This window comes from Capsicum annuum, chromosome 12, assembly GCF_002878395.1.
Source record: "Capsicum annuum cultivar UCD-10X-F1 chromosome 12, UCD10Xv1.1, whole genome shotgun sequence".
Lineage (NCBI taxonomy): Eukaryota > Viridiplantae > Streptophyta > Magnoliopsida > Solanales > Solanaceae > Capsicum > Capsicum annuum.
Window position 1 is genome coordinate 192,141,932 of NC_061122.1, and position 72,089 is coordinate 192,214,020.

The 72,089-nt window shown below is 35.0% G+C and overlaps 4 protein-coding genes across 4 annotated transcripts in view; all 4 read right to left on the minus strand.

Annotated features, from left to right (window-relative positions):
* Positions 1-7,489: 7,489 nt before the first annotated feature.
* LOC107849888 (bidirectional sugar transporter SWEET4) lies at positions 7,490-10,455 on the minus strand. The gene is made up of 5 exons (XM_016694419.2): positions 10,301-10,455; positions 10,161-10,197; positions 9,067-9,445; positions 8,364-8,483; positions 7,490-7,841 (listed from the first exon to the last, which is right to left on the minus strand). Exons 1-5 carry the CDS (start codon positions 10,344-10,346, stop codon positions 7,701-7,703), a joined length of 723 nt encoding a protein of 240 aa, XP_016549905.2. The 5' UTR covers positions 10,347-10,455; the 3' UTR covers positions 7,490-7,700.
* Positions 10,456-15,494: 5,039 nt separating this feature from the next.
* LOC107850756 (uncharacterized protein C119.09c) lies at positions 15,495-40,156 on the minus strand. Its single transcript, XM_016695499.2, has 3 exons — positions 39,577-40,156; positions 38,314-38,462; positions 15,495-15,818 (listed from the first exon to the last, which is right to left on the minus strand). Exons 1-3 carry the CDS (start codon positions 39,760-39,762, stop codon positions 15,680-15,682), a joined length of 474 nt encoding a protein of 157 aa, XP_016550985.1. The 5' UTR covers positions 39,763-40,156; the 3' UTR covers positions 15,495-15,679.
* Positions 40,157-49,826: 9,670 nt separating this feature from the next.
* LOC107849000 lies at positions 49,827-50,500 on the minus strand. Its single transcript, XM_016693698.2, has 2 exons — positions 50,202-50,500; positions 49,827-50,142 (listed from the first exon to the last, which is right to left on the minus strand). The coding sequence occupies exons 1-2, from the start codon at positions 50,498-50,500 to the stop codon at positions 49,827-49,829; spliced, it is 615 nt and encodes a 204-aa protein (XP_016549184.2).
* Positions 50,501-65,798: 15,298 nt separating this feature from the next.
* Positions 65,799-72,089, minus strand: part of LOC107851532 (protein LEAD-SENSITIVE 1) — a 9,495-nt gene continuing 3,204 nt past the window's right edge. Inside the window, exon 2 of the mRNA XM_016696594.2 lies at positions 65,799-66,854. Coding sequence (XP_016552080.2) covers positions 66,109-66,854 — 746 coding nt within the window. The 3' untranslated portion in view covers positions 65,799-66,108. The remainder of the gene's footprint in view (positions 66,855-72,089) is intronic.

The window sequence follows — 72,089 nt, forward strand, 5'->3', positions numbered from 1 at the left end:
GTCCTACACTCCTTGACCACCAAGTCAGATACCCCATTAACAAATTTACTCATACGAGCTCTAAAGTCAGATAAAAACTTGGGAACATACTTAGACAATTGAGTGAACTTAAGGCAGTGCTTCTTTACTGTTATAGATCACTGCCTCAGGTTCAATAACTCCTCCACCTTATCCTCCCTTATCTAACGCGAAAAGAACCTGTTCAGAAAAATATTCTGAAATACCTGCCAACTTACAAGTGTTGCATTCTCACCTCTACCTTCCTTCCATATAAAAACCCAATCATAAGCATCCTTCAGCCTATAGGATGACAAATCTACACTCTCCTCTTCAGTAACATTCATAATCTGAGTAATATTTCTCACCTCATCAATAAAGAGTTGAGGATCCTCATTCATCTTTGACCCATAAAACTCGGGTGGATTCATCCTCATAAAGTCTTGAATTCTAGTTGTAGCTAAATTACCATTTCACTGAACTGGGACTGCATCTTGTTGGTTGCCCTGAACATTGGCATTCACAGCTTGGGCCAACGCTTGAAAGGCAGCCTAAAATTTAGCATGATATATATTCTTTTTAAAGGGTTGGTGTGCAGGGTTGGTTGATCATTGTTTCTGCATACGTTGGCTTGGTGAGGAGGCATATTTTGTCACATAAAAGCATGAGTTAAGGTAGATAGATACAACTGTAAGCATGATAGATCATGAAAGAAATGATGATTCCTAGCTCATTCTATAGTTTCTTGCTTATAAATGTGGCACGATTCACATCCATGATCAAGATTCTACATAACACGGATTGTCTAACTCTATAGGACTCTTTAAACTTGACTCTGATACCAAGTTTGTAACGCCCCGGAAGTACCCCCTGGACATTACACGGTGATTAAGACTACGAATAGCCCTAAGCTAACCCATGATACCTACTAAGCTTGCAACTTACATAAACAGTGAAATAATATAAATAGAAATTTGAAAATAAACCATGAAATATCTTAATAAAAGTCTTTAACTTGGAAATCTCTAAACAACTCTTTGAACTTAAAACTTAAATAGTCTGACAAGCCTCTACTGATGACTAGAGAGCCACTAGGATAGACCCCAGTTGGCCCGGTTATAAACTGAAATCAGATAACTAAAATAAATCATCAACAACCAAATCTGATAAACGAGGTCCTCAGACTATGGGGACTCACCAAAAGTCAAAATGTAGGTGAGGATACCCGTATTCAATCGTGCTGCTGGAAACGAGCACCAGAACCTAAATTATAAGACAATGTAGCACATAGACATATATGTGGGTTAGTACCTCTGGAATGTACTGACTATGTGGGGATGAATGCATAAATAAAATGATAACTGAATATTCATATAAACTTTTAATGATGCATACTAAGTGTAAATAACTCACCTTGAACTTGAATAAAACAAAAGATTGCAAGATCATAATCATAAATGAAGAGGCATGAGAATAAACTTTGTAATTCATGACACTTAGTTTCTAAAAGCTTTACTTTTTATTCTTTCTTATGGGGGTTCTTCTAACCGACATAAATCATGTGAGATACCATGGAGTCCAATACCTTACCCACGTTGGGAAGAGCTGTTCTACCCTTGCCATCAGAATAGAACCTTAATCTTAAGTGATCACTGAACTTCATCCATATTGTGAAAAAGCTTAACCTATGGTGTCTCATAGTTTCTAGGAATTTAGGATACACTCATCCGCATTTCCTTCTCTATGCTAAATACTACTCCCAGAATACTTATAGGCTCATACTTTAAGAAATCCACCTTAAAATAGTATAAGGTCTTATAGACTGAAAACCAGTTATGCTTCCCTTTACTTTAAATCATAATCAAGATAAATAGTTATAGATTTCATATCTTATCTTAGGATCAAAGATCAATCTTTGCTTTAAATCATGTTATAAAACTTATCAATGGAGCTTAAGAGCATAATCTTCTTATAAACTCAATACTTTTACTTAGGACTTTGAGTCCATGCTTTAATTTATAGAAATTCATAACAAAACTTCATGCTAAATAAACATTTTGAAATCTTTCAACAATTCCATTCTAGATAATGAAATTTAAATCATAATATGAATCTTATAAGTTAAAATATGAACATATTCAAACCTTGATGCACTAAAAACTTTCAATCACATGGTAGCATCATACTCAAGAATATGGCTATTTGGGTATGAACCCTAATTCAAAATAAGTAAACTAAAACTCAAAACCATGTACTTTGAACATAAGGATGAAAGAATAACCTTATTCATAAACCCCACATACCTGAAGTTTCTTGACTTGTGAAGAAAGTTTGAATCTTAGGACTTGAAGGATGAACTTGTGAGAGAAGCCCTAATCTTGATGTTATTAAAGATGAGATGATGTAAGCATTGTTATTTGATTAAGGAATAGAGGAAAATAAAGCCTCTTTAAGGGTTATAGGTGTTGGGAGGAATTTATAAAATAGGAAAAGACCAAAAATCCCTTAGCTAAATTTTACAGAATTATATCGCCAGTCCTTACGAGTTTACCATATAACTCGTATAGAAGGGTACGACTTAGCTCATCAACTCATAAGCTTAGAAGACTCAAGGAGGGTACATACTGGTCAATATATGAGTTCCACTTATTAATACCACTTATGAATAGTATCATCTTCATACGATTCTTAGCTCCTTATTTGTAGCTTGGACAGAATCTTAGAAAGACTACGATGATGAAACTATGATTTTCTTCATATAACTCGTAGATGATCTTATGGCTCTTAAGGGTTGAATAGTACCTTTCACAGAATGTCCACCATACCACACTGTCTTGAGTATGACTACAACATACCACTCATATGTTGTGTGTACGACTTAAGATGATAAGTCTTATAATGCATAGAGACTTCCATCATGGGGTATTATACAATTGTTATCACTCCAACATTAATATAGCACCATTTGAGGCACTTTATAGGAAGAAGTGTAGGCCACCTATTGGGTTTTTAAGACAAAAGATGTTAAACCTTTGGGCACCGACTTGTTAAAGAAGGCCCAAGAGAAAGTGAGGTTCATTTAAACAAAGTTGTTGGTTGCTTAAAGTAGGAAGAAAAAGTATGCAAACCGTAAGGTAAGAGACATGGACTTCAAAGTTGGTGAGAAAGTTCTTCTTAAATTATCGCCCATGAAAGGAGTCATGAGGTTTGGCAAAAGGAAAAGCTTAGCTCCCGATATATTCCTCTCTTCGAAATTCTTAAAGATATGGGTTTGGTTACATATAAATTATCTCTAGCACCGAGATTGTTGAGATTTCATCAATTATTTCATGTTGTTGTGCTCAAAAGGTACCATTGGGATGGATACTACATCATTAAGTGAGACTCGGTTCTTTTAGATAAGGATTTATTTTACGAGGTAGAACTAGCAGTGATTCTAGATTGGGATGTTTAAAAATTAGGGATTAAGGAAATTTGTATGGTTAAGGTTTAATTGAAGCATGGTATGATTGAGAAATCCACCAGAGAAACCAATAAGAACATATAGGACAAGTACACTCAATTGTTTAAGGATACAGGTAGTCTCTTCTTTACTTGTTTTAGCCTATTCTTCACGTTTGATCGTTCGGGGATGAATGATGAGTAAATTGGTATATGTGGTAGTGACCATTTTCATCATTATACATAAAACTTTCACTAATATTATGTGTTAAAATTCTATCCAAATTTGAAGCTATAAATTTAAGATTAGGCTAATTTTGAAAAAAAAATCGGAGTTAGGCATGTCTAGGGCAATTTGTGAATGATTTGGAAAAGTTTGGTGGTATTTAATTTATTTTTTAGTTAACTAAGACTATAAAAAACTGTAGGAATTTACAAAATTAAATTTGAGTAAGTAGAACTCTCGAAATTGATCTTAGCATAAAAAGCATTGTTTAAAATATTTTGGGTTTAAGGTGTATTGCAAGAATTAAGATTTTTGGGAAAAACTGGACATTCTATCTCGTCGATGTTGCTATAGTAATTTGCATTTTACTATAGCGATGGTAGGTATCGCTATAGAAAAGTATGTCACTTTAGCGATGAAAGTCGCTATTTTATGTGTAAAATTTTCTAAAATAGTTTATTTTTCTAAAACTCATTTTGGGACAAAGAAGGAGCGATTTGGAGTGATTTTCACTATATTTTATCCATTAGGATTCACAAAGGTAAGGATTTCATCCCCGTTATCTAGTAATTATTGATTTATCCTTAGAATTGCAGAATTACGGAGTTTGAGAGGTTTTTAGGGCGGATTTTAGTTGTTTTATGGTGCAAGGGAGTGAATTAAGTAATAAGTAAATGGATTATGACTATTAATGGTTAATTACCTCTTGTATTCTGTTAATTCACTAATTAATCCATGAATTTGATAGTTTTAGGTTACAGAAAAGCCCTAGAACGGGAATAGAATAATCATGAACTTGACCTTAGAGGTTGGGTGACAGTTAGAATTTTTAACATGGCTGGTCATTTTAATAATTGTGTGTTTGTATGCGTGTCCTAGTCCAAAAGCAAGCGAAAATTGCACGCAAGGGCAAAACTTCAGCTTAGAGGAGTGGTGCAAGCTTGATTTGAGGTTGGTGATGGTATTGTAGTTTAATCCAATTTATACTATATAGGTATGTTAACTACTTTGTAGTGTCTTGTTAGTGCATATTGTTTGGTATGGTCAATGCAAGTGAATTTACATATTGTATATTTTTGACCCACCCTATCGTTAAATGTGAAATATTTTAGAATTTGTAATGTTCTCACAGGTTATTGGTGAAATAAGGTTGGCAAACACTTGTGTATGGGGTCGTAGTACATGGAGAAAATACGGGTCATGACTAAAGGGTGGATGTATTACCCATAGTATGTATGTATGAGGTTCAGGTGAGTTTGACAGTTCATTGACAGGTGAGTTTACTTGTCTTGACATGTCTTGACTTGGCCTGACTGAATGTGACTTGGTGATATTTTGTTGAATTGTTGGCTTTAATCCTAAACTGTTTATTTGGTGTTGATGTGCTAAGTGTATGTTAGTTTTGAGCATGGATTAACATGTTGCACAATATTTTAGTTAAGTGTTCATACATCGTATGAGTGCAATGCATATTTCAGCAGCTCCTACGAGACCTCAATTGTGATTTCAGATTTCAAGGTATGGTATATCCGGGCTACCATGAGATCTTTCCTTTATGTCATAGTCCTTTGTTTTGGATAATGAATTTTCTTTTATTTTTAAGGTTGCATTTCCTTCTTGACAATCTTAGATATTTTGGTACGGAGACTTTCGGATCCTAGGGATAGTTTTTTTAAGTACAATGTTTTGCTAATAGTGTACTTACGGTTTTGTTTAGATTTCGATGTTTATTGATATATCAGTTCTAATTATCTCTTTTTAAGTGTTGATTATGGACTTAGTTTCTGAGATAGGTAACTCTCACCGGATGAATAGTGCGGCTGCCACTCACAATGAATTTGGATCGTGACACCCAATTTTAAACCTACTTCAAGCACATTCTCATCGCTTATTGCATTTTTCTCAAATTGTAACCACATTTCTCCTAATGTGTTGTGTCCTAAAAGTTTGAGTCTTGTGAATATCATTTGCACTGAGAGTGAACCTACTTCATATGGCGAAGCATCATGAATCCTACCTAGTAAACTGCCATGAGTCAGGAATTTGAGACACTGTACTTTAATCACACTTGGCATCTAGTACCACTATCTCCAAGTAAATAAATTATACAGTGTAAATGGGTCTATAAGGTTAAACACAAAGTTGATAGCATAGAGAGGTTTAAAGTCAGGCTAGTAGTTAAAGAGTATACACAACAAGCTAGGATTCCCTATACTGATACTTTTTCAGAAGTGGTAAAAATGACAACTATGAGAGCCTAGTTACCCACTATTGTCAAGAAAGGATGAAGTATGTCCCAGTTGGATGTCAATAATGCATTCCTACGTGGTGACTTAAATGAAGAGGTATACATGGCATTACCTCCTAGATTGGCAGTAGAGAATCCTAAGTTAGTTTACAAGGTAAACAAATCATTATATGGGCTAAAGTAGGCTATTAGGCAATGGTATGCCAAACTAACTCAGGCCTTATGTTCCAGAGGTTACACACATTTAATGCATCACTATTCCTTATTTCATAGAAAATAAATGGTTTAGCGGTTTATGTTGTTGTGTATATAGATGACATTTATCCTAATAGGCACAGATCTCGTAGAGATTGAAGAATTGAGATATTTTTTACATCAAACCTTTAGAATTAAAGATTTGAGCAAATTGCATTATTTCTTTGAGGATGAAGGTAAGATATATAGATGATGGTTTGATCATAACAAAGAGAGTTTGTACTTGATCTTCTAAAGGAACGTGGTTTCCTTGACAAGCCTAGTACTTCATCTTCATTGGATCCTTCAGTAAAATTAAGAGTAAAAGAGGGTGTTATTGTCTAAGATCCCATTGCTTACAAGTTGGTTGGGAAATTAAATTTTCTCACTAACAGTAAAATGGACATCGCATATAGTGTCTAACACTTGAGCCAATTCATGCAAGACCCTAGAGAACCAGACCTGAAGGCAACTTTTAATCTTCTTCAGTACCTAAAGAGTGATCCTGTATTTGGCATCTCCATGACTAAACAACCTAACTTTGATGTTAATGCCTACTGTGATTCAGATTAAGCACCTATCCAGATTCAAGAAAACTAGTCACTGGTTACCTTGTCTTTTTGGGAAACAACCCCATCAACTGGAAATTCAAAAAATAGGAAATCATTTCTTTATTCTCTGTTGAAGCTGTGTATAGAGCCTTAAAAAAGTGGAAGGTGAGTTGGCACGGTTGAGGAAATTATTTGTAGAACTTACAATACTTTGACCAGTTTCTTTTGATGTATATTATGACGGACAATTTGCACTTCATATAGCAAGGAACCCTGTGTTCCATGAACGGGCCAAACACATTGAGGTTGATTGCTATGTTTTGAGAGATCAATTTAAAAATGAACTCATTACTCTGCATCACATTACCACATATCATCAGTTAGAAGATGTACTGACTAAATCTTTAACTGGTGTTAGACACTGCTACTCTTGGGAAGTTGGCTGTGTTTTCTACACCTCCAACTTGGGTTGGGGGGGGGGGGGGGTGTTGAGATTAGTGAGATTAATTACTTATTATATTGTTAGTGAGCTTAGTTAGTCAGTCAGGTGCTAGCTCATGTACAGCTAAGTAGTCATAGTCGGTTAGTTAGATTAGGTATTTTCGCTTCCAATTATTCATCTTCGCACAGAAATGCAGTTGAGTGGGAACACTTCATCTCCATTTCTTGTTTGTTTCCCCATGAATTCTCCAGTGATGTCTTTCATATAACTCCATTAATGAGTTTCAAAGTTCATAAACTGTAGTTTCAATAGTTGACAAGCCATATAAAACTTCAAATAAAAATATTTGATGTTAGGCTTTCACATGTACACACTTCAAACGAAAATGTTCGAGTCAAGCACAAATTTCAGAATAATCGCATACATTTGAAATTGTTCACAACCCGAATAACAAAAAGAAAAAATCAACATCAAATACAAGTTAAATTACCACCCCAAAACAGATATTTGTACACTTGTTCTTCCCAAAGTTCTAAAATTCTAAACTGAACTATTGCATTGTTACTCACCATTTACCAGAGACGGTCTTCTCAGGTAGCATTGGGCCAGTCTTTCTGCATTCTGTCTCTTAGTGGACTCGTAATACATCGCATAAAGCAACAATTGGGCTAGTCCAAGTGCAGTTCCCATTGAATTTGGTACCTAAATAAAGGAATTTTTTCATAAGTAGTGATCATTTTTGTAAAAAACAATGAGATCTTAAGAAAAATGTAGCAAAAATATGTTGTATTCGCGTGCATGCAATATCTACTTTTAATTGAAATCGCGTGAATACACTGTATGTGTATATATGTATTTCCAAGCCGAAGTTGTGTGTATATATATATATATATATATGAAGATATCAACTATATGAGTGGCCAACTGAATTTATTGCATGTGTTTTCAAATTGTATGGACGAGTCAATTGAATATGAAGGATATGTAAAACGTATATGAAGCAATGTTGTGTGTTGAGGGGAACCAACACATAATAATATATGTTGTATGTAGATCATATACATATACGTGTATCTTATATACTTTCATGTAATATCTAAATTTTAATTTTAAAATATTAAATTGATTTAACCGAAATTAATTTGAAAAAATACTCAAATTAATTTTTGCAAAATGATGCCACAAAAATTAATACGAGTAAAGTAATTGGAGAGGGATACTCACAATGATGAAAGCATCGAAACGAATGAGGGCATAAGTCGTCCAACTAACACCATTCAGAAAAGAGAAAAGGGAAAGGAAGAAGGGCATGAACTCCACACTTTTGCTTCTTATCACCAATTTCTGCAATAATTAACATGACTAAAGTTAGAGTTTTGGTCCTGGATTTGACAAAATTCGGTAATTTTTAGCTAAAACTCGTCTATATTAAGATTTTCACTCAATATGTTCAAATAATTTGTTTAAAACCTAGTAAGTTGTCATGCACTTAATATATAATCGATAGAAATGTCACGACACGTTTAAAACTATACGTTTTAAAGATACTTTTAGTATGTGGTGAACTGATTCTTTTTTTAATTTCATGTTCATTTAGACATAAATTCTGGCAACAACAACATACTCAATGTGTACAATGTATGCAAACTTTATCATTATCTTCTAATTGACCCTCAACTAAGAAAAACATTTCAAAACAAATTTGAAAAATACAAAGTAAAAGAAGTTACCATGAAAATACCAAAAGAAGAAAAATACATGCAACAAAGATAGTAAAACCAAAGCAAAAGAATCACAATGTGAGATTCGAGCAAATCCAGATGCTACTACAAAAGTGCCAATTTTATCGAAATTGTACTTGTCACTAACATTTTTACCATACTACATAAATTGAAATAGAGAGTAAAAAAAGAACTTATATATTTACCATAATAGCCAGAGGAGAAGCATACATCAAAATGTTGCCCACCATGCAAATGCTGCCCACAATAGTAGATCTTTTTTTGTGTGTTTGAACAAGGGTTAGAACAAGTATAGCAAGTGAAGCCAAGAAAATAATCTCACCAACAATTATGAGCAATATTTTCATCCTTTTTACCCTTTCAGAGTACAACAAAAACAGCATCAAGTACACAACCTCAATGCCAAGTCCTGTCGCATTTATGGTCACAACTAAGATGCTATGTGGATGTACAAGTGGCATTCCATAGAGTACCCAAAGGCCACAATTTACAAATGTGGCAAGATATGGAGCTGGTGAGAATTGTTCTACTGATTTCTTCTTCCATATTCGAACAAATGTTGGCCTGTTCAAAATTAAAATTTATCGGTTCTGAACTTGTTAGTGAACGGTTCTGAACTTGTTATTGAACTCATAGTCAGTATAGTTACTAAGAATACTTAAGTACAAATATTTTCAAAATATAAAATAGAATCTAAGCAAAAATTAGTGAATTTGATCGAATCCGCAACTAATGCTCTTCCTTTAAAGTCGTTATACGATATATATTCACTCTCTCCTATTTCATGTAAAGACAGTAAAGTGTGATATTCAAACGAAATAAAAGCTGGATCAAACCAGTACTTATTCTTTGAAAATATTTACTCATATAAATTCTTCAACTTTCTCAAATAAATTTAGATATTTATATAATTATATGTGTGAAAAGTACCATGCACTTGCATCATACTTAAATACTACTTACATCATACTTAAATACTAAATCAAAATATTTGAAAATCAAGTGAAGAATTTGTTTGACTCCTCAAATATTAAGTCTCACATAAATTGAAATAATGAAATAATTAATTTGTCTATTTTAATCCCGTTCCCTCTTCATTCATCAGAAAATTGGTGAACATGCAATCAAAAATATTTTTATGTATATAAAATAAATGTTAGATATCCTTATTTGTTTCGTATATTTACTGATTTTATATTTTAAAATTTTTTAGTAAAAATTTTAGTTTCGTCACTGAAAAAACTATGTAAATGAGGCGTAGTTATGATGTGAAGCTTACAAAGGTGACAGAAATAATACGAGTGAAATAATGTTCCCTGAAAATTAACAAACAAATTCACATTAGCTATTACGACCTTAAAAAGAAAAGGAATTTAGGGAGGAAGAATTAATACACCAACAAAGAATATGTCAACTAACCAATAACACCAACAGCAAAACGAGCAATCACTTTATTGAAAACCATGGCTTAGAATTACCAAAAGAAATTAACGTCATGCACTGTGAAAAGAGTAGAGATATGGATAAACTTATAAAGGGAAATTAAAGGTTGGTTTTTGCTTTTTTTCAAAATAAAAAAAAAAATTAAGTGAAGTAGCTACAGCTTGCATGCAACAAATCTCTGTCTCTTGCATGACATGTGTAACGTTGTTTGGTTGGTGCAAGTAAAAAACTCTAAATAGGAGAGAAGTAGTATTTTTGTGGATTACGAAATCAGAATTTTTCGTTAAAGAAATGTGGCTATATAAAAAATAAATGCAGGAAACAATAAAATAATATATTCAGGTACATTTCATAAATAGAGTTTAAAAATAATAGAATAGTGGCGAATTTAAAATTTAGAGATTGTGGGTACTTGACAGTTCAAAGTTGTATATTGATGCTAAAGCTTTAAGATTTTATTTGAAAATTAAAGTACTCAACTACCTTATTGATTTTCTTGGTGCTTTTTTAAATCTTAAATCAAATTTTACACTTTCTCCATCCTAAATTTCCTAATTTAATTTTTCATTTGACTTATTTTTTTCATTGATCAAGAAGAGACAATTTTTTTTTTCATGTTTTACCCTTTGCATTAATTACTTTGTCTTCAAATTAAAATGTAAACATTATTTAATAGGGATACTACGATAAACTAGCCATATTATGAATTATTTTTTTAATCAATATGTCATCTCAATTTGAAATGGGTAATTTGAGACGGATGGGAGTACTATAAGGTATATACTAGCCTCTATCTTCGAGGCAGAGGGATTGTTTCTTATAAAAACAATCTACAAAAAAGAGTAACGGACATAAAAGAAACAACAAATTATATAATAAAAATAACAGATAGTAGCAGAACAATCGGACATTAAAATTAACACTATAATCAAACTACACAAAATAACAAATAATAATAGAAAATTAAAGAACTATACTTCAACTACTAAAATGGACATCAAGTTAATATACTCCTATTAGTATGGACATACTTCTTCCTAGCTACCCTAATTTGTATTTTGTACATCTTTTTATTTAAGCTTATGTTCAGTGGTAGAGTTAGAATTTTCATTAAGGAATTCGAAATATAAAAATTAAGCACATGAAGAGACCTACGACTATATTGTGAATGCTATTACGTTGTTGTATGAGGAGGGGGTCTTCTATTTATAAAGTTTCAAACCTTTCCTCCAAAAAAGAGGTTTGCCAAATATGGAAAAGCTATATATTTTCCTTTCAAGAAAAGTAAAAGTACTTATGGTTACTTTTATTTTCTTTTCAAGAAAAAAGTAAAACTTAATTTTGGTAAGAAAATCAAGGCAAAAACCCTAAAACTAAGGGGGTCCAACATCTATTATATATACGTAAAAAATAATTTTAATCATGTATGATAGTGATATAATTTTCCGTCTAAGGAGGTTTGGATAAACCCATGAGCCCTTATTAGCTCCGTCATCCTCAATGAATTATAACCACGTTATATTCTGTCTAATTAGAAAAAATTATATTTTTCTATTTATATAGCATAAAATTAATTTTTACTCAAATTTTAAATGAAATATGATTTTTCAATTAAAAATTCGATTAACTCCTTGCGTTAGCCCGACTTTGCCCCCTGATTTGATGAACTTCAAATTAAACCATGCCAGTACATGAACTTTGTGAATAGGGAAGACATAAATTTTGCATGGATTTTTCCTGTGCAATAAATAAATAAGATAAAGGCGTATTTACTTTTTCTTTTTTTTCACAGTTCATACTGCACTCAGTGCCAAATCCATCCTTATCCATTTCAAGCCAGTAGAGGATTTACTTAGGGCCCGTTTGGCCATAAAAAAAAAATTCCTTGTTTTTTTTGGAATTTTTTTTTACTTTTTTTATTTTTTCGAAAATTGTGATGTTTGGTCATGAAAATTCAAAAAATTATTTCGAAGTTGAATTCCAAAAAATGAAAACAACTTTTTATTGTTTTCACAATTTTCCACTCTCATTTCCAATCATTATTATTACATATAATCTCAATCTTTAAATTTTTACACAAACTCCTCTTATAACTACAACCAACCACCAAAAAAAAAATTATTATTTATTTTCTATGTACAACATCATTTTTAATTGTTACAAATATTCTAATCTTTTTTTCTTCTTTTAACTAAAATTTACTAACGTGAAGTAAAAAATAATAAATGACAATCTATGGTGGAAATATATCAACTTTGTTTTAAATGAACTATATTATAGAAATATAAGGCCAAATACATTATGTTATTTAAAAGTGAGAAATTTAATATTTTTTCTTGCCATTCTAATTTTCTGTATATGTCATATAATGACTATTATGATTTTAATAAATTATTAAGAAGTGGTCAGTAAAGTCGTATATCAAACATAACGTAATGATCCATATTTACGATACAATAATATTCAAGGAAAACCAATATCATCAATAAAGAAAAAGCAAAAAATTAGCACTAATCTATTCACAAATAATTCATCCGTAAATTTTTTTTAAAAAAAATAAATTCAATAAAATAATTAATTCAAGTGAAAGTAATTAAGAATTTTCATCAACAAATTTATGAATATATAAAATATATTTATATCAATCAATCATATTTATCAAAATATATTTACTCTATTCAATCGATTATAGTTAGATAAACTTATTTAGCTCGTACTTGTGATATTTTTATTCAAATTTTAGAATAATAACAATCATAATAATTAGTTTGTTGTTAATTATTTTATCAATTGAAGACATAAATTATTTTCTCAACATTTGGTTGTATGTTAGTAGGTAAATTAGTAGTTGAGTGATTTTGACAATTCTTAAAAGTTGAGGGCATAAAATCATATTTAAAAAAGATTTTTCAAAAGTCTAAAAAAAAATTTTTTTAAAAGACATGGCCAAACACAACTCCAACTCCGAAAAAACTAATTTTCATGGTCAAACGGCTACTTAGTTTCTAGTTTCAAGAATATTAATTCCAAGAATATTAATATGTACTCCCTCCGTTTCAAATTATTCGTCCCAAATTTTCTAATTTAATGTCCTATTTTACTTGTCTTTTTTCATTAATCAAGACAAGACAAAAAAATTTTTCTATATTTTATCCTTTGCATGAATTGCTTTTTGTTCAAATTAAATTGTAAACATCATTTAATAGGCGTATTATGGTAAACTAGACATATTATTAATTATTTTTCTTAATCAATATGTCATCTCAATTTGGGACAGATAATTTGGTACGGAGGAAGTATTTCAGTACTCCTCTTATTTCTTATTAAGTATCGTCCTTACAAAAAATAGATATTCTACTTTACCCTTAGTTATAATTACGAAGAGATATCAATACAGTTAAAAAAATAGAAGAATTAAATAGAAAAAAAATAATAAAATAAAAATAATTTAGTCAATTCAACGTATAATTAATATTTTTCTTAAAAATTGTGTAAATAAAAATGATGGCAACTCTTAAGAACAAGGTAAAACACTATTGAGGGTGGAGAGTCGGGGCTTGGAGGTAAAGAAGTTAGGAGCATGGGCCTTATAAAACTTATTTCTCCAATTCTTACTAGTGAAGTGATTCTCATTTTTAAGGATTTTTTTTTAAAAAATATTTTAATCAACGAAACATGAAAAAATTAATAACATTTTCTGAAAAATAATTTCCTCCACACCAGACATACTCGTAGTTGCTTGCGTTTGATGTTAAAGTGTGGTTCAAGTACGCCAAGTCTTAATCTTCTTACTCACAAAGTCAATTAATTCCTACGTGCTTCGTCCCATTGGTTAGGAGCAACTTAAATAGCTGTTTTGTTATCACAAAAGCTGGAAATGCTTAGAAATATCAATTCCCAAAGTATATTAACAAGCCAGACAAACCATGGAACCTTAGCAACTGTAAACAGGATCGGAGCTACTTAGAGGAAGGGGATTTATTCAAACCTTCTATGGTGAATAAATTATACTATATATAAAATTTAAATTATTTCATATGTATAAATAATAGATATTGAATCTCATTAAATTTTTCATGTATTTATATTTTCATATTTTTGAACCATTTTAATGAAAATCTAATGCCGTGACCGTAACTGCCACTCATTTATTTAGATTCAACAGAGCTTCTACTAACATTTTTTATGTTTCTCAGACTTCGGAAGAAAGTAAAAAAGGCACCCAACATGACCATATAACTAGTAAAAGATCCTTTGGCGTTTGTGCAAGCTGCCCAGACAGAATCATTGTCACAACCCCATTTTAAATTTTAATGCTGTACTAAGATTCGAGACTTTGTAGTTTGTACAGATCAACATAATCATTTGAAACTTGTTTTGAGGGGTTCAGGTTGGAACAAGTAAAACACAAAACATGCATAACAAATATTAACTTATTAGTGGTGCTTGTTTAGAAGGCCAGAGTCGCGATTGCACTAAAGAATGTTGTTGAATGTATGAATCCGCAGTATCTTCTGACCCGACTAAGCCTCACTTAGTCGGGTCAGATCAATGTACGAATCTGCAATATCTTCTGGCCCGACTAAGCCTCACTTCCACTTAGTCGGGTCAGATCAATGTATGAAATATGAATCCACAATATCATAACTCATAGTTTGTCAGTTCAGTAGAATTCCCAATCATCTACCACGTTGCCCAAGATTGAACCTGTTTACGGGAGGTATAGGCGTACGTCGCCTCCTCATAGATAATTTTGAATGATGATACACACCGTAGGGGTCAGTCAAACCACCATGTCCGCAAGCAAATATAACATGTGAAATTGACTATGCATTAATTAAAAAGAATTACTAAATAAAGCATATACCGGACCTTAATAAGGCCAAAGTCCAAGTTCGAAGACTATTTGTGAAATTTACGCATCAGGCCATTTTTATGGCCTTTATCTAGAAACTGGTCACACTTCTCTTTTCTCTCTGAATATTGGTCAATTTCGAAATACAAAGCACTGGTATGATTGAGAAAACATGGCCAACTTCTATATCCAAGGCAACAAAAGTAGCTGCTAGTGTAAATCAACTTCTTAAAGCTTAGCTGGCAATCAAGCATAGAAAGGATACACTACAAAAGAACACGAAAGGCAAAGTAGCAGCACATTGCTCTCAACGGGTTAAAAGAAAAGAGCGCAGCTAAGCATATCCAACAACATCGGATCTTGATTTTTTACAATATATAATTTTACCCTTTGCAGTTCTTGCATTTGTACAAAGAGTTCCCCGTTTACTCAAAATTGTTAAAGCGATCAAATACTATAGCTGAGAGAAAGTTGAAGTAAATGTTTTAAATTGATGTAGCTCATTGATCGGCATTGATCCCAAAAATTCGAACCTTGTGCATGTTGGGAAATTTGGCAACCACCAGTATGAAAACTGCGAATGTGTTGAAGAACAGCATTGGGTGTTGGTAGTCAGTTGTATGGGAAGCTATCAAGTACCTATTGAGAGAAGCAAGTATTAGAAAATAACATCTTTGTAAAGGAACCTCATGGGAAAGGTGAAATCGTCTTAAACAACAACGACAACATAACCAATGAAATCCCACAAAGTGGGGTCCGGGAGGGTAGGGTGTACGCAGATCTCACCCCTACCTCATGGAGGTAGAGAAGCTGTTTTCGAAAAACCATGGGCTCAAGTGAAGCAAAACAAAGGAATAATGAAAAGGAAAAACGACAGTGAAGAACACATGGAAACTAACAGGAATGCAGTGCAAAGCATACATGCAATGAACTGTAACATCAACCTAAAAACAATAAACAACATATGGCAACAGATAACAAAAGCAAGAAACTACATGAATCTGTATTACTACGATAGACACGTCGCCCCTGACTACCTCCAAGCCTAATCCTGTCTTAAACAAGCTCAAAATAGTTAAATGAAGTATATTTTTTCTCAGGAAAGAGAATAAGGGACAGTGGTGTATCTTTTGGTGGAGACCAGACGAATGGAAAATAAATCGTGTCATATAACATAATTAGAACAAAGGCTGCACTTATTGTTACTTGTGAATATAGACACGAACCATTTCCCCTTCCTCTTTATCATCTCAGACTTCTTATTTAAAAAGCATGTATATATATATATATATACTTAAGTGCCAGCAAGATCATTCATAAGTGAAAACAGTACCGAGAAGGTATCAAAAAGTTTGCAAGAATCCAGGCTTAAACAACTACACAAAAACAGATCCAGAAAGTATTCAGTGGACAATGGTCTGCCCTTCTACTCTTCTCCACTTAATTATAACTTGATTTACATCACGTTTCAATCTCGTGACGTGCAGCTCAAATCCCCCAAGTAACAGAAGCCCCAGATTACCAATTTTGTGTTAAACGGGCTATGTTAATTAGTCTTCTTTCTGGCACTCATAAGTGCATCCTGCTACAACCTCCATACACATATTCAGGGGCGGATCTATTAAGCGCAATGATGGTGCCACGCCACCCGCAAACATCGACGGAAGCTCTATATATAAATATACACATAGGTGGCAAACATCGACGGAAGCTCTATATATAAATATACACATACATACATATATATACATATATATACACACACACACACACACAAAACAACAACAACATACCCGGTGTATTCCCACCTAATGGGGTTTGGGGAGGGTAGAGTGTACGCAGTCCATACCACTACCCCAGGTAAAGTAGAGAGGCTGTTTCCGATAGACCCCCGGCTTAGAACCAATAACAATATAACAAACACAATACATAAATGCATATAAACTAGTACAGTATGCAAAATAAACTAACAACGCTAGCCACAAGATAACCATAGACAGCACTTAACACCTACGAATAAAAAACTTCAGACACAAATACAGAACACTCCCAGTTACCGACACCCTCTCACCCCCTAATCATCTACCCTAATCCGCATCTTCCACACCTTGCTATCAAGGGTCATGTCCTCCGTAACCTGTAACTGCTCCATATCATGCCTAATCACCTCCCTCCAATATTTCTTCGGCCTACCTCTCCCCCGCCTAAATCCATTCATAGCTAGTGTCTCACACCTCCGCACTGGCGCATCAGAACCCCTCTTCATCACGTGCTCGAACCAACGTGACCTCACTTCTCGCATCTTATCCTCCACCGAAGCCACTCCCACCTTATCATTAACTCCTCCCCGAGTCTCGTCAATCAATACCACATCATCTGCAAATAACATACACCAAGGCACTCTTCCCTGAATATGTCGCATCAACACATCCATCACCAAGGCAAATAAAAAAGAGCTAAGAGTTGATCCCTGGTGCAACCCTATCAAAATCGAAAAGTGCTCCGTATCTCCACCTACCGTCCTCACACAAGTCTTTGCGCCATCATACATGTCCTGAATCGACCAAATGTACGCCACAGGCACCCTTCTAGCCTTCAAGCACCTCCACAGAATCTCCCTGGACACTCTGTCATATGCCTTCTCAAGATCAATAAACACCATATGCAAGTCCTTCCTCTCCCGAAATTGCTTCACTAATCTCCTAATATATATATATATATACAACACAACAACAACAAACCCAGTGTATTCCCACTTTGTGGGGTCTGGGGGGGGTAAGATGTACGCAGTCCATACCTCTACCTCTGATGAAGTAGAAAGGCTGTTTCCGAAAGACCCCCGGCTCAAGTTACGAGATATCAAACAAACACATAGTACAGCACAGAAGCAGATGACATAACATAGATACTGCAGCCATATATATATATATATATATATATATATATATATATATATATATATATAGAGAGAGAGAGAGAGAGAGAGAGAGACATTATAACTATATATAAGATAGAATATTGTACTTTTGGTAATCCTCACAAAGATATTTTTGATATTTTAATTTTTTTGAACAAATAAAGTTATTACATATAGCAAGTGATGGTGGTTTTCTCTTATGTATTTTCATTTTTGCCTTTATTGTTCTTGTTAAGATCATTACACGTGGATTTTTGTAATTGGGTTCTTTCCACCTATTGATTATCTTTTAATTAAAATTTTCTTCATTTTAAATCAACAATCATTTTAACTTGAAAAAAAATCATGATAACTTAATACAAAATTAAATTTGTAATGATTTCAACTACTACCTTATAGATTTTTCTAATATTATATTCAGTCGTCCAAAAATATATAATAAATAAGATAACTTAATAAATAATATCTTGTATTTATTATTTTTCTTAATGGACATGAAAAAAGACAAAACAACAACAAACCCAGTGTATTCCCACCAAGTGGAGTCTGGGGAGGGTAAAATGTACGCAGTCCATACCGCTACCTCCAGAGAAGTAAAGAGACTGCTTCCGATAGACCCCCGACTCAAGATAAAGAAAAGCAGACCAAAGCGTAATTAAATAAGAAGCATGATGGATGGCATAACATGACAAGGAATAAGACACATAAAAATAGAAGTCAGAGCAATAAGAAATAAAATAAATAAGCGCAATAGGAGAAAGAGACCCATGCCCGCCTAATCGGGCTCCTATCTTTGGACCCAATCCTAGGTTTACTAGCCCGACTCAACCTGGGCTCTTCTAACTACTTACTAAATCCACGCACACAACCTAACCATCTACCCTTATCCGCGACCTCCACACCTTCCTATCTAAGGTCGTGTCCCCAGTAAGCAGAAGACGTTCCATATCATGTCTAATCACTTCCCTCCAATACTTCTTCGGCCTACCTCTTCTTCTTCTGAAGCCATCTAACGCTAACCTCTCGCACCTACGAACTGGGGCATCCGTGCCCCTCTTCATCACATGCCCAAACCATCTCAACCTTCCTTCGCGCGTTTTATCCTCCAACAAAGCCACTCCGACCTTCTCCCGAACGGTCACATTCCTGACTCTATCCCCTCTGGTAAGTCCACACATCCAATGCAACATTCTCATTTCCGCTACCTTCATTTTTTGAATGTGGGAGTTCTTGACTGGCTAACACTCTGCTCCATATAGCATAGCAGGACGGACTGCCGCTCTGTAGAATTTACCTTTAAGCTTTAGTGGCACCTTCTTATCACACAACACTCCCGAGGCGAGCCTCCATTTCATCCAACCAACTCCAATACGGTTAGAGACATCCTCATCAATCTCGCCATTCCCCTGAATCATAGACCCAAGATACCTAAAATTATCCCTCTTTCGAACCTCTTGGGAATCCAACCTTACCACAACATCATCCTCCTGCCTCACCTCACTGAACTTACATTCCATATATTCCGTCTTGGACCTACTCAACCTGAACCCCTTAGATTCAAGGGTTTGCCTCCAAACCTCCAATCTTTCATTCACACCCGCTCGCGTCTCATCAATCAGCACTACATCATCAGTGAACAACATACACCACGGCACTTCCCCCTGAATACTCCGTGTCAACACGTCTATCACCAACGCAAGCAGGAACGGACTAAGAGTCGAACCCTACCTCGACCGAAAAATGCTCCGAGTCTCCTCTCGCCGTTCTCACCTGAGTCTTCCCTCCATCGTACATGTCCTTAATAGCTCTGATATACGCCACCGGAACCCCTTTGGCCTCTAAACATCTCCACAGAACCTTTCTCAGAACTTTGTCATAAGCCTTCTCCAAGTCGATGAACACCATATGCAAATCCTTCTTCCTTTCCCTATACTGCTCCACCAATCTCCTCACCAGGTGGATTGCCTTTGTCGTCGAGCGACCAGGCATAAAACCAAACTGATTCTCCGAAATAGACACGATCCTCCTCAATCTCAGCTCAACTAACCTCTCCCAAATCTTCATAGTATGACTCAACAGCTTGATACCTCTATAGTTAGTGCAACTCTAGATGTCTTCCTTATTTTTATATAACGAAATCATAGTACTCCACCTCCAAGCATCCGGCATCCTTGCCGTCTTGAAAATGCCGTTAAACAAATCAATCAACCACCTTAAACCAACCTTACCTATAAACTTCCAAAAATCCACCGGAATCTCATCGGGCCCCGTCGCCCTTCCCTTTCGCATTCTACGAATAGCTTCTCTGACTTCCTCCACCTAAAACTCCTACAATAACTGAAATAACATCTCTCCTCCAAGTGTTCCAGCTCTCCTAACTCGATGCCTCTATCCCCCTCCTCGTTCAAAAGCCTATGGAAATACTCCTGCCATCTCCTCTTAATGTGGACATCTTCCACCAAAACAGTACCATCCTCCCCTTTAATGACTTCACTTGGTCTAAGTCCCGACCCCTCCTCTCCCTAGCCTTCGCAAGACGATATAACCTCTTTTTCCCGCCTTTCGCATCTAACCCCGCATACAAGCTCTCAAACGCTACAGTCTTAGCTGCCGTGACTGCAAGCTTAGCTTCCTTTCTAGCAACTTTGTAGGCCTCCCTATTCACCCGCTTCTCCTCTGCATCATTACTCTCAATCAACTTAGCATAAGCCCCCTTCTTAGTCTCCACCTTCTTCTTAACTTCTTCATTCCACCACCAGTCCCCCTTATGTCGACCTGTCCGACCCCTCGAAACACCTAAAACTTCACTAGCAGCTTCCGTGATGCAACTGGCAGCCCTATCCCACATAGTCTCCACGTCCCCCCTGCACCTCCACACCCCCAAACCTGCCACCTTCTCCTCAATCTCTAACGCACTACCCGGTGTCAAGCCACCCCACCTAATTCTAGGTCGACCCTCTTCGACCCTTCTCTTCTTGACCTTCTTGATAGTCAAGTAAATCATCAGAAGTCAGTGCTGAGTCGAAAGATGCTCATTCGGAATGACTTTACAGTCCTTACATGAAAAAAGACAAAAGAATAATTAAAATGGGATGAATAGGGCATTCTTTTAAGGGGCGTATAAATAAAATACATGACAAGTAAATAGATTAAATGGAGTAATCTATCAATGTTAGTTTAATTATCATTGAATATTCTTCTAGATCATTATTAAGTTAATTTATATACTGACTCTAAATTAAGGTTATAATTATTATAATATAAATTTGAAGTCATTGAAATATTTTGTTTCAGATAATTCTATAAGATGAAAAAAAAAATGTCTCAAAACTCTTGCCACTGAAATCATGAGAGAAACTAAAACTCAAAAAATATCAAAATAATTTATTTCTATTTATAAATAAAGAATTACATATTCACAAATTTATAAAAATATCAATATTTTCTATTTATGATCAATCTTTGAATCCTAATTATTACATATTTTAAATCAAATTATTTTATAAAATATCAAATTACTTGTAGCATTTGGGCATATTATAATACTCGGATAATACTTTCTTCCTCACAAATTATTTTTTTTATTAACATTATTCAGTTATGTGATTAAATATTTTAATAATTATGAAAATTTATCAACAAGATATGTTTAATAAATCATTTAATTATACTAATTATAAAGTAAAAAATTTAATATAAATTATATTTTTAAATTTAAATTCTTATTTTTATATATGACTTTGGGCATGGGCTTAGCACGGGCCGCTTGAAACTAGTACATACATATATATATACATCTACATATACACTAAGTTGCTCGGACTCGGGTGCGGGTGTCCGATACGGGTACGAATCTAGAGGTCGGATCCTTCACTGTCTCAATTTAAAGATTTGGGGATATGGATCTAGGGATGGATACGGGTGCGGGGATTTGGCGAAAAATAATTTAAATATCTAAAAATAGAGTTATAAAACATAAATTTTAAGATATTATGCGGAAAACTTAAGGAGAAAATATTTTTCAAGAAGAAAATCATGAAAGCAGATAAAAAGAAAAGCAATAACATAGAAATTTCTATATACAAGGTATTCCATTTTCTTCAATTTCACCTTAGCTTTTATTTTGATTATAGAATTTCTTAAATTGTCTGGACTTTCCAAGTCAATTTCGGTCAAAGTACCCAAAATCGATTGACCATTTCGGGTACGGATCCCACACCCACACCCACACACATATCGTGTCGACACGGGTGCGGCACCAAAAGTGAAGAGTCCGAGTAACTTAGCATATACATATACATATATGTATATACATATACATATACATATACATATACACACACACATATATATAGATATACACATATATACACACACATATACACACAAATATATATACGGATATAGTCGAATAATAAACATGCCACCCACAATACTAAACTACCATCTAGTGCCAGTGGCAGAGCGTCACATTTGCTCCCCAAAGGTTGCGGGGGTTCGACCTCTTTTGGCAGGCTTTTTTTCCCTTTATTTTTAGTCATGAAACAATTGAATATGTGGCTACAGTGAACCCACGTGGCTGCCTTGTGTCTTGTGATGAAAGTTGAATCGGTACGTCCTTTCATCCTAATTTTTCTTTTCCTAAACTATGAAACATCGTTTTCTTCGCCAAAAGAATGAATACATACTACCATCTAATATTTTCATCAATTATCAAATTTACTACTTTTTTTTAGATAAAGGTAACTTTGAATTCACACAAAACATTCATCATCCAAAAAATGATGAATTGGAAACTTACATCCCACAAAGTGGTGGGCACACCCCATAAAGGTACTTCTACAAGTTTCCTATGAAATCAACTAATTCTACTGTCTCCCCTACCAAATCTTGTTTGCACCAAAAAAATAAAAGAATAATACATTTTATCTTGTTCCTTTGAATGCTAACTCTTTGCCCTTCAAAGCACCTATCATTTCTTTCCCTCCACAAAGTCCACCAAATACATGCTAGTATAGTCTTCCACCCATCTGTTGTTTTCCCTCTGTTTCCAATTCCTGTCCAGCTTTCTAAAAGTTAGTTCCAAGGTTGTCTTAGGCATCACCCATTTGATTCCAAGAATGCATAAAAACATGTTCCACAAACTTGTGGCAGCGATACAATGTAGGAATAGATGATTGTTCACTTCAACTTCCTGCTAACACATGAAGCATCTTGAGCATATTTCCCATCCTTTTTTTTGTAGTGTCTCATGAGTGAGATAAGCTTTCTGACACACTAGCCAAATGAAGTATGAAACTTTTGGAGGACTTTTGGTCTTCCAAATTGCTTTCCAAGGCCATGCGTCGGTCACTGTGTGATTAAAGTCAAACTCCCAGTAGCAAGACTTTATTTTGAACAAGCCTTTACCATGGAGTTTCCAGTTTAGAATATCCGACCTCCAAAACATACCCTGGAATGCATTCAGGGTTTCTAGTAGGTTTGCTACTTCTCCGATTTCCCAATCATTAAGTACTCTCTTGAATATTAGATTCCATCCTTGTTGACTCCATACCTGTGAAACAGTAGAACTTCTTTGCAAGCTCAAAATGTACAGATGTGGAAAAACATTTCTCAAGCTATCTTCGCCTACCCAATTATCATTTCAGAAATCAGTTTTCAATCCATTGCCCAACCTGATAAAGATATTGTTTTTGAATTGTGGCCAGAGCCTTCTTACTGTCTTCCACACACTACACCCAAAAGTACCAACAACCTCCTCAGTTGTCCACTGGTTGAGAAGACCATATTTTCCTGCTATATATCTCCTCCACAATGCCCTATCTTTTATGCTAAATCTCCATAACCATTTTTGTAGAAGGCTATTGTTTTGATTGCTAAAGTTCTTCAAAACCAAGGCCTCCCTGATATCTGCTAAGAGTAAGGGTATCTCACTTCACCAAATTGTAGCCTTTCTTTTCCTTATTTCCTTGCCAAATGAAGGATCTTCTCAGTTGATTGATCTTCTTTTCAATGCTTTTGGGAATAGGAAATAGGCTCAACATGTAGGTAGGGAGACCATCAAGCACTGATTTGACTAAGGTCAACCTACCACCGACGGATAAGTATTGGCTCTTCCACCTTGACAATTTCTTTTCACATTTCTCTGTCACCTCATTCCACACCTCCAGCTCTTTGTTTTTTGCAACTAGTGGCATTCCCAAATACTTTGTTGGTAATGAACCAACTTGACATCCCAAATTCTCAGCCAGTATAAGTTATCAGGCTGGTTGATTGGAAAAAGATGACTTTTCAACCAGTTGACATGAAGTCCTGAGATGCCTTCAAAAATTGTTAGGACTGCCCTTAAATGTCTGATCTGTAGCAACTCTGCCTCACAGAAAATAAGAGCATCATCTGCATAAAAAAGATGTGAAATTTCTAGATTTTCTCCCCTTCCAGTTTGGGGACTAAAACCTTTTATCCAGTCATTTGTCTTTGCTTTCCTAAACATATGATTGAGACCCTCTATAGCAACTAGGAACAAAAAAGGAGACATAGGATCTCCTTGCCTGAGAATCTATATGATTGGAAAAAACCTTCAGCCTTACCATTAATAATGAGGGTAAATTTTGCATTCGAAATACATAACCTGATCCAGTTGATTCATGTACTACCAAAGCCCATATCTTCTAGAATTTTAAGAAGGAAATTCCAATTGACATGGTCATAAGCTTTCTCAATATCTAGCTTGCACAAAATCCCTGGTTTCTTTTGTTTCACCCGGGAATCTACCAGCTCATTGGCCAATAGTGTTGCGTCCATTATCTGCCTGCCTCTCAGAAAAGCCATCTAATGCTCATCCACCAGCTTTCCTATCACTGTCTTTAGCCTTTCAGTTAAGAGCTTAGAGATGATTTTGTAGACTCCGCCTATTAAACTGATCGATCTAAAGTCCTTTAACTCCACTGCTCCAAGCTTCTTTGGGATTAAAGCTATGAAAGTGGCATTAAAGGATTTCTCAAATACGCTCCTTTGGTGGAACTTTTGAATGGTTTGCTTCAAATCTTCTTTTATGTACTACCAAAGCCCATATCTTCTAGAATTTTAAGAAGGAAATTCCAATTGGCATGGTCATAAGCTTTCTCAATATCTAGCTTGCACAAAATCCCAGGTTTCTTTTGTTTCACCTGGGAATCTACCAGCTCATTGGCCAATAGTGCTGCGTCCATTATCTGCCTACCTCTCAGAAAAGCCATCTAATGCTCATCCATCAGCTCTTCTATCATTGTCTTTAGCCTTTCAGTTAAGAGCTTAGAGATGATTTTGTAGACTCCGCCTATTAAACTAATCGGTCTAAAGTCCTTTAACCCCACCGCTCCAAGCTTCTTTGGGATTAAAGCTATGAAAGTGGCATTAAAGGATTTCTCAAATACACTCCTTTGGTGGAAGTTTTGAATGATTTGCATCAAATCTTCTTCCAGGACATCCCAACAAGACTTAAAGAAACACATTGTAAAACCATCGGGACCAAGCGCTTTATCTCCATCACAGTGCTTTAAGACCTATAGTACCTCTGTTTCTGTGAACGATCTCTGAAGCCATTCATTTTCTTCCGTAGTTATTATTGGGCAGCCTCCCAAATGAAACTCTGGTCTCCAAGGTTCAGGCTCCGAGTATAGATTGGAGTAGAAATCTAGCATGGCCTCTTTGATGTCTTTTGGCTCATGTATCTCTTCCCCACTTACCATCAACCTGTCAATTGTATTAAACCTACTGTGAGCTGTTGCGACTCTTTGGAAGAACCTGGTGTTTTTATCTCCTTGTTTCAACCATAAAGTTCTGGATTTTTGTCTCCGGCTGGCTTCTTCATGCTTCGCTAGAACTTCCAATTCCACCAGTATTATTGCCCTTATCATCACCTCATCATCAGAGAGATTCCTATCTTCTTGTGCTTTATCAAGTTCAGATAGCTCCTCCAACAAGCTTTTCTTCCTGTCAGCTAAATCAGAGAAAGTCCTTTTGCTCCATTCCTTCAACTTTTGCTTTAGTAGTTTCAGTTTTACCCCTAGTCTGTAGTCAGGGCAGCCTTCAACTCTAAAGCTACTCCACCATTCCTGCGCCAACTCCTTGAAACCCTCTACTTTGAGCCACCAATTCTCAAACTTGTAGTAGGGATGTCTATGTTCCTAGTCCCCGCATTCAAGGAGAATAGGACAATGATCTGATGCTATCCTGGACAGAGTTCTCTGCCTGATACTTTTGAAGTTTTCTTCCCACGCAATAGGGTATAAGAATCTGTCTAACCTTGCAGCACTTTGATGGTTGATTCCCCTGAACCATGTAAAATTTCCACCAACTAAAACAAGATCATGTAATTCCAAATCTTCTATCCATCTAAAGAAGTCCGTCATGACATTCATGATTCTGGTGCATCCCATTCTCTCCGCCATGTGTCTAACTGTATTGTAGTCCCCCCGTGACCCATTGATCACCACACAGTTCTTTCATTGCGGCTACTTCTTCCCAACATTCTAGTTTTTCACTTCTAGAATGAGGTGCATATACCCTAGTGAAAAACCAGCAAAACGAGTTTTGAGTAGACTCAAACCTATATGTTATTGAGAAAGTACATTCCTCCACTTTTGTGCCCACCCACATTTTGCTATCCCACATAATTAGTATGCCCCCCCTACTGCCTTTTGCTTCCATGTAGCCACATCTCATTCTTCTACATGGCCATAACTGGTACGCCATCCCCTCAACTCCCTTATTCACCTTTGTCTCTTGGAGACAAACTATGTCTGCTTTCCAATTATTTAAACATGTCTTAACAAGATTCCTATTTGTAGTGTTGTTAAGACCCCTCACATTCCATAACAGAAGTTTGATCTTCATATAAACATTAGACTTGGATTTCCCCCAGCTTCTTACCCCTTCAACCTCTTTGTTCAGACTGGATTGCAACTTCTTGAGTTCATTTTTGCCTATGCCTCTGTTTTTGGGAGTTGCAGTGTTTTTTCCTTGATCCTTGTTGTCAAATTTACTACTTCTGGATTTTTCTTTTATTTTCCAAATATTAGTAGTTAATATTTGTTTAAAAAAGTGTATAATTTTATCCTCTCTCATCAAATTTAAAAAAGAAAAACCTATCCATCCGAAATCCTAATTCCCAAATCGGTCATCGCTCCTATCGACTACACCTCTGCTTTTCTGGTCCTTGCTGCTGCTGCCGCCCGATTTTTGTCATCGCCGGCAAAGGTCATGGCCTCAACCTCACCGGCCACCTCTATACGCATCCGTTGCTAACTTGCTATCTCAACATCAAACCCCAGCCCACTACCCTTTGTAAGTTACTTTGAAAGATTTTTTTGGTTCTCTTGTTGAACCTAGAAACTCAAATTTTGAATTATCTTGATTTAGGATTGAGAAAGTGTTCTAATTTTGTGAATTGAGATAGAGAACTTTTTCAAGAAGGTTAATTATTCTCAGTCAATTTCTAGTAATGCCAATGCCAATCGTTCTTGTCTAATAACTGATCTCGATTTGGGTTTACTTAAGCCGATCCAGGAGAAAGAAAAGCAATTTCTGATTATGATTCTCGAATACGAGATGAAGGAAATATTATATTAAAAAAGAACCTCGTCAACCTATCTTGAAACCATATCCTTCAAGTGAAAAAAGAGGTAGAATGCGCCAATTTGTTTCAAGTTGGTTCAAAGGTTCACATTCTAGTTGGTTGGAATATACTGTAAAGAAAGATGTCGCACATTGTCTTTGTTGTTATTTATTCAAAAAATGAATTTGTTCATGAAACTACGGCTGATTTTTAGCAACAAAGGATTTTAGGAGTTGGAATAGGGCTCTTGAAAGATTTCGTTTACCTGTCGACAAACATTCTCAAAAGTCAAAAAGTAAGTACCGAATCCGTTTGGAAGCTTCAATTGATATGGCAAGACTTCTTTTGCATCATGGATTGCCTTTTCAAGGTCAGGACGAAAGTGAATCTCCAACTAATCAAGGCTACGTTTTAGGATTTTTGTGGTAGCAGGGAGGCAAATATCCTGATGTGGGAAAAGTGATATTAGAAAAAGCTCCACACGATGATACTGACTTGTCTTATGATCCAAAAGTATATTGTTAGTGCTTGTGCGAAAGAAACGTTGAAAGTTATATTTGAGAGCTTGAATGGAGATTACTTTGGTATATTAGTTGATGAATCCAAAAACATCTCACACAAAGAACAAATTGTTCTTGTTTTGAGGTATATTGATAAGAATGATAAAGTAGTAGAACGATTTATCAGTCTTGTCCATGTTAGTGATACATGGCATGTTCATTGAAGAAAGAAATTTATTCTTTGCTTTCTAATCACTCACTAAGTCCATCCAAAAATACGTGGACAAGGTTATGATGGAGCTAGTAATACGAAGGGAGAGATTAATGTTCTCAAAACTTTAACTATGAAAGATAGTCCTTCGCATATTATATTCATGGTTTTGCACATTAATTGCAACTAACACTTGTAGCTATTGCTAAAAAACATTTGGAAGTTAAAGGCTTTTTTATCATGTTACCAATGTGTTGAATGTTGTTGGAGGATCTTTTAAGAGTAAAGATTTACTTCGACAACACCAAGTTGAAAAATTGAAGCAATTACTTGAGTCCAGTGAAGCTCATACCGAACAAGGATTACATCAAGAATGTGGGCTTCAACAACCAGGTGATACTCGTTTGGGATCACATTTCAAAACATTAGACAACTTGTTATTTTCTCATCTATTGTTCATGTGCTTAGAGTGATTGAAACTGAAGGTTCTACGTCAAATGATAGAAATCAAGCGAAATATCTTTTGACAAAGATTAAAACTTTCAAACTTATTTTTATGCTTTATTTGATGTTGAAAGTGTTGGTCATGTCAAATGAGTTGAGTAAGATTTTACAAAAAAAAGATTAATGTCGTGGAGTTTCTTAACATCTCAACAAAAAGATTGCAAGATATGAGAGAAAATGAGTGGGAATCTTTGTTGGGTAATGTTTCTTCATTTTGTGATTCACATGGTATCTTGATTCCCAAATTAAATGAGTCTTATGTTCCTGGAAAGTCAAAGCACAAGTATTTGGATATTTGTTATTCACACCACTTGTGTGTTGAAATCTATTATTCTGTCATTGATATGCAACTTCAAGAGCTTAATGATGGTTTTGATGTAGTGAGTGATGATTTGCTTCTTGGGATGACAGCTTGAATTCTGTCAATTCTTTCTCTGACAAAGGTAGAATCATGACTTTAGCAAAGTATTATCCAAATGAGTTTGATGATGGAAAGCTTTGATATTTGAATTACCAACTCGATACTTTCATAATTCATATGCGAGGTGGTAATTCCAAGTTCTCCAACTAGCAAAGAATTCGTGATTTTGCAAAGACATTAATTGAGGCAAATCTTGTGAAGACTTATTCACTTGTTTATTTATTTGTGAAGTTGACTCTGATTTTACTTGTTGCTACGGCAACTGTGGAGAGAGCATTCTTGAAGCACATAAAAAATAAAGTGCGAAATAGTATTGGTGATCAATATTTAAATGATTATTTAGTATGTTACATAGAGCGTGATGTATTTGCAAATATAAGTAATGATGTCATCGTTGATCGTTGTTAGAATATGAAAACTCGTCGTGGATGATTGTAATGAATTATAAATGTTATGATATTTAATAATATTATTGAAATTTTAAGCTTTGTCATTTTACTATTGCTCTTTTTTTTAATTGATTGATTTGTCAATTGTCCTATAGACTGAAAAGATGAATAATTTGGTTGATTTAATCGACAAGTTTACTTGGCACCCGGAGAGTGATCCACCGCTGCACATATTTTATATAACATAGGCTTAGTGTTGGGAATAATTCGCCACAAAAATATTATTTGCGATAATAAAAGCAATAAGTGCGGAACACAAAATATAGTTAATCAACAAGAATAGAAAGAACGATAATGGCACTAAGATTTTTATGCTAAATCTTTCTAAATAAGAGAAAAAAACACAAGTTGAGAGAAGAAACCAATATCACTATAGCAAGAAATTTTACACTTCTAGCTCTGAGTAAATTACTCCAATGACCACACAACACACCAAGAAGAAATAACTCTTTTTGGATTTTCCCACCTCACTACAATATCGCTCACACTCACTTTTTCCATACAGATTATTTCATAAATCCTGCCTGTGATGTCTCACTCTTTTCTTTCTCTTCTTTTTTTGTTTAGGTGTGTTTCACAAATGAATTGTTGCACTTTATTTGTAGGAAAAACTCGCTCTTGCCGGTTGTCATCATTGAAAGGCAACATTTCAAAGTGTTCACCATGACCACATTTAATAGCCAATTTTTACCCACTACCAAATCCTTATTGTTTGACCTTTTTTAAACCTTGCAAAGTATTGTACCTTTAAATGTGGTAAAAGGCTTCGAAAGAAGTAAGGTATTGTACCATTAAATGTGACAAAAAAATTGTACCTTCACCCATATATAGGGTGAACAATTTTTTCTTTAGGTACAATTTATTTGTCAGCATATTGGACATGTGTAGATTTTCTAACTTTGTCCAAATGCCACATGCACTATCTTCATCGATGATGTTATTCACCACATCATCTGTTAAGTGCAACCCGATTGCCCTGACACCAATTTGTGGGGTCCATCCCACTTTACAAATGTGATCATTTGCTGCGAGGTTGAAAAATGTCAAGAAATAAGGATTTGGTAGTTGGTAAAAATTGACTATTAAATGTGTTCATGGTAAACATTTTTGAAATGTTGTCGTTCAATGATGTCACTGATGATATTGGTAGGAACAAGTTTTTCCAATAAATACAGTGCAACAATTCATTTGTGAACACACCAAAACAAAGAGAGAAGAGAAAGAAAAAAGAGAGGCATCACAGACACGATTTAAGAAATAGTCCATGAAGAAAACATTGAGAGTGTGAGCGATATTGTAGTGAGGTGGAAAAAATCAAAAGACGGGTATTTCTTTTGAGTTTGTAGGGGCATTAGAACTTAAATCAGATCTACAAGTGTAAAATTCCTCCTTATAGTGAGATATTAGTTGCTCTTCTCGACCCGTGATTTTTTCTCTTATTTTGAAGGGTTTCCACATAGACATCTCGGTGTCATTATCGCATTTTTTAATTTCTATTGATTAACTATGTTTTCGTATTCCTCATTTATTGTTTTTATTATTGCAAATAATACTTCTATGGCGGGTCATTCCCAACACTTAGTTCACTAGGATTGTGAATATGTACCCCATTATACTATGTTGCTCGGACTCTTCAAAAATGTTATTGGGTGTATGCGTGGTCCTTCAAAAGTAGCGCATTTTTTAAGAATCCGACACCAGCGCAGTAACATTTTTGGAAAGTCTGAGCAACTTAGCCATTATATACTCCACAACATAAGGAAGTGGTTAGTTCTTTGATTACCTATGCAGAGATTACAATTTGAGATTTTATGCGAAACAATTAGTGGCAGAGCCAGAATTTTCATTGAGGGAATTCAAAAGTGTACACACAAACTAGCCAGAGGGCATTCAACATCTACTATATATAAATAAAAAAAATAATTTTGATCTTGTACAAATAGTGTAATTTTTCGTCTGAACCCCTTCATTGTATCCTAGCTCTGCCCCTGGGAACAATAATGTATTGATTGTTCTACTATGAATGGGTAACACACAAATTCTTATGCAAAGATTACAATACCTAAACTGATATGAGAATATTGTAATGCAGCGATTAGTAGTTAGCTGAGTCATCATAATTGGTTAGTTGATCAGTTGAGTTGTTAGTTAGTTAATTGGTTGTTAGTTAGAGAGAAAGTTGGTTACTACAAATACTGTATGCACTACAGTAATGATCATCAATTGAATAATAATACAGTTTTCCTAATTGAATTCTACTTTCATCTTCGCTATTCCACCCCTCATAGCTGATTACTCAAGTTTTCTCCATAAAAACTCTTGTTTGGTTGTTAAAACCTCGGATTTCTCTATAAAGCCCTGCATTTTGGCTACATTGGCATTAGAGCTTGCTAATTCTCCACATTAATCGCGAAAGGACCTAGGTCAACTGGCGAACCACTGGAAGAATCCACTTCTGAAGTTGGAGAATTGCGTGAGTGGATGCAAAAATTGATTTCGGAAATAGGAATCCTTACTGGTGAGGTAGTGTGGTTGAAGAAATTGGATCAAACGGTATTGGAACTGAAGGAACAACTTGAAGGAAATTGAAGGATAATTCTCCTGTTGAAGATGGAGTTGAGGCTTCTGGGGCTAGACAAAGGGAGAGACAGCCAATAGAAGAGGAACCCAGAAAAAGAAAACCTATGGCGTACCAACAAGGCAGTGCTCGTCTAACTTGCTCTGATCTCCAAAAATGTTGTCGCATCCGTGTCGGATCCTTCAAAAATACACCATTTTGGGAGGTTTCGACACACCCATCGACATTTTTTTAGAGTTTGCGCAACACAGTTGCTCTTTAATCTAAACTAGATTTTCCGAAAATCTCAAGGGTAGATGTGAAATCCTGATTGTTTAGAGTCTAACGATTCTTTAAATTTGATGAAATTGCTATGGATCAAAGAGTGGGAAAGGCATCAATACATCTGGAAGGTGAACCTATTCAAGGGCATCAATCTTTTATGAGGTATAGGTAGTACACCCACCCCTTACTTGGAATGAACATGCAATGGCATTGATGGAACGATTTAGGGTCGATTATGATGATCCTATGAAGAAGATCAAGAAGATTAAACAAACAGGTTCGACAAAAGAATATCAAGCTATTTTTGAGAGCAAATTGTCAAGAGTAAATCTATCTCAGGAAAATGCGATTAGTTGTTATTTAGGAGGGCTTACGGATGAGTTAAACTCTAGCTGTGAAACTGACCAATCCTACTAATTTATCTCAATTGTTTAAAACTGCTAAAATGCAAGAAGCCCACTTGACTGCCCAAGCTAAAGCCATGAGACAGAATTCTTTTGCTAATACTCAAAATTTTTCATCCAAGAGATCAAGTGATTCAAGGTTTCAAATAATCCTTTATTATCAGCACCAAATCCTGATATTTTGGTAGCTACGAAGGGGCAAACAGGAGGTTAAGCATTGAAGAGATAAATGAGGAAAGGGCACAAGGGTTGTGTTACTTCTGTTTTGAGAAGTATAACCCTGGTCACAAAGGCAAGAATTTGAAACAGTTGTATATCTTGGAGATTGAAGAGCAAGAAGAATGATGGATCAAGAGTTAGATTAATGTGAAAGCCAAGAGTTGGGACAAGAACCAGTTATGGAGCAGATGGAAATCTCTATTCATGCCCTAATGGGTCATTGGGATATAGGACACTGAGAGTCACTGTTTATCAGCATAAAGGTAAACCGAGTCTACAGAATTTCATGGTTCATGGTTAAATGGTCTCAGTATCATCAGTTGTTTCTCATAATTTTATTGACCCTGAATTGGTGAAACTATTGGGATGTAGGGTCAAGGAAACTAGTCCTCAAGTGGTGGTTGCTGCTAATGGGAACAGTACAAAGGTAAACCAAGTCTGCAAAATTTCATCGTTACTACAAGGTGCTGAATTCACAATTGATTTCTTACTCCTACCTTTCTAATCTTGTGGAGCAGTACTTGGAGTCTAGTGGTTGCTGACACTTAGTGATATCCGATGAACTTTAGGGAGCTCACTATGGAGTTCTGGTACAAAGGAAGGAAACACTTGCTAAGAGGTGCAGGAAAACAAATCACAACTTCTAGTGATGGTAAATGGGAAAAGCTCAAAGGTATTGAATCTCAATTGTGTATGACAAGTGGTGCCTATGGGGTGTAACAAATTATAGTGGTACTCCTTGGAGGTACAAGGTGCCGTTGATAAAGATCCTCAAATTTTAAGCTTGTTGAATGAGTTCCAAGAGGTATTTGATGAGCCTAAGTAGTTACCACATTCAAGAGGTGTTTTTTTATCATACTCCCTCCATTTCAAAAAGAATGACCTACTTTCCTTTTTAGTCTGTTTCAAAAAGAATGATCCCTTTTCCTTTTTAGCAACTTTTTAATTTTAACTTTCCACATGACATGTTTAAGACCACAAGATTGAAGGGCATTTTGGTACATTTGACATATCTTTAATTTTTTTATTTTTTTTTTACTTGCACTGGCTGTCCGAGACTCTTCGAGTCCCGACTAATCCCGGGGGTGCACAGGCCCTCGGCAAGGAGTTTCCCGCAAATGCACCACGGGTAATTCAGGGTTTCACCCAGTCCGATGGCCCTCAGAAATTGTTTGCACCCAGTAGGTATCGAACTTGAGACCTTGAATTGTTTGACATATCTTTAATTTAACACCACACCATTCAAAAATCTTCTTTATTATCTTAAACTCCGTGCCAAGTCAAATTAGGTCATTCTTTTTTAAACGGAGGGAGTAACATAGTACTGCAACAGGGAACTGAACCCATCAATAAGAGGCCATATAGTACAAGCAGTTAAGAAAGACATCACTGAGGAAATGGTCCAACAAATGTTTGATCAAGGACTAATACAACCTAGTAGCGACCCTTTTGCATCACCTGCTGTGTTGGTGGGGAAGAAAGATTGGACATGGAAACTGTGTTGGTGGGGAAGAAAGATTGGACATGGAAACTGTGTTGGTGGGGAGAAAGATTGGACATGGAGACTCTGTGTTGATTATAGAGATCTGAATAAACATACAGTAAAGAATAACTTTCCCATCCCTGTGGTTGAAGATTGGTTGGATGAGCTTGGTGGTTCTAAGATTTTCTCTAAGATAGATCTTAGAGCTGGATACCATCAATTGAGGATGGCAGTGGAGGACATTCCTAAAACTGCATTTAGGACACACTCGAGCCATTTTGACTATCTGGTAATGCCTTTTGGTCTATCTAATACACCTGCAACTTTTCAAGGATTAATGAATTTTGTGTTTAAGCAATTTCATAGAAAGTTTGTACTAGTGTTTTTTTATGACATTTTGATACACAGTCAAGATTTGCATGATCATCTTGCACACCTTACATGTGTTTTCTTGAAATGAGGAAACATCAGTTGTTTATTAAGCAGCAGCTGTACAGAATTGGCCATTACTAATATCTCTCAAACAACTAAACGGCTTCTTAGGATTAGTTGGTTATTACAGAAGATTCATTAAAAATTATGGGGTGATAAGCAGACCACTTAATGATCTTCTCAAAAAGGACAATTTCAGATGGTCTGCTGAAGTTGATTCTGCTTTTGTTCAACTGAAGGAAGCATTAACAATAGCTCTTGTATTAGAACTACCTAATGCTCATAAAACTTTCGTGGTGGAAACAGATACTAATGGATATGGTATTGGAGTAATCCTTATGCCATAAGGTCATCCCATTACTTTCATTAGCAAGGGCCACTCTAACAGACATGCTGTCATATCATACCTGTGTATGATAGAGTGCTTTTAGCAACTGTGCATGCTGTGAAAAAATGGTCTCAGTATGTTCTTGATCAAAAGTTCATTATCAGGACTAATCAAAAAGCTTTGAAATACTTGATGGAGGAGCAGAAAATTGTTACCAACTCTCAACTGATGGGGCTGACAAAGCTGATGCCTTTTGACTACACTATTGAGTATAAAGGAGTAGAGAACAAAGTGGTTGATGCCTTATCCAGGATTACTGGTTCTGAGTTTATGTCCTTAATAATGTCTCCCTCAAGTTCTGATTTACTGCAGTGGATTACATCCAGTTGGTCAGATGTTGACATGAAGAACATTGTTGAGCAATTAAAAGTTGGTATACTAGTATCTCTCAGTTCACTTGGCACAATAATCAACTTAGAAGAAAAGGTAGATTGTTGGTGGGAAAAGTGCCAAACTTGAGAGAATCTATCAGCACATTGTAGCACAGTACTTCTCAAGGGGTTCACCCAGCGGTTGATACAACCTTGAAGAGGTTACTCACATTGTTATATTAAAAGGGCATTAGACAGGATGTCAAGTCCTTTGAGCAGAAATATGATACTTGTCAAAGAAACAAAGCTGATTTGGCTGCTTATCTTGGTTTGCAGCAACCATTACCCATTCCTAAGTTGTGGTCTCAAATTAGCATGGATTTTATTGATGGACTTCCCAAAGAAAATGGTCATAAGGTTATTGCGGTGGTGGTTGACAGGTTAAGCAAATATGGTCACTTCATACCTTTGAAACATCCTTATTCAGCTCAATCTGTAGCCAAGGTGTTTATTGATTTCATAGTAAGATTGCATGGTTTTCCTGATGCTATCACTAGTGGCAGAGATGTTGTTTTTCTTAGCTCTTTTTGACAAGAGTTGTTTGCACTACAAGGAGTCCAATTAAATACTTCGTCAGCTTATCATCCACAGTCTGATGGCCAAACCAAAGTCCTGAACAGGTGCTTAGAGACCTAATTGAGGTGCTCTTTTAATGAACATGCCACTGAATGGTATTATTGTTTACCCATGGTTGAGTACTGGTACAATACTGCTTTTCACTCAGTTATTCAGATCACTCCATAGGCCTCCTCCTTTACACCTCCCATACTTACCTAGTGAATCAGCTTCCTCAGAGGTTGACAATGCATTACTTAATAGAGAAAAAAAGCTACAACTGCTTAAGCACCACCTTGAGAAGACTCAACTGAGGATGAAACAACAAATAGATGCTCATAGCAGTGACAAGGTCTTTGCAGTAGGGGATTGGATCTATTTTAAGGTGCAACCTTATAGACAAGTCACTATTGCTCGACATCCTTTCCAGAAACTTGCAGTAAAATACTATGGTCCCTTTCAAGTCATTAAAAAGTTGGACTTGTTGCTTACACTCTTTTGTTTCCTCATCTGTTAAGATTCATCCTATTGTCCATGTATCTCTCCTCAAGTAATGTCATGTTGTTCCAAACCGAATTTCCCATCCCCCTACCGTTGATATTGTTGATCACCATTGCCCAAATCTTGAGCCTGTGTTGCAGATAAGAATGGTTAGGGAAGGCAATAAGGTTGTTGCCCAAGTGTTGGCCAAGTGGCAAGGTTTATCTGCAGATCATACTACTTGGGAGTTTGCAACCATCCTCAAGACTAGGTTCCCTCACTTCGATCCTTGAGGTCAAGGATCTCTAATTACAGGGGAGTACTAATATGAGAATATTGTAATGCAGCGATTAGTAGTTAGCTGAGTCATTATTGCTGAGTCATCATAATTGCTTAGTTGATCAGTTGAGTTGTTAGTTGGTTAATTGGTTGTCAATTAGCGGGAAAGTTGGTTACTAGAAATACATGCATGCACACCAGTAATGATCATCATTTGAATAATAATACGGTTTTCCTAAATGAATTCTATTTTCATCTTCTTTCCTAATCCACACTCCATAGCTGATTACTCGAGTTTTCTTCGTAAAAACTCTTGTCCGGCTGCTAAAACCTCGGGATTTCTCTATGAATGCCTGTATTTTCGCTATCATAAACCAAGATTTGCTAATTGACATATTAGCATATTACACTGTCTTGCATAAAGAATACATTCCCCGATAATTTGTTCATATTGAAAAATCAAATGTTAGATTAGTAGTGCGGAGTCTTTACTAGCATTTCTAAGTCTTATATACATAATCAAACACTGTATTATAATGTCAGGTTCTATATTGATGTTATTTTTTATTTTTTATATAACCATGGTGTTCGGGATAGCTTTCGCGCACCTCGATTGATTCCACAAAATATCTATCACCTCCCACCAATGATAGATGGGAAGAAATCACCCAGTGTTAGTGTTTTTGTCTCTGCTGAGATATGTTGATATTATTTTTTCTATACAACAAATCAAACGTGCCTTAAAAGGATACGTACTACAATATGACTGACACCACCATGTGGAAGGATCCCAAGCATTAAGCAATAGATCTTTCTCAGCTTAGGAATTGGTAGTCAGGGGGCATTTTATCTCCTTTTGTTTTTTAGGGGTAATTAGAGGTGGAGAGATTGTTTCAATAGACCCTCGCTCAAGAAAAAACAGTCCAAAATTGTCTTTGTGTAGCTTATGAAGAATTTTTTATGTTAGTCCAATGAACCAAATACAACTCAACTATCATTGCAACTTGCAATCACAAAGCTAAAACTGATATCATAGCTAAAAGCCCCAACTAATGATTTACACACTGAAATTAATACTTACAGCACCACAGGAACAACTGTCAGAAACTTCCTATTGGGAGTAAGCTGCTTGCCATTATCCATTTGCTCCCACCATGTTAGTCTGTTGTAGATACCCTGATCTTCAGCAAATGGTGTTCCCTTCTTCCAGTGGAAACAGTGATATGTGACCTGAATGAAAACAGACAAGATGAAATTATGCACAAATGAGGCAGAAAAGTCGGTTAGGTCCACAACAAGCTTCCCAACGTTGCTATATCATCTGGTAATTTCAGGACTTTTCGTATAATTCAGATTTCATAGAAATAATAAAATTTAGCATCATCATCATCAACAACAACAACATACCCAGTGTAATCAAGCGGTGTCCGGGGAGGGTGTAAGCAAACCTTACCCCTAGCTCGTGGAGGTAACAAAATTTAGCATCAAAAAGGAAAAACAAATTAGCGCCTACTAAATTTCTTACCTATAAAATATCTTAATATATTCCAGAAGAATATAACAGAGTACAGAATTGAATCTATTACTATAAAATGGAAGTAAGAAAAGCTTAAGCCACAAGAAGGAAAATTTCATACACTGAAGAGTTTATTTTAGACAAAAAAATTTCTGATTCCCAAGAATAAAGGCACCGACTGCTGAATTTGAGAAATCAAAAGGACACTAAGCATGTACTAAAATGACCTATAATTACAACCAAACTGGAAGCAGAAAACAAATATCCGGCATCGGGGCTTTAAGCTGGCATTTGGCCATAGATTTTGATAATTTATCTTCAAATATCTTGTTTAGCCATGAAATTTAATCAGATTTTGAAAATCTAATCTTCAAATATTTTCAAGTTCTCTAAAATGAGCTCAGACCTGTTTTAGGCTTTTTGCGACTTCCACTCACAAACTTCAATTTTTTTCCAAGTAGAAATCATATGCAAACACCAATAACAACATACCTAGAGTAGTAGTCCCACAAAATCGGATTTGGGGAGGGTAGAGTGTACACATACCTTACCCCTACCCTCCTACCTCAAAGGTAGAGAATTTGTTTCCAAAAATACAATCCAAACACAACTCAAATTCCAAAAATCAAAATTTCAACAACTCAAATTTTCAACACCTATTCCACAGAAAACCCATTCTAAGATCCATTCCCTCCCAAAAATCCGACATTTCCAAAACAATAAACACAATCAACTAATCATTCACACATAATTATTAAATTATATCAATTTAACCAAACAACAACACCTAAAATCCTTTAAAAAGAAAAAAGAGTTTTCGAATCATACAAGGAAATGGGAAAGATTGACGATGGTCCAAGCCATGCCGGATGAACAGCCAAATACTGATAACACAACGAGCCACGAGAAAAAAAGAATGAAAATGTAGATTGTCCAAACACCAGGATACGTGAACCATTCAGTATTCCGATTCAGATCCGTTGTTGGAGCAGCTCTCACATACAAATTCGCCATCCAAGCGAATCGAAAAAAGACCAATACAAATTGAAAGAAGTATATGATTGGTTCAAGGAAGTCTCGAGATCCGAACAATTACGGACAATATAACTGGTAAATACCTATCGATGGAGTCAAATGGATGAAAATAATTTCAGCCAACCGCTAGGAAAATGTATATATATATTAAAAAAAAAAAAAAAAAAACCAATGCAAATTGAGGAATTTGAAGAACGTATTGAGATGCAATGACGGATGATATAACTAGCAAATATGTTAGTGTTTCGAGATATGCAAATAGGCAGAGTCAAATGGATCTAAAATTATTTCAGCCCAACTGTCGGGATATCTATGTAAAAAATATTCCTTCCATTTCTTTTTAACAACTCTTTTTTGGCAGAGTCAAACATACAAATTTTAATTAATGTTTTAATATATATTTTTTCATCAAATTTAAATATATATATATATATATATATATCGAATTTATAGTATTTAATTTTTAAATATTTAAATTTTAATTTTAAATAAATTAAGTTAATCTAATTTAATTTAGTTTTGAAACTTAATCACATTGACTCATGAAAAATAAGAAAAACAATTAAACCAAAATAGAGGGAATATATGATTGGTTCGAAAAATGTTTCAAGAAGTATACAATTGACTCGAAGAATGTCTTAAGATTCAAGAAATTACGGATGAGATCAGAGCAATAACAACTAATATAACTGGTAAATGTGTTAGTGATTTCGAGATTTGTAAATGGATTGAGTCAAATGGATTGAAATTAGTAAATGTGTTAGTGTTTCGAGATTATTGCAAATGGATAGAGTTAAATGGATCAAAAGTAATTTCAGCACAACCTTTAGGACACGTATATATAAATAAGAAAAACAACTATACAAATTAAAGAAGGTTGCGATTGATTCAACGAACATCTAGAGATTCCAACACTTACAAATAATATAACTACTCTCTTTTTTTATTTTTACTTGTCCACTTTTTTATTTTGAAATGTCTAGCAATATTTATCAAATTCATAAAATTAATGAATAATTTATTTATTTTTATTTATTTTACTCTTAATATTAAATACGATTTATTATTTAATATATATTTAAAGTATTAAAATTATTATATTTAAGTAGTAATATAATAAAATTGTTTCTACTGATTTTCTAAATCTTATGGCAATAGAAAAAAGTCCATAAAGATGGAGGAGCAGCAGTAAATGTGGCGATTAATATCGTACTATAGTCGTAATTAGGGGTGTTCATGGTTTGGTTTTTAATCAAATCAAATCGCGATCCAAATCAAACCGATTAAAAAAATCGATATTTGGTTAGATTTGGTTTGGTTTGGTTTTGAATTTTAAAAAATCGATACTAATTTGGTTTGGTTTGGTTTTACTCTAAAATAACCGATAAAATAACCAAATCGAACCGATATATTATAATTATTAATGTATTATTCATAAATACAATATAAATATTTGTTACACTTTATATTTTAATCATGATTTAACTTTAGTCGTAACATATTAAATCATTTCTTCATCTAGTTAATAGTTACTTATGAGATTCTAAGTGAATTTCGCACTTTGAATGACAAATGATACTAATTGTGAAAATAATATCTTGTTGTATATTGAAATTTATAGCTGAGATTCATTTGACTATAGACAATCATTAATTTTAACTTTTTTTTTAACCTTGTTGAGCAAGAAGTTTATGTGTTCACCTTTTGGGGGTTTTATCATATCTTTTTATTAAATGTAGTTTTAAAATATATTTTTAGAAGTGTTCATATGGTGTTGTTCATAGCTTTCCCGAAGTATAACACTCAGTTGACATCTTAGTTTCACGGTTCAGATACAACACTCGGTTAACATCTCATATGTTAGATTGGATTGATTTTTTTAAATTTTCAACTTTTATCATTAGTTAAAGTTATAAACTGAAAAAACCGAACCAAACCGAACTAAACCGACAAGAACCAAACCGACAGTTATTTTTTGTTTGGTTTGATTTAGTTTTAGAAATTTAAAAACCGACTAAGTTGATTTGATTATGATTTTTTAGTTTGATTATGATCTTGACCAATAACCGACCCAAACTGATCCATGAACACCCTAGTCGTAATAAGTGTATTTGATCAATCAACAAAAATCAAGAAGATGACTGTTATTGGTAGGTGTGGCGGTGGGACCGGAAGGGGCTTTCATCTTTGTTTCTTTTTGAGAAAAATATGTTAATCCATATATTTGCTCATTATTTTTTTTTTAATTTCAGCCAATAATTGGAGAAATAAAAAATAAATCTAATTTAATTGATATTTTTTGTTATAAAACCTGTCATTTTCTATATTTAAACTCAGCAAGTTTATAATTACAAGATTAGTAATTTTGGTTAAAAAACACTATTTATAGCTAAATGGAACAAAATTCGCAAATTATGCTATCATAAAATATGTTATTGATCATTATTGTTACTGAACTTCGACTGACATTTATCTGGGACTCTTTTGCAACCACTAAATTTGTTGAGTTATGAATTTTTTTTCTTTCTATATGGATAAATAAAGTTCAATTTGAACCAATTTATTTTTGCCTATAGGTCCATTACTATAAGTCATATATAAAGATCTTTTTAGAATCTTATTTCACAATTACAAAAGAGAGTTTTCAATAGCCAAAGAGATAAACTAGTGCACGTTTTCGCACCTAAAATTTCAGTTATAGTTGCTAACTTCAAATTGCGATTTCCGCTTCGTTTCTTATCCGATTGAGCTGATTTTAGACAGCTTGTTCCTCTCATCTCAATCTTTGATTAGTAACTGACGGAGTTGGATTTGGTGGCCTGTAGCTCCTGTTTTTCATCCATGAACAGTAACTGCATTTTGGTGTTTTTACTTCTTTATTTCTCTAGTTTTTGGTGTTGTGGTTTATATGTTATTGTTCGTTGTTTGGCACTTTTTTTGCGGCTAATTTTAGAGAACAATACTGTAACTCTTGGTGATTATAGTGAAGGTTTTGGTCCCATAATTTTTTACTCTTCACATCGAAGAATTTTTCACGTAAATTTGGTGTTTCGTGTGATTGATTTTATTATTGTCTTGTAGCATTTCATTTGGTTGCTTTATTTGCTTTCATATTACCATTGTGTCTGATTTATTTGTTTCCTTTTGGTTCAAATTGAAAGGAAAAGTTTAGAATTGGGTATTCTTCCATTGTTACCATGTCGTGCACTTTTAGTGCCCTTGCCTCTTTCTCAACAAAATGGTAACAAAGAGTAGGTTTTTGTTGATTGTCGATTTGAATAATGAAGGCAAGAGTAAAATGGTGTGTTTGAATGGTAGTAATTATCATACTTGAAAAGGAATGATGAAAGATCTTCTGTTTATCAAGAAAATGCATTCGCCTATGTTTGTGTCTACTAAACCTCAATCCATGATAGATGAGGATTGAGAATTTGAGCACCTATAAATTTGTGGCTGTATCGACAATGAGTCGAAGATATGTTAGAAATCATATTATGAATGAGACAGATGTCAGAAGTATATGGGACAAGCTCGAGATACTTTATGCTTTAAAAACTGACAATAATAAGTCTTTCCTGCTTAAGAAATTGATTAATATCAGGCATAAAGAGGGTAGTCCTAATTCTGATTATACAAATGATTTTTAGGGTATCCTTGACTAGTTGTTTGAAATGAGTGTAAAGTTTGATGAAGAAATTTAAGGACTTTGGCTTCTTAATACTTTGTCTGACTCTTAAAAACTCTTCGAGTTTCCTTGACTAATTCTACTCTCAGTGGTGTTGTAACTATGGAATATGCTAAGAGTGATGTTTTAAATGAGGAGATGCAAAGAAGATCTTAAGCCTTATCTTCTTTATCTTTACACTCTAATTTTTTTTTACTGAAGAGAGGGGGAGAAACAAGTCCAGAGGTCCGAATATTAGAGATAAAAGTAGAAGCAAGTCGAGGTCCAAATTCAAGAATGTTACATGTGACTATTGCAACAAAAAGGAGCATATCATGAAATATTGTTACAAGTATAAGAGAGATATGAGACAACAAAAAAAAAGAGGCAATAATAAAAATCCTGTTACTGTTGTTGCTGATGATGATCTTCTTGTTGCTTGTGGTAAGAATGCTATTAATCTTGTTCATGATGAGTTTAGCTAGTTTGTGAATTCTGGTGCTACTTCTCATGTCACGCCAAAGAAGAAATTATTTTCTTCTTATACTCCAGATAATTTTAAAATGTTAAAAATAGGCAATAATGATGAAGTTAAAGTACTTGGCATTGACACTGTTTGTTTGAAAAGTAACAATGGTTCCAAACTAGTTCTCAACTATATCAAACATGCTTCAGATGTCCGCTTGGATCTAATTTCTGTAGGGAACCTTGATGATAACGGTTATGTTAACACCCTTGGTATTGGACAGTGGAAGCTTACTAGAGGTTCGATGATTGTGGCTCAAGGTGACAAGTTGTCTAACTTGTATATATTTCAGGGCTCTACTTTTAGAGGCTCAGTAAACTTGATGGAGAATGATACTTTATCAGAGTTATGACATAGAAGGTTGAGCCATATGAGTAAGAAAGGGGATTGATAGTTTGGCTAAGAAAACTTTCTTTCTAGAGTGAAACAAATAAATTTGAAGAAGTATGTTCATTGCTTAGCCAGTAAATAGAAAAAAGTTTCTTTTCAGAGTCATTCGCCTTAAAAAAAGTTTGATTTGTTGAAGTTGATTCATTCTGACTTGTGTGGTATTTTTAAAGTAAGGTCTCATGGTGGTGCACTTTACTTTGTGACTTTTATTGATGATCAGTCTTGCAAACTCTGAATATTTTCTTTGAAGTCCAAGGATTAAGTAATTGGTGTGTTCAAGGATTTTCAGGCCTTAGTTGAACACAGATAGAGAAAAAATTAAAATACATCCGCTCAGATAATGATGGTGGGTATATTGATCCTTCTGATAGATATCGCAGAGAGAATAATATTTGACATCAGAAATTTTTTCTAAAAACTCCTCAGTTGAATGGTTTAGCAGAGACGATGAATAAAACTCTAGTTAAGAGGGTTAAATGTATGCTTTCATATGCTAAGCTGTTAGATTTCTTTTGGGCAGAAGAACTTAATACTGCTACTTATGTTATCAATTATCTCCTATCATTGCTTTGGATGGTTATGTTCATAACAGAGTTTGGTCTGGTAAGAATTTTTCTTATGATCATCTTAGAGTCTTTGGGTGTAAAGCCTTTGTACATGTTCCTAAGGATGAAAGGTCAAAGTTGAATATATTAGTTATGATCAAGATAAATTTGGCTATCATTTTTATGATCCGATTGAGGAGAAACTTGTTAGATCTCGTGATGTTGTGTTCTTTGAAGACCAAACAATTGAAGATTTAAGTCAAAGTTGGATGTTAAAACTAGGTAGTGTATCTTCATTAGTTATGATCAAGATGAATTTGGCTATCTTTTCTATGATCCAGTTGAGGAGAAACTTATTAGAAGCCATGATGTTATGTTCTTTAAAGATCAAATAATTAAAGATTTTGATAAAGCTGAGAAGGTTGATTCTAGGAGTAGTGAGAGCCTAGTTGATGTTGATCCAGTTCCTTTGACTACTACTCCTGAAGAAAATTATCATAATAATAAAAATCAAGTTGATAATGAAGATGAGGATCATGTTTAGAATGACCAGCATGATGTTGTTGATGCTCCAGTGCAAGTTGATATGATTGATCAACAACCAGTTATTGATGCTCTAGAGAGTTCTCTCAGACAATCTACTAGAGAAAGAATACCTTCATCTTGTTATTCTCCCAATAAATATGTACTATTCACTGATGAGGGAGAACCTGAGAGTTTTGATGAGGCCATGAAAAGTGAAGAACAAGAAAAGCGGTTTGATGTTATGGAAGATACGATTAAATCTTTGAATAATAATCATACCTTTTAATTTGGTTAAGCTACCTAAAGATAGAAAAACTTTGAAAAACAGGTGGGGTTTTTGAGTGAAACATGAAGATGGTAACCCAATTCCACGATACAAGGTTAGATTGGTTATGAAGGGATTTAATCAGAAAAAAGAGTTGATTTTGATGATATATTCTCTCTAGTTGTGAAGATATCATTCATTCATGTGGTTCTAGGCTTAGCTGCAAGTCTAGATTTGAGCAAAAGGATGTTAAAACTACTTTTCACCATAGTAACTTAGATGAAGAAATTTATATGAAACAACATGAAGGTCTTAAAGTCAAGGGGAAAGAGAATTATGTTTGTAAATTGAAGAAAAACTTCTATTATTTGAAACAAGCTCCCAGGCAATGGTATAGAAAGTTTGGTTCCTTTATGAGTCAGTGGGGCTTCAAGAAGACTACTTCAGGTCATTGTGTTTTTGTGCAAAAATTCTCTGATGGTGACTTTATTATTGTGTTGCTTTATATTAATGACATGTTTGTTATTGGTCATAATACTTGCAGGGTTCAGAAGTCGAAGCAAGAGTTGAGTAAGCCTTTTCTATGAAAAACTTAGGACCAGTAAGACAGATTCTTGGCATGCACATTATCCGTGACAAAAAGGCCAAGAAGTTGTGGTTATTACAAGAGAAGTACATTCAAAAAGTACTTCGAAGGTTCAATATGGACAAGGCTAAGATTTTCAGTACACCTTTAGCTATGCACTTCAAATTGAGCATGAAGTAGTGTCCTTCTAATAATGATGAGAAAGAAGATATAAAGAGAGTTCCTTATGCTTCAGCTGTTGGTAGTTTGATGTATGCAATGGTTTGTACATGATCAGATATTGCTCTTCTTGTTGGTATTGTTAGTTGTTTTCTTTCTAATCCGGAAAGAGAACAATGGAATGTTGTAAAGTGGATTATGAGATATCTTTGTGGCACTTCTAGTCTGAGTTTGTGTTTTGATATAGGAAAGCCTATTCTTTATGATTATACTGATTCAGACATGGCTGGTGATGTCAGGGTATTTTATTAATTTTGCAGGGGAAGCTATGTCTTGGCAATCTAGATTACAAAAATATGTTGCTCTATCTACTGTAGAGGTTGCGCTTATTGTTGTCGTTGAAACTTGTAAAAAATTGCTTTCGATGAAGAGATTCTTGGGGGAACTTGGTTGTGCTCAAGAGAGGTATGTGCTTTATTACTATAGTCAAAGTGCTATACATCTTGGGAAGAATTCTACATTTCATGATCGGTCTAAACACATTGACGTGAGATATCATTGAATTCGAGATGTGTTGGATTCTAAGTTGCTTGAACTTGAGAAGATTCATACAGATGATAATGGTTCTGACATAATGACTAAAGCTTTGCCAAGAGATATGTTTGAATATTGTTGCATGATCGTCGGAATGGCGGTCTCCTCCACATAGTTGGGATGGAGAGAATTGTTGGGTTATAGGTTTTTCTTCTTTCTACGTGGATAAATAAAGCCTAATTTGGACCAATTCATTTTTGCCCATATGACCATTACTATGAAAAATACATATAGATCTTTTTAGGACTTATTTCACAATCACAAAAGAGAGTTTTCAGCAGCCAAAGAGAGAAACTAGTGCAAATTTTCGCACCTAAAATTCCAACCATAACTGTCAACTTCAAATTGCAATTTTTGCTTTGTTTCTTGTCCGATTGAGTTGATTTTTAGATAGATTATTTCTCTCATCTCAGTCTTTGATTAAGAACTGACGGAGTTAGATTTGGTGTCCTGTAACTCCTATTTTTCATCCGTGAACAATAGCTGCATTTTGGTGCTTTTGCTCCTTTATTTTTTTATTTTTTGGTATTGTGGTTTATGTGTTGTTGCTCGTTGTTTGATACTTGTTTTGTAGCCAATTTTAGAGAACAATATTGTAAATCTTGGTGATTGTCGTAAAGATTTTGATCCCATGATTTTTTACTCTTCCAATTGAAGGATTTTCCACGTGAATTTTATGTCTCGTGTGATAGATTTTATTCTTACCTTGTTGTATTTCATTTGGTTGATTTATTTGTTGTCATATTACCACTGTGCTTGATTTTCTTATTTTCTCTTGGTTCAAATTGGAAGAAAAAATTTAGACTTGGGTATACTTCCGCCGCTATCTTGTCGTGCACGTTGATAATGCCCTTGCCTCTTTCCCAACAAAATTCTCAGACTCATCTTATGCAGTTCCTTACTTTTGGAGTTAGATGGGCTTTTATTATGGCACCTACCTTTTAGTAGCAACATTCGAATTCACCGCAAACAAAGTTAATACTTCCTGTATTTTCAATTAGTTGTTACTTTTTTAAGTTGAACACCTTTAAGAAAAGTATTATAACTAGAAGGTAATTTGACTAAATGTCCTTCTAGCATTATATATATCTTTTCATATTTATTACTATAATTTGACTAAATTACCCTTATAGCATTATATATATCTTTTCATATTTATTACTAAGGTTAAAAGTGAAAACAAAACAACTAGTTATACATTGAATTTGTAAACAAGTATTAAAAAAGATCTATTTTTAATAGAGATGACAACTAATTAGAAATGGAAGAATATTTCTGAAGCCTATTCAAGAATTAAACCTAGCATCACTTCCACTGTTTCATGTTTGAGGTGTCACTGACAGTTGACCTCCTTATTATGGATTTTTATTAAGGGATTTTACTTGAGTATGCAAATTATATAAACGGAAAGTTACAAATATATACTTAAGCTATGATAAATGGTACGCATATATTCTTCATCATATTTTGGGTACACATATGCTTCTATCATTAATGAAATAGTACGTATATGCCCCTCACACTAACAATAGGGACATGTGTACCTAAAGTATGACAGTGAGTAAATACATATCATTTATCATAGTTTGGGAGTATATTTGTCCCTTTTTTATATTAATATTTTTTAGCTCAAATAATTGATCCAAACCCACTACCTGACCCTGTCTTAATTAAAATTCAAGAGACGCCTATCTATCAGACTTTTTTTCCACTCCTATAATGATATACACACATTGCAATAACACCTACTACTATCAATTTTCTTAAACAAAGAATCATTAACCTATAACATCCAAAAAAAAACACCAAATAAATTGAATCCCTCACATTTTAATTTCAGCAAAATTTCGTTGGGAAAACACTATCCACCATTGGTCAACACCGCATATCCACCGTCTCCGTCCACTTTAGGTGCTAAAGTATAAGTTTGTGCCAAGTTTAGGAATTTGACGATATGTTTGCCCTTATTCTTATTATTATTATATATGTGACCGTTTGAGTCCCTGAGGAATGAAAGAATTTGTTATTACCGTTTAAAGGCCTCTTGTTAAGAGTCTGATTTTAGACCCTTAATATGATTGAGACGCCCTTGCAAAATACATACAACCTATTTATAAATTAAGATTAATAAAAAAATGTTCTTTTTTTCTCTTTGAGTTCCAATATGAAATTTTAACAAGAGACTCACCATTTTCTTCAAGGAACTCCTCACTTCACCATGTCATACCAACTAGTATATTGACTTTTTTAGCTTGCATGTTGAAATGTTGCCTATGAGAGACGGGGATATTTAATTTATTGTGTCTGGTTACATTTTTAATAATAACTTATGGCATTGGCATTTGCGGTTCTTGGTGCCACATTCATGTATTTTCTTCTATTCAATGAAAGATACAAATAATGAGCTTATATATGTTTCATCTTATTGTCTAATAACCTTGATCTTTTGAAGAAATAACCATCTAGATAGATGATGTGTTTGTGATAACAAGTCATAGTTTTGAAAAATCTTTTCTATTTGTACTTTGTATAATGTTGGTGAGAGATGAATTTAATTGGAGTAACATGGTCTCTGTCGGAATTCATATAGCTAACTGTTACTTGTTTGGAACTGAGTCATACAGAACAAACTCAAAAATGGCAAAAACATAAATCATGGGAAACCTTACCATCTTGATGGGGAGAACAAAAGTTAAGACACCACAAACATGTAAAACGAGACGTCTGACTCGCTGCTAATTTTGTTTCAATCACATCCATGCCGCTTTTTAGCTGATTTATATGTTTGGTTAATGTGCCTTTTTGGTATCAAAATGGTTCTTATTGATAGATTTCTTCATGTTTTTCAGATTATAGGAGGAAGTTAGATCCTTCACTTTCACCTCAAGAACATCACTCCCCACTCCAATGTTAATTGTATATCTAGAAAAAAAATACATTCTAGAAGTTGTTCTGGCTACACTAACGGAACTTGACATGAATAACTTAAGGGGCAATGAAATAATAGTTGCCAAAGGTGCAAATATAACAGAGTTATCTTGACCGTTGCTTCCTGGTAAGAAGACCTGTTTTACAGTACGAGGCAAAATCTTTACAACTATTTTCCTAGAGAGCATAGTTTCCGAAACCATTTTGAAGCAAATACATGGCTCTATGGATATTACCTCTGGAGGATCAGATTGTACAATGGTGCATGTGCCGCCGTGATTCTACAAAGGAAAATTGGCTTGCTGACTCCATAATCAAAACGATACAGTGTTCCACTATCCAGGAAATAATTCAAGCAAAAGAAGACAACCCTACTTTCCTTTTGTTGAAATCCACAGTTAGGAACAGAACAGGTTGAAGACACGTTTGTGGTTGAAGCTGACACATTTGTGCTCGAAGCTGAAACATTTTTACTTGAAGCTGACACATTGTACTCGATGCTGACACATTTATACCCAAAGACACATTTGTACATCTTGAAGCTGATGACCAATTAAAGGGTGCAAAGAAGAGACTTGGTGCCCCTGAAACAATATTTGGCTGCGTAAAATGGACAACTTTGCTCCCACCAACATAGATTCCTGCTCATGAATTTCAAATATTTGAAAATACTATCAGGTGAAACCAGCTAGCAATAAGACACCAAAACATCACTAAATATGGTTGAATAGTTCATAATTCATTGCAGCAGATATTGGAGTGTATACACTTTTTGAAACAAATACCAAAGTATTAAGAACAATAGTTTGACGAGAAAAGAAACACCAAGATAGCATATACGGTAGCTCATTCACTAATTACCAAAAAGTATTATATGACACATTGGTTCATCAAATGAAAATGCAAAAAAGAAAGCTCGTTAAATCATAGAACACGATAGAGGTGGATCCAGGATTGGATTTAAACTGTATTGGTTCAATTTTAAGATTATTAGCATCAAAACCATTGGATTTATAAAATTATGGGTTCATATTTACTATTCTTGGAGATTTTAGTAAAATTTTACACATAAGTTTATGCTCAAAGTTAAAAGTTATGGGTTCAGTGGAACCTGTAAATATAATGATACACGCGCCTTTGAGCACACCAAGTATTCTTTAAGTCATAATTTAACAAATGAAGGCTGTGTCGAGTAAAGTAAAATACAAAGATTGATGCAAATGAAGAAACGTTCATTCTGTAATACAAACGTGTTTGAGTTATGCACGAAAAAGACAATGTGATTTATTATTCAGTGGGATTATTGTTAAATTAACATAGAAACACTCCATAAATTCACATAAACCAAAACACCTATAAAGTAACAAAATATATGAGAAATAAGGTACGTACCTTTGTTTGTCATTGAAACACGTAATCGAAGACGAACTAGGCTGAGTGTTCCTCTTCTTTACTTATGACGGCTGGCAGATCATGGGAATATGTCTTATGTTAAAGCCAGGAGAGTGAACCTAGACTTATGTTTATAGGCTTAAAAGCCTTAACCTAGTACACCCCCCATTATGGGCTCACAGGTCTACTACAGGCCTACACTATTGCCAGCCCACACCAATAACATAAAATAGATACAAGCCCATATGGAATCTGTATGAATACACGGCCCGTGTCTTGTCTACAAACCAATAACATCAGCCCGTTTTACTTTAACAAAATAAAAGATTAATGTTAAGTCTACATAAAATAAATAATTCTAACATTCTCCCACTTGGACAACGTTGACTTTTAAAGAAAAGTTTTGAAAAACTTATTTTTATGAAAATGACTCTCGGGCTGAATAGACAGTGGCCACAACTATTTAGTGGTGGAACGCCATCTCCAACATAGTTCAGTCAAGCAAAACATCACTGTTGAACTGCAACGGTACTTGCATCAATCAACGACACAAGACTAGTCCACAATTACTAACACTGAAGTTTTGTAGACATAAACCAAATGATGTGGTAGTGTAGCAAGAAATAGCCAACATGGACTCCAAATCGAGGCTATTTCATTGTTAGTACTTCAAACGATTTTTCTTATCAATATGTACGCTTAAAATCAACATGCGTACCATAAAAAAATTGTCACCGCAATTTTTTGTTACAACTTGTGTGAGCACTAAAACAACATGTGCTCTAACAGAAAATCTTGATTTTCAAGGTTCAACATGTGCAACATATTACATGGTGCAATAATAAAAAAATTCACAATCCACAATCAAAAGAAAGATTCAATAAAACAACAATATGATCTTATGAATATGAGACATAGCCAACACGTAAGGCAAAATCTTGAATATAATCAAACAATATTAAAGTGTGCACAATAATAATCAACAACAAAAAGAGTCAGATAAACTTACTCCCCCTGATCGTAAGATAAAAGCAATGATAAATCTTGTTCTCCACAAACCCCATAAAAAGTGATAATTTCCTCAAACTTCTAGTACCACTGTTGAGAAGGTTGCTTCAAGACATAGATATATTTTTTCAACTTACACACGAGATGCTCAGTGCCTTTACCAAAAAAAAACTTTGGGGTTGTTGCATGTAAAACTCTTCATTAAGATCACCATTCAAAGGGCTATCTTTACATCCATCTGATGTAGCTCAACATTAAAGGGTCCCATTTGTTGCCTATTCTCTACGTATCTACCATAGTACTCACCCTTTCGATCAGACCTCACCTTTTTAATGACCTTTCCTAGTTGTTTCTCTACTTCAGTTTTAAACACTTTGAACATTTCAAGAGAATCTGATTTTTCTTTAATAAGAAAAACATAACCATATTGAAGAAATTCATCAATAAAGATGATAAAATAACTTGAACCACATATTGTAGTAGAATACAGACCACTTATGTCTGTGTAAATGATTTTCAACAAATCAGAACTATAAGTAGCATTCTTTTTTTTAACAACTTTAATGCAATCAGTACATGTTCCTATGTCCCCAAAATTAAGAGAAGGCAAAATATTAGACTTAACCAATTTATCAACTCTATCCTTAGAGATATGACCCAAACGCTTATTCCACCACATGCTCGATTTTTCATTTAAAATTATCGTTTAGACTCAACAATTTCGGAACTAACAGATTTGTATTCAAAATCAGAAGCCAAGAGAATTTTAAACAAACCATCAGATAAGATTCCATGACCAACAACTTGAGAGTTTAAAAGCAAATTAAATTTTTCATTAAGAGAATCAAAACCATAACCAAATTAAATTTATTCATTAGATCTCCAGTCTCAGGCATATTGGATACAAGATACTTTTCTTCCACTTGGGCAAGAAACCTTTTGGAATTGATAGTTTCAGGTAAGCCACTTTTGAGTTGCTCAACAATCGACCTTCTAAAGGCAAGGATGCATAACCTATTAGATCTTTCCTACTTAGCATAAAATTCTTTTTACTAGAATCAGTAAGAGTTGGAGGCTCATCCTCAGGAAAGGCTTGATTTATGTTAGTCGTCCTAAAAAAAAATTCAATATCTTCTTTCGATCACTTAAAGTTAAAGCCCGATAGAACCATAACCTCAACATTGTTATTGTTCAAATAAATAGTAATTTTTCACAATATAACATGAATGAATTTATCAAAATAGCAAGGCATAAGAATAATAATCTTATCACAACAATGAGTCCCGCAGCATCAACAAGTAGTGACCCTTTGGGCAGATCATTGTACATTCTAACTTAGTGATATCCCTCGAAATGGATTAAACAAGTCTCGTAAAGCAAAGCAAATAGGTCACTTTGGTGTACACTATTTTCCCTAATTTACAAAACAAATTTAATCTCAAGGATTCAATATGCCATTGATTAATTTGCTCATGTGACACAGTAAGTAACCACACAATTAAAAATATTATAAATTTGATTTTAGTTATAATTCAAATGAAACCAAACTCAAATAGAATAAATAAATAAATAACAATTCAACATCTTTTATAAACAATAACTTAATTTTTTTTTAAAAATTTTATGAAATAAATAACTAATTATATTATTTAATCTAAGCATATAGAACTAAATAGATGAATGAATCTTTAATAACATAGCTGCCAGAACACATTCTTAGGAAGACTTTAGTTTAGCCGACTTTACTTAAGCCAATATAAAAAATAATTAAAATTAATACTCTACAAACAAGAAGTGCAACGAAAAAACACTTAAATAAGGCACATCTTTGATAGAATCTTTCTCAAGATCATTTTTGGGACACAAGAGTAAGATTAAATTATCATCAACATAAATGATAACAAAATCTACTATAACATAAATGTCAATTCAAAAGACAATATGTAACACCCTGCATTTTCGAGCTAGAAATCAAACGATCGTTCCTACGTGTGTAAACTCTAATTCTATGGTTTATATTTAAATTCATGTGTCATGATATTTCTTCATGTGTATGAAGTAATTATGAGGTGAAAAATGTTTATAGAAATCACTTAGAGCAAAAGTTGACCTAGGAATCTTTCATTCATCCAAAATTTGATATTCGATTCTACAAGGGTCTACTTTGAATGTACATAACTTTTTATATATGTATAATATTTTAGCTCAAGACCCATAAAATTATAGATAATTGATTTAGCTTTCCAACGATATCAATTTCGCCTAAATTCGATAACCGAGCGAAAAGTTATGGCATTTTCTGTGTGAGGCAGTAAGCTGATGCGATAGGGACGCGTCGGATAACGCGTTACAGGACTTTTCACATGTTAAATCAGTTTCTAATGGGTCTAGGGGCATTTTGGTCACTTTTCCTCACCCAAATTTCGTCCATAACATAAAATTTCAGTCCCAAGAAGCATCAATTACCTCTTAAATCAATTTTCTCTCAAAAGAAAAACCCTAACCACCTCTCCAAGAACAAGATTCAATATTTCTTCTCAAAGATCAAGAATTCAAGTCTTCCAATTCAAGATTCTCAAGAAAGGTTTCAAGATTAGGCTTTCAATCTTCAAACTAATCAATATAAGGTACGTGGGGTTTCGTAAAACTACATGGACAAGGTGAAATTGTTTTAATGATGAATAAATGTTTAGAAATTATGAATTTACAAAGGGGTTTGGATTTACAATTACAACTATGCATTATGAAACCTTATTGATAATAAAGTTTTGATCTTAAGGCCTTCCCCCCTTAAATTCAATTTTTTTAATATATGTTCATATGTGGGTTGAATGTTTGAAACTTGAGTTGAGAGCATGAAGATTTATACCCCCTCTCTCTTTATGAATTATTCGATTGCATATTGAGAAGCATGACATAAATGTCTTTACTATTATTTGTTGACTTGGTTTTGATGATGACTTGAAGAGAAGGTTTCTTTCTTAATTGCATAAATGAAAGTGATGATTTTAAAGAGAAGTGAATGATTTCTTACAAGATACGTGACCACCATGTGTTTGTGAATTGAATTGGGGATCCTTGACTCTGTTTTCATGAATTTCACTATACATATCCTCTTATACTGTTTGACTAGTTTGGTGGTCTGAAAATAATATTTTAAAAGAGAAGACTGCAACATGATATTGTATGGCTTAGAAACATGACTTGCAAGTTTTGGTATGACGATACCAATACAGATAATGCCATGGTAACACAAAACAAAATAGAATACTGATTTTTATTCAGATTTCCAGATTTTGAATTCAGAAAGATGCATGTTTATAAAATATTAAAAATAGGCTTAAAGAGAGTTAGATGATTACCCGAAGAAAGTACGAGTTGAAAGTATTAATGCTAGAGATTGTGATTTGCCGACACGTGTTTATGGTACCATGCTTTGTGGTCTTGTTTACCTTAATTTATGTCATCCGACTTTAAGACTATAGTTAGGAGCCATACTTTGTGGTCTTGTGCACTACTTTGACATGTTGATTTGATTGGGGATCATGGCACCATGCTGTGTGGTCTTGCGTGTCTCCCCATACTAATACTCCAATCCTTGCGACAAACTTGGATTGGAGGCTTGGCCGCTGAGTCAAGGATGAATTCCATATAGTCTGTGGAATTATAGATTGTAGGGTGTACCATCTAGCTCAGAAGTAACATAAAAAGTGGTTTATGATTTCAAAGAAATATTTCAAAGTCTTTAAGGTGTGCCCATGTGTTTTCATATATTATGTGTAAGATGTTTTATGAATTGCACTCACTTATGTTATATATAAATACATTATTTTGGATTGCTCTGCGTACCAGTATATTTTTATTGACCCCCTATATTTTAGGATCTGAGGATCAGTCCTGGGGGCCCACTAAGCTGCAGACCATTGTCAGACGATTGGATTTGGTGAACTTCCCTTATTTTGGAAGGCCTTATCTCATGATTTTATTATTTTTAGTTCATGGTCTGACGGGGGCCTTGTCCCGGTCTTCAAACAGATGTTGTTTTCCTTTATTTAGTAGAGATTTCACAGACAAGTGTTAAATGGATTTGAGTCATATTAAACTTATGTTATGTTGTTTTCCATTTTATTCCTGAATTTTTTTATAGTTATGAATTATGCATATGATTGCTAGATAGAAGGGCTCTCGGGCTTTCATGTTTGGGATGCCTGTCGTGGCTACGACCTCGGCTCGGGTCGTGACAAACTTGGCATCAAAGCACGGTTCATGGTCCCAGGGTGTCTGCAAAATCGTGTCTAATAGAGTCTTGCTTATGGGTGTGTTGTGCACCACACTTATAATCAGGATGCTACCGAACATTTAGGAGTTGTTTCTTATTCTTTCATACTTTAGTTTGGGCTATAGCGTCGGACATAAAAAAGTTATCCAAATTCCTTCTTTTTTTAAAGTTCATGGACCATGCCTCATTGTCGAGGCGATATAAGTCTAAGAGTCTAGCTCCTCCAGTGATGTGGTTCTCTCTAATTGAGTTATCCATAAAGTTATGAAATAGTAAAAGGACATGAGAAGAGTACATTAGTACTTCAAGGCATATTGATCTGAGTGTATACCTTTATCTTGATGAATTCATGCTTTTCAGCCTGAGGTCCGAAGTATATTCAGTCCCCTTTCAAAATTCGTGTTGCAGATGTCATGCATAAGGGTAATGATGTGTAGCAGAGTATTGGAACTATATTTCCACCCGAGTAGTAGTGTATGTTAAAGTGTCATGACCTATTGGTAGTAAGATGGTCTAGAAGTTGGTGGCATGAAGTCACAAGGTTAGCAGTCCGAGTAAGGGTAACATCTGCATAAATAAATAGTTTTAGTTGTATAATCGTAGATTGAGGAGTGGGTTTCCATTGTATTGTGAAAAACTAATGTGGTATCAATATTTGTAGATTGTATGGTAATTTGTGAAAGAAAATAGTTGGCTAAGATTATTATTTGTTCAAAATAGGAAAGGATCTCAGAATGGATAGTTATGGTGGTAGTATAAATCATTTATAGGTTTGAATGGAGAAGGGTAGATTGGTCAATAAGTTGTGGGTAGAGACTCATTGATGTTAATGGGATTTGGTAATGGTGAGAATGTTTGGATGGGTAAGTAGACTTAATATGAGAAGGTATATAGTTGATTTTGAGTTGTAATAGTAAGGTTATGGAGAAGATATGATTGTAGGTAGTAGTTAAGTGAAATTTTCCCAACTTGATAAACCAGTATCGTATGTGGCATACTTTATCGGTGGTACATGGTTGATTGTAGACTATAGGCTTAAACTTGAGATGTGGGTAGTGGTGGATAGTAGTTTAAGATTAGTGATGTATGTTTTATGGGAATAAATTAGTAGGCTTGATATAAGGTGTGAAATAACTTAGGTTGGAAACTTGTGGAAGAAAAAAGGAGTGGATAATTGTATTTATGTACATAAGAACTAATGTTAAAATGATGATTTGTGGGTGAGTCATTAAGTGTATAATAGCGTGAGTATATAAGAATAAGTTGAACCCCAGATAGCATGTTGTTAGATAAGGTTGTATAGTATAAGTGTTATGTGTACCCAACTTGTGTTTTTGAATTTTATAGTACAGAGAAGTCTAGGGAGTTGTTGTATGGTGTTCATTAAAGTTAAACTTGAGAAAATATAGGTAGGCAATGTGCGCCTTTGGTATAGTTGTGCAAATTTCGTTAAGTTGTAAGTTTTGTAAATAGAGGTTTAATGTATCTTAAGTGGTAGAAAACAAGTGGTTATGTGATAAGGAGTGTGGATATGTATACCCAAGTGAGTGTGAGTTGTGGGGGTGATGGCTATAGAGGCTAGCGAAAGTTAAAAGTAGCATTTATAAAAAATCAAGGCCTTCAGAGTATAGTTCTTCAAGGAGAGTTTAGAGTTTAAGTATGTGGTGATGTCTCTTTTATGTTGAGTGTTGTGGCTATAGATTTTGATATGGAGTTATGTCCCCAAGTCTAGGAGGGTGACTTTGCTCTAAGAGGGAGATGATGGATTAAAGTAGTTTTTAAATTTTCTTATGCTATCGAGTTTCAAGTAAGAATCATGACCAATTAATTCCTGTTCAAGCATAATCCTCCTACTTCGGTTTGAATAGACATCTACCAATGTCTTGTGTATTCAAGTCTTTCCGATGCCTATGGTTCGATTTCTCTATGGACGTATGTCATGATCTGACCTACAAACTAGAAACAATTATGTCTCTCAGTAATCTAGTCTTTCATGTATTCAAGATATATGTTATGTTGTTCGTGATCTATGAAAATCTATGTCTCCCATCATGCTTGGTCCTAAGGAAACAATTTTCTATATGTCACCGATTCATCCTATATCGGGTTTAGCCAAAGTGATAAAGTTTATGCAAATCTCAGTTCCTTAAATGAGGAGCAATCGCTTCAAGCGACAATCTTTGTCTTAGTTGTAATGTAATACCCTGTAGCATTCTCGACTCAATACCACTCTTAGTTACATGTATGGAGAGCTTACAACCTGAAAATTTTTCTAATTGTTAAAAGACTTAGTTATATTTATGAGCTCTTAACTTCCATGATTTTTGAATTGATCTTCCCAACCCCAACATGTAGATTTTTGAGTTTATTCATGATCAGGGGTGTAAAAGGGGGTGTCTCAGGAAAGTTTTAGATTTTTCAGACGACGTTTGAGGCATATTTGGATGATCAAAATAGTGGGCCAACACGATGTCGACGCGTCGCGCCATGAATCGTGTCAGTAGGGATCGACGTGGTGCGTCGTTTAACGCATCGGGTACCCAGTTCGTCTTACTGATTTCTGGGTCCAAGAGGGTAATTTAGTCTTTTCCCTCATTTTATCTTGATATGTACACCAATGTTTTCTCACTATGCTCTATCCTACGAATTCATGTTGTATTATGTTTCTTCCGAACGACTCTCTACTTATGATCCAAACACTTGATATATGGAGCACTTTGTATCTATTTTATCATATCTTCATTTCATGTCCCTCCTTGAGTAGTGCAATAAGTATACATTATGGTCTAATAGTGTTACTTTCCATTCATGACATTTATGCTCGGGTCCCTTAATGACTTTCTGTATGATAGTATGATGGTGGTTGTGAAAGCATGGGGATATGTTAGGTAGGTGAGTAGATATTCTTGAAGGTGAAAATTTTTATGTGATTTCTTGAGCTAAGGCTATAAAAGATGGGGGAAAGAAAGGGATGGACTCTTATTATGAGAAATAGTTGGGAATGAGATATATGACAAAAATCTTTGTGAATGTGGTTGAATTTGTTGGTCTTAGTGGAGGAAGTCCATGAAGTGGGTGTAGTAATGATAGGTTTGAATGTTGTGATTGATGAAAACACAACCCATGTACGATGTGGTTAGTATTCCTTGAATTAAAACCCGAGGGTATTTGACGATAGTGATAAGGTGAGGTAATATTCTTAATGGGATGTAAAGTATAAGGTCCTATAGCTTAAGTTATCACCTTGTTACTCCGAGTTAGGCTTCAACATAAAAGTACATTGCAGTGAAACTCAAGTCTTGTGGTTAGATGTGTGATAGGAGAATAGTAAGATGGAAAGGACGAAGTAAGTTATTTAATGTTGGGGCATAGCTGAGTAGTGCCTTTAAGCTAAGTCTATTCGTTGTATCATGAAAGGTGGAGAATGCTTCAATCCCTATCTTCCTCGAAATCTTATTTCATGACTAGTACTAATATAAATCAGGTCTATGATCATCAAATAAACCCATACCTTATTCTGTGATGATTATGGCGCATAGAACTCATGTGCAAGATCATCCCTATTTAAAGTCTCATTATCCCATGTTTCGTGCTTTCACGTTTCACTAGGGGTTATCATGAAGCTCATTTGATACCTTTACATATTTTGTTAAGGAAATATGTTCAATGCGAGGTTTCATTCTTTATTCTACACTTTTAGAGCTTCAACAAGTCCCTACCCATCATTCAGGGACGAATGATCCCAAGAGGGAGATAATGTAACACCCGCATTTTTGAGCTAGAAATTAAACCGCCATTCCTATGTGTGTAAGATCTAATTCCGTGGTTTATATTTAAATTCATGTGTCATGATCTTTCTCCTAGTGTATGAAGTGATTATGAGGTGAAAAATGTTCATAAAATCACTTAGAGCAAAAGTTGAGTTAAGAATCTTTCATTCATCCAAAATTTGATATTCAATTCTATAAGGGTCTACTTTGAACGCGTATAACTTTTTATATATGTGGAATATTTCAGCTTAAGACCCACTAAATTGTAGATAATTGAATTAGCTTTCTAACGATATCAATTTTGCCTAAATTCGATAACCGAGCGAAAAGTTATGACATTTTCCGTGTGAGGCAGTAAGCCGATGCGATAGGGACGTGTCGGATAACGCGTTACAGGAATTTTCACATGTTAAATCAGTTTCTAATGGGTCTAGGGGCATTTTGGTCACTTTTCCTCACCCAAATTTCGTCCATAACATAAAATTTCAGTCCCAAGAAGCATCAATTACCTCTTAAATCAATTTTCTCTCAAAAGAAAAACCCTAACCATCTCTCCAAGAACAAGATTCAATATTTCTTCTCAAAGATCAAGAATTCAAGTCTTCCAATTCAAGATTCTCAAGAAAGGTTTCAAGATTAGGCTTTCAATCTTCAAACTAATCAATATAAGGTACGTGGGGTTTCGTAAAACTACATGGGCATGGTGAAATTGTTTTAATGATGAATAAATGTTTAGAAATTATGAATTTACAAAGGGGTTTGGATTTACAATTACAACTATGCATTATGAAACCTTATTGATAATAAAGTTTTGATCTTAAGGCCTTCCCCCCTTAAATTCAATTTTTTTAATATATGTTCATATGTGGGTTGAATGTTTGAAACTTGAGTTGAGAGCATGAAGATTTATACCCCCTCTCTCTTTATGAATTATTCGATTGCATATTGAGAAGCATGACATAAATGTCTTTACTATTATTTGTTGACTTGGTTTCGATGATGACTTGAAGACAATGTGTCTTTCTTAATTGCATAAATGAAAATGATGATTTTAAAGAGAAGTGAATGATTTGTTACAAGATACGTGACCACCATGTGTTTGTGAATTGAATTGAGGATCCTTGACTCTGTTTTTATGAATTTCACTATACTTATCCTCTTATACTGTTTGACCAGTTTGGTGGTCTGAAAATAATGTTTTGAAAGAGAAGACTGTAACATGATATTGTATGGCTTAGAAACATGACTTGCAAGTTTTGGTATGACGATACCAATACAGATAATGCCATGGTAACACAGAACAGAATAGAACACAGATTTTCATTCAGATTTCTAGATTTTGAATTCAGAAAGATGCATGTTTATAAAATGTTAAAAATGGGCTTAAAGAGAGTTAGATGGTTACCCGAAGAAAGTACGAGTTGAAAGACTCAATGCTAGAAATCGTGATTTGCCGACACAGGGTTATGGTACCATGCTGTGTGGTCTTGTGTACCTTGATTTATGTCGTTCCACTTTGGGACTATGGTTAGGAGCCATGCTTTGTTGTCTTGTGCACTACTATGAAATATTGATTTGATTGGGGATCATGGCACCATGCTATGTGGTCTTGCGTGTCTCCCCATACTGATACTCCAATCCTTGCGATAAGCTTAGATTGGAGGCTTGGCCGCCGAGTGAAGGACGAATTTCATATAGCCTGTGGAATTACAAATTGTAGGGTGTACCATCTAGCTCAGAAGTAACATAAAAAAGTGGTTTATGATTTCAAAGAAATGTTTCAAGGTTTTTAATGCGTGCCCATGTGTTTTCTTATATTATATGTACAATGTTTTATGAATTGCTCTCACTTATGTTGTATATAAATATATTATTTTGGAATGCTCTGCGTACCAGTACATCTATATTGACCCCCTATATTTCAGGATCTGAGGATCAGTCCCGGGGTCCCACTAAGTTGTAGACCATTGGATTTTGAGAGCTTCCCTTATTTTGGAAGGCCTTATCTCGTGATTTCATTATTTTTATTTCATGGTCTGACCGGGGGCCTTGTCTCGATTTTCAAATAGATGTTGTTTTCCTTCAGTTAGTAGAAATTTCGCAGACAGGTGTTAAATGGATTTGAGTTATATTAAACTTATGTCGTGTTGTTTTATTAATATAATCAGATGACCATGTTTCTATTTTATTTTCGCATTTTTTTATAGTTATGAATTATGCATATGATTGCCAGATAGAAGGGCTCTCAGGCCTTCATGGTTTGGGATGCCCGTCGCGGCCACAGCCTCGGCTTGGGTCGTGACATAATATCACCATAAGACCGAAACAATAAGGCGAATACTCTAATGACAAATGAATAATAATATTAAATACTCTCACTAACCCAACAAATCAAATGACTCAACAACGCCCATATTCTGAACATGTTGCATAAAAACTATGGGTCTTAGCCCCTTGGTTAGTGGATCAACACATATTAAATCGGTAGGTATATGTTTGTAATACCCCAGAAAATTTTTCGTTGAAATTTTGTGCGTAAACGTGTTGGGTTCTATCTTCTAGAATGAATTATAAATTTTTCATATGGAATGTCTTAGATTATGACCCACCATTGCGTAGAGTGGATCATCCAAAACGGACACCCGAGCGAAGAGTTATGAACATTCCGATCGAACCGTGAATAGTAGTGAACAGTAAAACGTGCAAGAAAAAGTACTGAGGCCTGACGTATTTTTGCTCCAACTTTAAACGATCATAACTCCTTGTACATAATGATCTGGGTGATTTACTATATATCAACGGAAATCTCTACGAGTCCTCTTTCCAATGAAATTAGTTTCATCCAATTTGTCTATCAAAGCAAAAAGTTATGGTTGATCTACTTCAGCCTACCAAAAGCGAATTTTTTGGGTCAACTTCAAATGATCATAACTCCTCGTACACAATGATCTGGGTGAGATACTATATATCAACGGAAAGATATGAGAGTCCTCATTCTAATGAAATTAGTTTCATCCAATTTGGATATCGGAGTAAAACGTTATGGTTGATCTACTTCAGACTATCAAAATAGTCCACCAAAGGACAGATTCGAGAATTATTTGATTTTTAGGGGCGTTTTGGTCATTCTCCCTCACCCAAAATCCGTCCAAACCCAATATTAAAGCCTATTAGAAGCATTATATGTTATATTTCATCAAATTCCCTCAAAAAGAAAACACTAAGCTCCTACATCCAACTTCAAGAACCTCCAAAGTTCACCATCAATTCTGCAAATTTATTCAAGATTCCAAGTTCCTAGTTCAGGAACTCCAAGAACTATCATTCAAAGGCACGATTAACAAGAACGAGTATCGATCTAAAGTTCATCATTCAAGGTATGTGGGATTTTTCAACAAGAACTCTCTTTCGTTCTTGTGCCCAAAAGTAATTTTCTTTACAAAGGCATGATTTTTATTTGATTTTTACGAATTTGAAGCATGAACCCATATCTTATGATGATTATTATGAAATCTTGATGTTTATGATTTTGAAATATGAATTTACATGTGTGGAGATATAAAGCATGAATCTTGAACGATATTTATCATGATTTTAATATTTGGGTCGTGAATCTCAATTGGAAATTGTGTTCTTTTGAGAAAGTATGTGTTATAAGCACGTTGATGTTGAATATTTGAGATATTTTGAATGATTTGACCTTTTGGTCTTAATAGAGTTCTTTTGAACTCGAGTGTGAAAGAAATCCACAACGTGGTTGATTTTGATAGATGGAAAGCATGATGGCTCCCGATGTATGTTTATATATTACTGAAATTGTTTTGTTGTGGATTGTCTTTGAAATGATCTGAGCTAAATTCGGGAGAAATCTTTAGCATCGAGTGAGAGGTATAAAGCAACCTTACTTCCCTAGAACTACGTGCCCCCGTAGGAGTGAGCCTGAGGCTGATTTATATAGTGATCACTAGTTTGTGTGGATTTGATATCGATAGTCCTACTCCGGTGGCAAGGATAGGACGGTTCTCCCCAACGTGGGTTGTACGTTGGACTCCATATAGCTCACATAGTTTATGTCGGTTATAGGATCTCCCAGTGTGTGTGTGTTTCCTTGTGTCTATGGTGAATGGTGAAGTGATTTAAAAGTGGAATTGTGAAAGTTATTCTTTCGAAAGATTTAAATGATATTTACATTACGAGAATTGATATTCTTGATGAACGGAAAGTGATTGACAAATTATATGATGACTCACATGTGTTATTGTACTTATTTCATCCTCTCATGATTATGATGATTTTCTTCGGGCTATGTGACTCTTTCATACATCCTGGATATTTCTTATAAATATTTATGATGATGATGTTTATACAACTGCATACACCCCCATATACTCGGTTCTTTTCCATGGTACTGACCCATACTTCGGATGTGGGCTGCATTTTCTCGGAATGTAGGTTCAGGTGCTCAGTTCCAGGTTCGACAGTGAATCTTCGGGCACGCTGTTCTACATCCTCTTTTGTGGTGAGTCCTCATGTTCCGAGGAGGTGATGTCTGATGTTGGTTTCACGGAATTATTTACATTTGATAACTGAGTATGAGTCAATTGGGGCATGTCTCAATGGCTCGCTGGTTTTATTGATTTTTTTAGAGTCTTGTCAGACTAGTATAGATGTTGGGAGTTGACTAATAAGTCGTATTTTGTTATCTTTCGGAAGTTCTTTTATTCTTTGATGATGATTACTCTGTTGATATTTGAGGGTTATTTATGAAAACCCCGTTGATTTGTGTTGAACTGAATGAAAATGGCTCAAAGGGTTGGCTTGGGGCTACTCGTAGCCTCAAACACCGTGTGATGCTTCGGGACCCGTTTTTCGGGGCGTTATTCTGTACAATCCTATTCTTTACAATCCTAGTTTGATTGTGTTGATTTGTGTTGATTGTCCTATTCTTTACAATCCTAGTTTGATGATACTTTTTTAACCAATAGTAAACTAGAAATAATCTCTTTACATCATAAATTAGGAATAAAATATGCCACATCCTAACCTTCGAAATTCCACTTATGAGATTATACTAGTTATATTATTATTTTGTAGTCATTAATCACTCGAATGATATAACACTCGTACTTAGGCTTGGGCAAAGAGTTGAGCTGGCTTTGAGCTCAGGCGCGATTCACTTGTATGACGTGTTTAAAATTACTATATTTGAACAATATGTGTAGCTCCTTTCTACGTTAGAGGTTTGATCCAAAAATATTAAAGAAAACTATTTAAAGAGATAAATTAAATACTACTTTTCACTATTTAACTTTTTAGTTATGCTCAAACTATTCCCTTTAAAAATGTAAAATAGTTAAGAAACTTAATAAAAAAAAAGGTAAATATAAAAAATAAATCTCAGCAATTCCCTTGCACTTTCCAAAGCTCACTTCATCAGGGTAAATATCATTTTGCTGGACAAAGACTAGTCACTAGTCAGTCTATTTATTTACAAAAACTAATCCCCAACTTCATCGAGTCCTCAAACCATCTTCATGTTGTTCTTCTGCAAAACAGGTTTTCAACTTGCTGGGGAGAAAAATATGAAGAAAACGTAAAACACGCCCTAAAAATCCTCATCGGAAGATTCTTTTTCGGGCTCCAGGTCATGTCAGAGATGGAATATAAGAAGCCCGGCTAGCGGCTAATTTTATTTTAATCACATCTTTGCCGCTTTTTAGCCGGTGTATCTGTTTGATTGAGAGTAACCTCTCTTGTATCCCAATGGTTCTCATTTATGCATTTCTTTGAGCTTTTGCAATCATGGAACGAAGTCAGTTCCTCCACTTTCACCTTAGTAACATCAGTCCTCACACCAATGTCAGTTGCATATCTGGTCAAACAATACATACCAGCAGTTGCTACGACTAAGCCAGCCGGACTTGACATGAATAACTTAAGAGGCGAAGAAGCAATAGCTGCCAAAGGAGCACCTATAACGGAGGCAGCTTGACCGCTACTTCCAAGAGCTCCTTGGTCAATAACAAGAAGACCTGTTTTACAGTATAAGGCAAAATCTTCACAGTTATTCTTGAAGACGTCATAATTTCCAAAACCATTTTGAAGCAAGTACATGGCTCTATGGATCACTGCCTCTGGAGGATCAGAATGTGCAGTGGTACAGGTCCCACCTCGAAGTTTTGTAAGAAAAACTGAAGGGCTGGCTCCATAGTCAAAGCGGTACAATAGCCCATCACCCAGGAAACAATCCAAGCAAGAGAGAACCACCCCACTTTCCTTCCGTTTAAATCCACAGTCAGGAATATTTGTACAGGCTGAAGACCCATTTATACTTGAAGGCGACGAGCAATCGAAGGCAGCAGAGAAGAGGATTGGATCTCCTGAAAAAATATTTTGCTCACGCGTAAAATGAACAATTTTGCTCCCACCAACATAGATTCCTGTTCATGGATTTCAGACATTCAAAAATACTTTGTCAAGTGACACCAGCAACCAATCTGATACCAGAATATCACTAAATATGGTTGAATAAATCATATTCGGTTGCAACAGATATCAGCGTAAATATGAATGACAGTCTCACAAGAAAAGAAATAATAGGAGATGAAGTATATAGTGGTCTGTGCCTCATTCACTAACTACTAGAAAGTGTTATCATGGTAATATATCAAGTTATCAACATCAGCTAAGTTGCTCGGACTCTTCAAAAATGTTGCACACCCGTGTCGGATACTCCAAAAATGAACTATTTTTGAAGGATCCAACACGCACACGATGACATTTTTGAAGAGTTCAAGCAACACAGAACATCAGAGATTAAGTTAGAATGATTTCCTAAAAAGATTCAGTCATGCAAGATTCAAAGACGTGTATGTTAACACTAGGATCTAGAGTATTAACATGACATGGATTAAATATTTCCTACTATTGAATTTATCTTTTTCATCCGTAGATAATGTTATTATACAAACGTATAAAGGAGGTATTGAATATGTCAAGAGTATTTGGCAGGTTTGTTTATAATTGAAGGAGAGACCATGAGTTCCAGGATGTTTTTCCTCTGTCATTTACAAAGTTTCTCCTACATCAAAAAGTATAAATTAGATATCCAAATTTTACATGGGCATATGTTCATTTTTCCCCTTCAATAATCTACTATTCTTTCTCTCCAAATTGTCCACACTCTGATACGAGTACGATCGGGATTGTGGACCAATACGTAAAGAACTCGTGCTCGGGTGGCTGCCCAACTAAAGGAACAAACTTTGAAGTGTAGAGAACAAGTCCCAACACTCCAAAGCCGTCCACATGGGCACTCCAAGGCCGCCCCTTTGTCATGGCTTATTAAGGGCATTTTAGTCATTTTATAATAAGTTGTAACCTAGGCTATAAATAGAACATATTAGGTCATTTTCTCAAAACTTTGATGATATATTTTGAGAGCTCTAGAGAGAGAGTCTTGCAAGGTGGATTCCATGTAAATAAGTGTGGATATCACTTGTGTTGGTGCTAGTTTTGAAACGTTGGTTGCTTGGGAATCCCGTTCCCTTGAGGTTACCATAGAGCTTGGTGTTACTTGTATGAATTCTTGGGTCTTTGTGTTCAATATACACTTAGGTTCATAGTGTTTGTACATCTATCTATCTATCTATCTATCTATCTATCTATCTATCTATCTATCTATCTAGCTATTTCATTGTTGTTGTTCTTCATTCTCAGGTTTGGTGTCCCAAAACCGAGACTTTTTGTTCTTCTTGTTCTTGTGCAGTGTTGTTAATCTAGTTTGTTGGCTCGCTGATTTAGAGGTGTTGAACACCTTAATATCTTGTTGTTATTGTGTTTTCATTGTTGTTGTAGTGAATCCGAGAGTGGTCACCAAAGAGGGTCCTCGGTTCTTCAAACTTGTAGACTGTTTTAGTGTTTGTTTTGTGTCTTTCGTAGCTTGTCTTGTATCATTTGGTATCAAAACCATCTTTGATTTTGTTTTAACAAGATCAATCTTGGGCTTGAGAGTTGAAAAATAAAAAAAAATAAAAAAAAGTGAAGTGCTCCTGAGATTGTTCTTGGCCGAAAATTGGGTCTTGTTGTTGTCTTAGCCGAGACATGTTTCTTTGTGACTAGATCTTGTAGTCTTTTGTTTGTTTAGATTGTTTCTAGTGTTGGTTTCTTTCTCACCAACACTAAAGTGTCTAGATCTAAAGGTTATGTTGACCTTGTTGTAAATTTGAAGTTGGCTGTGTGGTACAATTGTTGTGGACTTGGAGATGAATATTGTTGGAGTTGTTGCTCTTGAGAAATTGTTGTTGTGATCTTGTTGTTCTTGAAATGTCTTGACCAATATAAAGTATAACATAGATCCAAAAAGGTGTAAGATAAAGTTGAAAAGTTGTTGGTGAAAAGACTTGAGCACATCACTTCAAAGACTTGTCAACCACTTTTTCATATTTCAAGAACCTTGTTTTGTGGGAATAGTACAAGTCAAGTCTCACCTTTTTGAGTGAATTCGAAAAAGTTTTTGAGACTTGAATTTTCCCACCAAAAGGCAAACTCTTCCATTCCAAATTGTATCAAGACAAAAGCTTCAAGTTGGTGATTAAAATTGTGTGGGACAGTGACCAATTACGTGGCTACCATGTCATCACGTTTTACTGTTCATACAACATAATTAAGCTCAAATTTTTGATTTATTAGTTTCTAATCGTTGTCTCTTAGTTGTCTTTTGTTGATTCTATTACTAATTAACAAACTAGTAATTGTCTACTAGGTTGTAAGTTGGTTTTGGGTCCATTTATTCGTGTCTACGTATCTTTGTGTGCTTTTATCTTTTTGAAATTCGTTGTAGTTTCTTGATTCAAGTCCGTACATATTTTCTTTGAGTTGTTTCAAAAGAGAATCTATTCCGACCTCGAGCCCCAATTGGTACAAGTCAAGTCTCACCTTTTTGAGTGAATTTGAAAAAGTTTTTGAGACTTGAATTTTCCCACCAAAAGGCAAACTCTTCCATTTCAAATTGTATCAAGACAAAAGCTTCAAGTTGGTGATTAAAATTGTGTGGGACCGTGACCAATTACGTGGCTGCCATGTCATCACGTTTTACTGTTCACGCAACATAATTAAGCTCAAATTTTTGATTTATTAGTTTCTAATCTTTGTCTCTTAGTTGCCTTTTGTTGATTCTATTACTAATTAACAAACTAGTAATTGTCTACTAGGTTGAAAGTTGGTTTTGGGTCCATTTATTCGTGTCAATGTATCTTTGTGTGCTTTTATCTTTTTGAAATTCGTTGTAGTTTCTTGATTCAAGTCAGTACATATTTTCTTTGAGTTGTTTCAAAAGAGAATCTATTCCGATCTCGAGCACCAATTGGTACCAAGCAATCTCCTTGGAGTATAAACGAGTTACCAACACTTGTGAGACCATTGAGTGATACTTGACAAAGTGTGAGCTTGAGAATTTGTGAGGGTGATTTTTTTTTTTTGGCTAACCTTTAACTTGTTATTGTTTGTGTTTTGTTTAGTCTTTCTTATTAGGTACGATGGCTTCGGGTGAAGGTAGTCCAAGGGTCTCGAGAGAGGTAACCATGGATGCTTTGTTGGCGGCCATAATGAGCGTGAAACATAATCTTAGTGGTCGAATGGAGAGGATGGACAGGTTCTTTTTCAAGGAGAATGGATTCATTGGAAGTTCGTTTAGATTCCACCCATTCAAGTCCGAAACACTACCATGCCTCGACTAGTGGACATGCTACCACCCCGGATAGACTTCACCAATTGCTCAATCCACCTAGACCAGCCCATGAACCCATCCACCAAGTCCCTACTTATCCAAACAACCGAAGTCAAGTCCATCAAGAAGCTCCTCAAATCCAAGACCCCCTTAATATGCCGAGAGCACCACTAAACCAAAACCAACCAATCCAAATTGATGATGTGGAAGGTGAGGGTCCTTATGGAGGTGAGAGGTTAGATGAAGCAACTCTCTTTGCGGAATTTGTGCGCAATAGAAGAGGAGCTTATGGCGGGGGACATAGAGGCCGACGGGGAGGAGTTGGACCGGCTCCTTATGGTAGGGGTAACTTGGGACACCGACCTCATGTTCAAGAAGGTTTAGTGGACCAAGGAGGCAATGTGGGTAGAGACACGGGCCTAAATTCCATTAAGATCACTCTTCCATCTTTCAAGGGGACTAGTGATCCATCTCTCTATCTTGATTGGGAGTTACAATGTAATCGGATTTTCCAACTCAATGAGTTAACTTCCCAAAAGAAAGCCGCACATTCCATTGCTCAATTTGAAGGTTATGCCTCTACTTGGTAGGAGACAAAGCGGTTGCAACGAGTAAGGAATGGTAATGTTGACCTCCCGGATTGGGATGAATTGAAAGCTCTTATGAGGGAGAGATATGTCACGGAAAGGTACAAACAAGAGCAACTAACAAAGCTCTACAACTTGCGGCAAGGAGATAGAAGTGTGGAGGAATATTATGATGAGTTCCAAAACTTGATCCTACGTCTTGACATTGTCGAACCTCCAAATCATTGCCTAGCTCGGTTCAAGGGTGGCTTATGCTATGAAGTTGTTTCTCAAATAGTTGTCCACAAGTTTGACCGAATTGAGGACCTTGTAGAAGCGGCCATTGAAGTTGAAAGGAACAATCATGCTAAGAAGACCTTCGAGTGGGACAAATCCTACAAGCTCTTAGAGAAGAAGCCATTTGATAAAACAATCCAAAGGTATCCACGGCTTGAAGGTACTAATTCTTCCACTTCTAATCGTAAGGGTATCGTTTGTTTTAAATGTCAAGGTTGGGATCACAAAGCTAGCGAGTGCCCAAATCGAAGGAACATTGTACTAGTGGAGGGTGATCCTTATTTTGTTGGGGTTAAAGTGACCAAAAGTGATGTTAGTGAGGGAACCTCTCAAGAGGATGATGGAGATGATGGTGAACCCGAGAGGGTGGTGGAAGAAGGGGAAGTTAATGTGCCTTGCGGATTGATGAGGAGAACACCTCATGATGATGCTTGGCCCGAAAAAGATGAGGTCTTGATTCCACTTTGACCTCTTGATGATGAAGAACCCGAGAGTACACTATGGTCCTTGCTCCAAGGAAGTACACTTTTCTTTTGTCTTGTTTCTTGTCACACTTAGGTGGATAGACAAGTATTTCTTTTGGTGCTTAGAAGGGTATCCTATTCCCTAAGTTCCCACGGCATGTGTAGAATGTACACTCGTGGTTGGATATTTTTTTTTGTTGATTATGTTAACATTAACCCTCATGTCATGAGGAATATGTGTTCTTTTGTCTCCTCTACTGTTTTGAAGGTTCGGATTCGAGGTCGAATCCTTTTTCAAGAAGGGGAGGATGATATAAGTACGATCGTGATTGTGGACCAATACGTAAAGAACTCGTGTTCGGGTGGCTGCCCAACTAATAGAACAAACTTTGAAGTGTAGAGAACAAGTCCCAACACTCCAAAGCCGTCCATATGGACACTCCAAGGCTGCCCCTTTGCCATGACTCATTAAGGGCATTTTAGTCATTTTGTAATAAGTTGTAACCTAGGCTATAAATAGAACATATTAGGTCATTTTCTCATAATTTTGATGATATATTTTGAGAGCTCTAGAGAGAGAGTCTTGCAAGGTGGATTCCATGTAAATAAGTGTGGATATCA

What these genes read in the sequence shown, in the direction of transcription:
- LOC107849000 (XM_016693698.2), bottom strand. Translation starts at nt 50,500, where the DNA reads ATGTACAAATGTGTCTTTGGGTATAAATGTGTCAGCATCGAGTACAAT. An exon ending in TACAATCTGATCCTCCAGAG is followed by an intron (nt 50,143 to 50,201) that starts GTAATATCCATA and finishes TATGCTCTCTAG; the next exon opens with GAAAATAGTTGTAAAGATTT.
- LOC107850756 (XM_016695499.2), bottom strand. Translation starts at nt 39,762, where the DNA reads ATGGCGAATTTGTATGTGAGAGCTGCTCCAACAACGGATCTGAATCGG. An exon ending in TCAATCTTTCCCATTTCCTT is followed by an intron (nt 38,463 to 39,576) that starts GTATGATTCGAA and finishes GTTTTCATTCAG; the next exon opens with GTCACATATCACTGTTTCCA. An exon ending in ACAGTTGTTCCTGTGGTGCT is followed by an intron (nt 15,819 to 38,313) that starts GTAAGTATTAAT and finishes TTCTCTCAATAG; the next exon opens with GTACTTGATAGCTTCCCATA.
- LOC107849888 (XM_016694419.2), bottom strand. Translation starts at nt 10,346, where the DNA reads ATGGTTTTCAATAAAGTGATTGCTCGTTTTGCTGTTGGTGTTATTG. An exon ending in TTTTGCTGTTGGTGTTATTG is followed by an intron (nt 10,198 to 10,300) that starts GTTAGTTGACAT and finishes GTTAATTTTCAG; the next exon opens with GGAACATTATTTCACTCGTA. An exon ending in GTATTATTTCTGTCACCTTT is followed by an intron (nt 9,446 to 10,160) that starts GTAAGCTTCACA and finishes AATTTTGAACAG; the next exon opens with GCCAACATTTGTTCGAATAT.